This window comes from Hyperolius riggenbachi, chromosome 5 (genome assembly GCF_040937935.1).
Source record: "Hyperolius riggenbachi isolate aHypRig1 chromosome 5, aHypRig1.pri, whole genome shotgun sequence".
Taxonomy (NCBI): Eukaryota; Metazoa; Chordata; class Amphibia; order Anura; family Hyperoliidae; genus Hyperolius; species Hyperolius riggenbachi.
In genome coordinates this window covers 335,517,733-335,589,821 of record NC_090650.1, presented here as the reverse complement: position 1 = coordinate 335,589,821, position 72,089 = coordinate 335,517,733, and positions in this window count along the sequence as shown.

Sequence of the window (72,089 nt, the reverse complement as noted above, 5' to 3'; positions counted from 1 at the left end):
CAAGAAAAATGTTAATAAGCTACCATAAAAAATAAGTGTGCGAGCCTCTAACTCTCCCCCTACATCCTTCACAGTGACACACAAGGCAGGTTCCATAGTAACTATGTGTGGGATTTAACGCTGTCTTTGGGAACAAGGTCTTAGCAGATTAGGAGACATTCTCAGAAAAAATACCCGCGTGCAGCACTGTTTATTTGCCAGGGTCAGTGACCATGCCAGCAGCAGGGTGATCTCTTGTTGCCACAAACTCCCACAGCGACAAGATTGCACTTTGAAGACAGTCACTGAGAGGCAGTGTTTATGCAGCAAGAAGTGAAGCAGGGAGGGAGGGAGGAAGGTGAGGCACAGATCCTGGGTAACTGTAACTCATTGTGGCTGCAATGAACTGGCCTGGGTGGCATGCTCTTAAAGCTCAGACCATTCATCAACCTGCTCAGTGGGCCGACAGGCTGGAGCCAGTGCCTGAGTCGTTCCCTTATTTCGTCCTGTTTCACTGTGTCAGGCATGATCCTGTCCAACTTCACAGTCTGATCCTGAGCCAGACAATCTCTGGTCAGCGCTAATAAGCCCTGCTCTGACTCCTGCAGTTACTCAGCAGGTCCAAGCCGCACAGAGATCCCAAAGGAAGCTGACGTCAGCATGTGCGCGCTCTCCCTTACCCCCATCCTTCAATCAGCAGAATACAGAAAAAAACCTGTTCATGCTGGTCATACAGCTACAGATTCATATAGAATTCCACTGCAAAGCCAGTGGTTGTTTTATGAAGGAAACTGAACACAAAGTGGAAGGAAAGTTAGGAGAATGTGGCAAAGCAGGACGCTTCCATGTTATTTAATTCACCAGAATATATTACTAGTCCCAAGCAGATAATACTAATGGCAGGCAGATATCAATGACATCTAGATATTACCAATAACAACCAGATAACACCAAACATAGGCAGATATCAATGACATTCCAGTATTAACAAAAACAGACAGATAGGTGGTTTATAGCGAAAGATGGTCTGTATCATATGAATATAAAGTACATACAGTGCATAGGTGAAAACTGATATGTGTTGTCAAATAAACCTTTAAAGCACAATAGATCTCACACACCAATACGCCTAAATAAAAAAATCTGAAAGGACACCAGAAGTGAGACACATACGGAGGTTGGCATATTAATTTCCTTTTAACCGGTTATCTGTTTCAGTACAGTATATTTACGCCCCTTGAGACTTCATCTTAGCCTCAGGGGCATAAATATACATACTCCGCCCTGATCACCTGTCTTGTCCGCACGCTTCCGTGTGCATTCTTGTTGCCACCCGATGGTACACTGATAAATGAATGGGAACAGGAACAAAGTGCCTGTAATCACTGATCACCAGTATCAGTGAGATGCCGGTGGTTGTTAACAAAGTAAAAGTCCAAACACTATACTTAAAAATGTGGAAACATCTAATGGCCAAATAGTAAAAATACACCTACACATATTAAAACAATTAAAAATAAATACATCCCCGATTAATAACCCCTTACCTCTCCTACCCTCCCATAGTTACCAAAATAAAACACATATATAAAAAAATTACATTAAAAATACATAAGTAGTAACCTAGGAACTCATCTTTTATGTATGTCAACATGTATGTCATGAGGGTATATTACTTTTATTTTTGCAAATAAGGGTTTGTAATTAGTGATATCATTTAAACGAATGCAAAACTGAAAAGATACTCCTTTATTTCCAACTAAAATATTATCGCCACACATTGCACTTTGGTTCATAATTTAAATGTTGTAATAGCAGGGACAAATGGACAAATAAAATGTGTGAGTTTTGTCTACAGTAGCACGCTTTATTTTAAAACTATAATGGCTTAAAACAGAGAAAAAATAAATATTTTCATTTTTTTCTTATTATTCCCATTAAAATGCATTTAGAATAAATTAATTCTTAGCCAAAAGTACCACCCAAAGAAAGTCTAATTGGGGGTGAAAAAAATAAGATATAGAGCATTTTGGCGAGAGAAGTAGCGATAAAGTTATTGGCAATTGAACGGGAGTAGCGCTGAAAGGTGAACATTGCTCTGGTCCATAATGGGAACACAACCTGTAGAGGTCTAGTGGTTAACCACTTGCCGACCGCGCACTCATAACGCGCGTCGGCAAAGTGGCAGCTGCAGGACCAGCGACGCAGATCTGCGTTTCCGGCTGCAGGCTAATAATCAGGAAACAGCTTCCTGTCAATTCACGGCTGGGGGCTCCGTGGATAGCCTGCGGGCCGCCGATCGCGGCTCGCAGGCTAAATGTAAACACAAGCGGAAATAATACTTTTTGTACAACGCTGCTAACAGTAGCAGTGTTGTACTAGATCAGCAATCCCCGGCCAATCAGCGGCCGGGGATCGCTGTCACATGACAGGCAGGAGCCTGTTAGAGGCTGCACAGACAGATCCGTTCCTGTGCAGCCTCCAATCTCCGGGAAAGGGAGGGAGGAGAGGGAGAGGGGGAATCCTGCGGTGGAGGGGGCTTTGAGGTGCCCCCCCGCCAACCACAAGCAGGCAGGAGCGATCAGACCCCCCCCCAGCACATCATCCCCCTAGTGGGGAAAAAAGGGGGGTTATCTGGTCGCTCTGCCTGGTGTTTGATCTGTGCTGGGAGCTGTAGAGCCCACCCAGCACAGATCAACGAAATCAGCGCTGGTCCTTAAGGGGGGGTAAAGGCTGGGTCATCAAGTGGTTAAACAGCAAGCATACAGTAAAAATTGACAAAGCCGAATGTTGGCATAGAGTGAAGCTGAAAGATGGCTCCCCCTGTGCCTGCTGAAACTCCTGGGTGGCGTTAATGCTGGGGGGGGCATATAATTAAGGCACAAGCTATTAGCGGCAGCCAAATTTCCTTTTTTTTCAAATTTGAGCACCGGCAATTGCTGGCGCCCAAATTAGTCACTAAGTGCCGCTATGGCTGTAATTCACATTACGGCCTATGGCTGCCCCCAAATCATTGCTGCCAAAATTAGCCATCTTGGACTGGCAATCCTGGTGATCTTTCTGACTTCAGTAATGTCTGACTCTCACACCTTAAACAAGCATGTGCCGGGGCGTAGCTAGAACCCTTGGCCGCTGAACCACATGAGAGTCACATGATTGCAAGCCAGCGAATGCCAGCATAGAGGGTTCTGCTGTGAATCAGTGTCTAGAAGCAAGAGAAAATTACAAACGTCCTGCTACTAGCTACTCTGTATGGGGGAGGAGGTGGCTGGGACAGGTTTTGTGAGCGAATGGGGAGGTTTCCTTGCTAATTGGCTGCACTTGCGGTTGGGGAGAGAAAGGAGGAGGGGCCCCAAAAGCCTCTGGGCCCCCCTGCAATGGCAGGGGTCGCAGGTGTGATTGCTACGCCCATGAACATGCGGCAAATCTAATCAGACTTCCTCTACATGCTTGTTCAGGGTCTAAGGCTAAAATGAGTCAAGAAAATTATCAGCAGGGCAGCCAGGCAATCTGCATTGATTAACCATTTCAGCCCGCAGGGATTTTTCACCTTATGCATCAGATCAATTTTCACCTCCCATTCATTTGCTAATAACTTTATCACTACTTATCACAATTTATTGATCTATGTCTTGTTTTTTCTGCCACTAATTAGGTTTTCTTTGGGTGGTACATTTTGCTAAGAATTATTTTTTTTTATAAATGCATTTTAACAGGATTAATAAGAAAAAAATGGAAAAAATTAATTATTTCTCAGGTTTCTGCCATTATAGCTTTAAATTAATCCACACTACCATAATTGTAATTTTTTTTCCATTAAAATTTTTATTTGGGTAATATTTTGGTGTGGGAAATAAACAGTTAATTTTCAATTTTATTATATGTGTAAATTGTAATGTAAAAACTATGTAGATGTAGTTTTACTGTTTGGCCACAACATGGCCACCTTGAGGGTTTTTTTTTCCTCCTTGTGCTTCTCGCTAAACAGAAGCACAAGGGGGACGCGGAAAATTTTACGTGCAGAAAGACTGAAGCCTCTTGTAAGAGCGCTTCGGTTTGTCGCTGGGGGCATGGATCGGTGATCGGGAACCATGTTCCCATTCACTGATCCCAGGGCTACCGGGGGACAGCACGGGGGCGCGCCCACGATCGCGCACGGGAGCGCGCCGAAGCGTGGCACCGTAGCAGAGCAGCCGCACGGATTTGAGCTCCACGTCCAGGCGGCAGAAATGGTTAAAAAGAAATAAATATGTCAGTTTCCCTATCCATCTGATTTCAGCTTTTCTTTAATCCACATGGCGCAAGTTTTAGAACAAATAGCAAAGGTTTTAATGCACTGAAACTGAAAGTGGCAATATAGAAATGTAATTAGGTGGAGAATCATGTGCTATGCCTATGCTGGATAATCGTTTTAATGCATGAGGCAGATTTTTTGTGCTTGAATGATGTAGAATCAAGCCACCTGTTTTTTGCAATGTGAAGTTAGGTCAATACCCTCAGCAGGGATAGGCAATAGAAATCTAAGTGATGTGAAAAATTCCTGTATTATTAAAATGAACGTGTGTTCCTTTCAGCCTGCCTCCCGCATTGCAGAGATTTGTGGGACTTCCTGGTTTTGCTGAATCTGTTACTGGAACTGGAAACAAGGATTCAACTGGAACTAAACAGCAGTAAAACAAGGCAGAGAGCAAAATCCTTTCCAGCTGCGTCCAGCGATTAAACTAATTTGGATTCCACTTTGAACACCTATTTTTCTGTTATTAACACATTTATTTAAAAGGAGCAGAAGCTTCCAATTCCTGTTATAAAAGAAGCTATAGAGATTACATGTGCCACTTGGCTCACCTCTGCAAGTGATTGCATATTACATGGCTTCTGACAAGTTCATGTGACTAAATCATTGCTAGTGATGCTACCAAAGTGCTTATTTACATTATGCAGAGTTTCAAGCAGGGGCGTCTCTACCCATTTTGTCACTCCAGGCGAGAAATCCTGTGGTGCCCCCCCCCGGTGATTGCCCCCAGCCCCATACTCCCCACCCCTCGTGGTGAACACCACTCCTGTGGTGAACCCCACCCCCAAACCCCAGAAAATCATAATGCAGCAGCGTTTCACCAGAAAATACACTTATTGCGGCATAGGTTCACCAGAAAATAGTTGTAATGCAGCAGAGCGTTTCACCATTACATATACTTATTGCGGCATGCACTCACACACACCACACACAGTACACACCACACACACACACACACACACACCGCACACAACATACACAGTACACACACGCACACACACTACACACACACACACACTACACACACACACACACACACACACACACACACACACACACACTATACACAGCACACAGTAGACATACACTATACACACACACACACACACACTATGCTGCTACTAGGGATGCTCATTCGGATTCCGCGGAAATGCAATTTCCGAAATTCCGATCGGAAATTGAATTTCCGCATCGGAATGCGGAAATTGGGAATGCAAGTGCATTAGGCGGATTTCCGCCGGAAATAGCGGAAATTCTGCCCGACTTTAACATCGATTTTCTCAAAAACTATAAGGTCTTTTTGAAAACCTTTTTTGCATCTTGTTCAGGAGATTCTGTTTAATAAACCCTGAAAATTTGGTGTTTCTAGGACTTACGGGGGCTTTGCTATTAACCGCTAAAGTCAGCGGATTTTTACTGTAATGTAAAATGCAGAAAATCTGCATCTGCCTATTTTCTGCATTTACATTACAGTAAAAATCCGCCGAATTTAGCGGTTAATAGCAAAGTCCCCATAAGTCCTAGAAACCCCAAATTTTCAGGGTTTGTTCAACAGAATCTCCTGAACAAGATGCAAAAAAAGTTTTCAAGACTTTATAGTTTTTGAGAAAATCGAAGTTAAAGTCGGGCGGAATTTCCACGATTTCTGGCGGAAATTCCGCATCGGAATGGGGAAATTGGTAGCGGAAAGCGGAATCGGTATTTGGCAATGGCGGAATGCGGATTTACCGCGGAATCGGAAATTGGCATTTCCGACCATCCCTAGCTGCTACCAGGGGAGGACTGGGACCTTCTGGCCTGGGGGGAAACACAGACTAGAGGCCCGTTATCATGGCAGCCTCAGCCCAAATTATGTCACACACTCACCCCATGTCGTATATGCCAGTAATCACGTGGAGCGCCAATGTGGAAATACAGCAAGGACACTCTGTGAACAGTGTGACAGGTAAAGTAAAGGCATCAGGGGGGCACAATACATTTTGAGGGTTTCAAGTCAAATTCCGCAATTGTGATTACACATAGTTACAATTTTGAAATTGATTTTTGTGTAACACATTTGTAAACTTTGCATGTTTACAACTTGTGATTACCACTAAGGAGGCTAAATGTGCAGAGGACTCTCATTGATATGTTAAGGGACCAATGGGGAGCCCAGGGGGCACCTTTACAGTACAGTGTACCTGAAGGGAAAAAAGTGCCCCTGGGGGGAACTTACCTCAGGAGGGGGAAGCATCTGGATCTTAAAGAGAATCTGTACTCTAAAATTCTTACAATAAAAAGCATACCATTCTATTACCATTATGTAACTCCTGGGCCCCTCTGTGCTGTTTCTGCCATTCCCTGCTGCAATCCTGGCTTGTAATTGCCATTTTTATGCAGTGTTTACAAACAAAAGACATAGCAAGTGATAGGCTGAGAGGAGCTCAGTGTGTGAGTCATAGAGAGTGTGCAGGGGGGCCTGGAGAGGGTGTGTATAACTTCTATCCAATCATTCCAGCTTGACTGCCTAAGCCCGACAGACCCGACAGAGGAGAGAAGATTAGATCATATAACAGAGATAATACAGCCACTGTGCAACTAGGAAAGGCTGCAGTTAGGCAGACCACATTAGAACAGTTATAGGAACTTATAGGATAGAAGAAATAAGGATGAACATTTTGTTACAGAGTCTCTTTAAAGAGACTTCCACATTTCCTGGTGCCTCTATTACATGTATACGGCATGTGTCTCTACCATATTCTAATGCCAATTTTTGGAGGACCCCCATGAACATATCTGTATGGTTTCGTGGAGAGGTACACGCTTAGCTCATATCATTTTGTAACGAATATAGGCTATTGGATTTAAACCTTGACAAACAGACAACAGCACTGTTCTGCTTCTGTGACTGGAGATTCAATCTCATTCTCCATTTTTTGTGTGTGTGTCTGTTATTAATCCTGAAATACACGGAAAACGATGTGTACAGCATAATAAGAGCTTTTGCATTATGCACATCTATTTCCTTTCAATGAAACGCACATTAATACAAAAGGCCTGTTTCACTTAAAAAGTGTATCTGACTTCAATCAGCTATTTATTTTGTGGCAGTATTATTTAATTATGCATTCCTTCCCACCCAGTCACGGCAATAACTTAAACGCAATTACTTAATTAACTTTCGAGTTTTATATTCAAGGCTGTGCGATTTAGGATTGTGAAAGGCTGTTGCTCAACATCACACAAAGAAAATGTTATTACAGTGGCCTTTGGAGCACAAGTTACATTTGCTTTTCTGCAAAAAAAAAAAATGAATATATTTGTATAAATATACATACACACCATAATAAACCTACTTGGAATTTTATATTTAATTTAATTTACAAAGCTACCAGCATGGCTAATTTCAGCTGCCTAGTAAAGTTTTTTTTGTGTGTGAGATCCCTAACTGAATTTCCTGCTGCAGTAAGCCAGACTGAATGGGTTCATTTGTGTAGGACAGGGGTGCCCACACTTTTTCGGTTCCTTCCGCAAAGGTAGCTGGGTACAGGTGCCTTTAGCATAGGTAGGTGAGGATAGGTACCTTCAGCATAGGTAGGTGGGGATAGGTCCCTTTAGCATAGGTAGGTGGGGATAGGTGCCTTTAGCATAGGTAGGTAGGGATAGGTGCCTTTAGCATACGTAGGTAGGGATAGGTGCCTTTAGCATAGGTAGGTAGGGATAGGTGCCTTTAGCATAGGTAGGTAGGTAGGGATGGGTCCCTTTAGCATAGGTAGGTGGGGATGGGTCCCTTTAGCATAGGTAGGTGGGGGTGGGTCCCTTTAGCATAGGTAGGTGGGGGTGGGTCCCTTTAGCATAGGTAGGTGGGGATGGGTGCCATTAGCATAGGTAGGTGGGGATGGGTCCCTTTAGTATAGGTAGGTGGGGATGGGTCCCTTTAGCATAGGTAAGTAGGTGGGGATGGGTCCCTTTAGCATAGGTAGGTAGGTGGGGATGGGTCCCTTTAGCATAGGTAGGTAGGTGGGGATAGGTCCCTTTAGCATAGGTAGGTAGGTGGGGATGGGTCCCTTTAGCATAGGTAGGTGGGGAAGGGTCCCTTTAGCATAGGTAGGTGGGGATGGGTCCCTTTAGCATAGGTAGGTGGGGATGAGTCCCTTTAGCATAGGTAGGTGGGGATGAGTCCCTTTAGCATAGGTAGGTGGGGAAGGGTCCCTTTAGCATAGGTAGGTGGGGAAGGGTCCCTTTAGCATAGGTAGGTGGGGATGGGTCCCTTTAGCATAGGCAGGTGGGGGATGGGTCCCTTTAGTATAGGCAGGTGGGGGATGGGTCCCTTTGGCATAGGTAGGTAGGTGGGGTTAGGTGCCTCTAGCATAGGTAGGTAGGGATAGGTGCCATTAGCGTAGGTAGGATGGGTGCTCAATCACTTACCTCTCTCCAGCGGCGATGTCTGGTCTCCCCTCTCGGACGGAGCGCTCCGGTGTAGCGTCAGCTACTGCAGCCCCTCACGTTGTGCAGCCCCGCATGCGCAGTAGGAGCCTGCGTCCTGTGCAGCCACCGTCCAGCGTGTGCGCGTGTGCCCGGCGCCGCCGCCAGCCAGCCATGACGTCGCGTCATGGCCTCTTCAGCCGCGCCTCCTCTCTCTCTTCCCTGCTTCCTATTGGCCGGCGGCTGGCAGCACAATATGATGGGAAAGCTGCCGGCCGCAAATTGTGATGGGATGCAGCCAAGAGGCCGCGATCTATCAAATAGGTGGTCGCGATCTACCGGTAGATCGCGATCGACCTATTGGGCACCCCCGGTGTAGGAAGAACTAAACAAATGCAACGAAATATGCCCATCACTAATTACTTTTTTTGGATGACTTTTACTCTGTCCTCTGTCTAGGGCTGGCCACTAACCACCAGTGGCATAACTGCAATTTTTGCCCCCCCCCCAGAAAAACTTTGATGTCCCCCCTTAAAGTGTTCACACCCCTTACCTTGCCTCCCCTTGGTCCACTCCATGACCTTGTAGCCCAATTTACAATAATCATAATGCAAGTGTTGCCATCTTGATCTTCACACCCATAACAAGTGTAGCCAGAAAACCACCTGATCCGAAGTATACTCCCCTGTATCGGAGGAAGGGAAGGTTAGTAGCTGGGACCCTCCACAATCACAGGCGCTGCTCCCCTCTAGTTATGCCCCTGCCACTAACCATACAATCTTGACTTTCAGGCCCCTTTATTTATTTATTTATTTATTTAAAGGGAACCAGAGATGAACGTTTCACACAAAATAAACATATCAGTCGATAGCTTGTAAAGAATAAATGCTCTACCTGATAATTTTGCCTCTCTGGTGTGCCTTTTTTAGTGTTTTTTATCCAATATTGCTCCAGGAAAAATCAAATATGGCCGCCGGCTCATATCCCTTCTGCTTCCGGGTTATGAGTTGTTCTCGATGTGCTGTCTAGGCTATATGAGACTATGCTGCTATCTAGGCTAAATGCAGCCTTTCATCTATGTGCTTTCATTTTGGTATGATGCACAGCTGCCTGTAGGAAGTGTCTCTCATAGGAATGAAACTGCAGTCATCATCATTATCTAGTGCACACAGAGCACACAGGGATCATATTGCAGCCACACTTGTCTGTTTCAGAGATTCTCTCTCAGCAGCAGCAGCCCCTCCCATATCATCAGAGCTCTCAGTATGCAAAGCAGGAAAGCTGAGCCAGGAGGGGGAAGGCTTGGGCTTGAAAAGACTCCTCAGAAGAATCCCTCAGCTAAAATGATTCCAGGTCAAACCTAGACTGAATAGTTGGTGGATTCTTATCACAGCTGCTAATAGACTAATTAAGCAGATAACAGTGAAACTAAAAGCAGGGTAGGTGTTTACTGTCATGTTCCCACTGATAAATGTAATAAAATACATGAGGGTGCTTCGTCTCATGTTCTCTTTAAGAATTTATATAGCGCTGACATATTACGCAGCGCTGTACAGAGTATCTTGTCTTGTTACTAACTGTCCCTCACAGGGACTCACAATCTAGTCCCTTTCAGACTCATTACATACTGTTGCAGTACTATTGTTCTATAATCGAATTGCAAAAATCACAAAAGTTTGGCCCGCACATTACCATGAGGCATACGTTGCAATGGAAGTATACCTAACTTCCAGGTGAAATGCACAGATACTCTTGCATCATCATGATTGGACTAGATTGGCTGTGGTGATAGGACTATCCCTGCTTTGGTGAAGGCATGCAGCGTCTTTGGGTGACGGGATGCGATGGTGTGGGGTAAGTTTAAAAGGGCCCTAAGAGATGTGCTCTAGCTCAGAGCGTATCACCTCTTCATAAAGTACAACACAACTAACTTTGTCCGCTATGCATCAATATACTCTTCCTCGTACAGCCACCCCCACAAAGTCATAAAAATCAAACAATTCAGATGCTGCACAAGAAACAAACTGATTTTTTTTTTAAGCAAAAAAGAAAGACAAAAAATTGTCAATCTCCCTTCACAATGGCTTACTTTTGCAAAATTCATCTTCTTCCACTGGGTCTCTTCTTTTGTCCTGAAAAATCACCAGCTAATAAGAAAAGGCTCAAAATATTTTTTATAGTACTTTTTCACCAACTTTTGGGTACTTTTTTAGTTGTAAAATGCCTAAAAATTATTTTAACATTTTCCCCACCACAGGTCCCCCTTAAAAACCACAGCAATTTTCACATTTCACTCGTGCCATGCATTCACCAATAACTTTATCACTACTTATCACAGCAAAATGATCTATATTATTTTTTTGCCACAAATTCGACTCTCTTTGAGTGGTACTCTTTTCTAAGCATTATTTGCATTGCATTTTAATGAGAATAAGAAGAAAACATTTAAACAAGTCATTATTTCTCAGTTTTCAGCTATTATGGTTTAAAAATAAAAGTTCTACTGTATATAAAACTCACACATATTATTTGCCTATTTGTTCTGGTTATTACACAGCTTAATTTATGTCCCTAGTACAATGTATGTTACAATATGTTATTTGAAAATAAATGTGTATTTTTTGTGTTTCTTTGTACTCCATCAATTAATTCAAACCCTTATTTGCAACAACAAAAAAATAACAGTAATATACCCTTATGACATATAAATGTAAAACGTCCCTATGGCAGGCATGCCCAAAGTCTGGCCCAAGGGCCAAATGTACCCACCAAGCCTTTTCCCATGGCCCCCTGAAGCTCTCTTGAGTTTATTTGCATGTGGTCCACAGGCCATTTCTGCAGCATCATTTCCATCAATGTTATGACCCAACCTGTGTGAACGCTCTGCTGCCTCCTCCACTCTCTTCTAGTTAAATAGGATTTGCTATAGGACTGATTGTTTTTGTTGTAGTCCTATAACTGCTGTAAAACTACAGAACATGGCTTCAGAATCCCAGAGGAGGAGGAAGAGTGAAGGCTCCAATGCCGAGTGAAGGAAATGTGTGTGTGTGTGTGTGTGTGTGTGTGTGTCTGCACGCACAGAGAGGACAGGAAGCAGCAAAGAGGAGGTACAAGGGGAAAGGAAGAAGCATGGGGGGACAGAAGGAGGCAAAGAGGGAGTACAGGGGGAGAGGAAAAGGCAATGGGGAAGATAGGAGGAGGCAACAAGGAGGCACGGGAGGGAAGGAAGAGGCACAGGGGAAAGAAGGGGCACGGGGGAAAGGAGGAGGCAAGAAAGGGGCACAGGTAGACCAGAGGAGTCAAAGATGGAAAGAGGAGGTACAAAGGGGGGACAAAAAGAGGCACAAGTGCACAAGAGGAGCCACAGAAGGGACACAAAAAGACAGGAGAGGGCACACAGGGGGCACAGAAGAACAGAAGGAAGAACAGAGCGGACACACAAGAAGAGGAGACGGCAAAGGGGGCACAGGGGGAAAGGAAGAGGAAGGTAGAGAGACAGAAGGGGCCACAGGAGGAGACAAAGAAAGAAAGGAGGAGGGACACAGGGGGCAGAGAAGGACAGGAGGAGGAGGCATAGAGGGGACACAGAAAGACAGGAGGGGACACAGAGAAGACATGAGGAGGACAGAGGGGGCACAAGGGGACACTGGTGGCACAGAGGGGAGCATAGTGGAACACTGGAGTCACAGGGGAACACAGTGTTCTGAACTTACAAATTCAGCTTAAGAACTAACCTATCATGTTAATTAACCGGGGACTACTGGTATAATAAGCATAGTGCCTATGGGCAATTAGCAAACATATTTAATTTCATACTTCAGCTAATTCGCTATTTCAAAAACAGTGACATGGCCCTTGGTCTAAAAAGACACCCCTGCCCTAAGGTAATTATGTATGTACATTTTTTTTTAATGCTGTCATCATTTTTTATTTATTTTTACAAGGCTTTTTTTTTTGGGGGGGGGGGGTATGACTATCAGGGAGGGCGGTGTGAGGGGTTAATCACACTAATGGGAGATTTTATTTTTTATGTATTTTTTTTTTTACAAAGTAGTTACAAAATATGGATATTAGAAAACATAGCATGTTGTGCTCATGTGTTTGTGATTAATGAAGATAGCAGCAGAAAAAAAAAAACACAAATCAAGAAAATATGTCATCCTAAGTGTACGACAGATAAAAGTATTTCCAGGGTGGAGAATCTGAAGTGAATCAGTTCTATAAGTGATGGAGGCAGCAGCTGAGAAAACACCACTGACACAATCAAGGAATGCGGAGCTGGGAGGGGAGAGCGCTGTAGCAGGTGCAAACATGCACTGGAAGCTGCACCTGCTAGAGGAGAAATCACTCACATAGCACTGATGGAAGGAGTAATTATTACCAGCAATACCACCTGCCCTCTGCTGTCAGTAATTACCTGTAATCAAACACACTACATGCGAGAAGATTTGAAAAAAAGTGATATATCTATAAAGTAAAAGTGGCACATCTACTGTATGTTATATAAAATGTTCAATTCAATTGCAAGAAGTTGTTTAAAGTAAATATATATATGGGGGTGGGGAGGGGTGTTATTTTACAATTGTTCAATTGACACAAAGTTAAAATGGTGCAATGAACCTGTACAAGAATTTCCTTTAAAAATGCTCAATTCTGACCATGGGATGTCAGTAAAGACTGATAAGGTTTAAACACACATTTCTGTAATCCGGATGGATCAGGATTTGACCCCAGGCAACAGTTTGGGGCCCGATGCTGTACAGACCCTAGCCTCCAGGCCCTGGGGGGGCAATAGTGCAGTGAATGAGAGAGCAGCACAAGGTGGATGGGATGAGTTGGAGGCAGGCATGACCAGGCAGATCGCACGCAACTAGGCCAGGAACCATCTAGTCAGTACAAGTCTATTGAGCACAGCAAGTGGTGGGAACATGTTGGGTTGATTTGGGGAAACAGAGGAGAGCACTGGAGTACAGGAGTGAACAGGCATACCTGGAATTCCAAAAGATTGGAAGGTTCCTGTAAATTTCAGTGTATCAATGGGTCCTACAGGAGCTTAATTGGGCACAAGACTACATTGACAAATAATTTGCCATTTTGTTACCCCTTGAGTTAAAATTTGTCCATGCCATGTCCATTTGCAAATTCATAAAGCTTGCAGAAGCTATGATATGTTATAGCAATTACTGCAAAGTTTGCTCAGTAAATAGCATATAGTATGGCTGATTCAATTATTTGATAGAATCTGCTAGAAATCGATGCTGCAAATGATTCCTGATCAACCAATTTCAAAATCAGTCAATTCAGTCGATCGCACAGAACAGAACACTTTGGTTGATTGGTGGCAAATTGGGAGCGTGTCACTAGCAGTATTCAATACAACAACCGAAAAAGCTACTCTCACCTGTCCACGGCGAGGTTCCGGTCTCTTCTTTCTCCCTTGTCTGCTTCTTCCTCTCTCCACTCCTGAGTACCGAGCACCTGCACGGCATCACAAACACTGAGGGCTGGTGCACACCGAGCGGCTTTTTGGGCGTTTTCAGATCCGCTTGCGGCTGCGGATCTGCTTGGTCAATGTATCTCAATGGGGTGGTGCACACCAGAGCGGGAGGCGTTTTGCAGAAACGAAAAATGCCTGGGTGAGGCATTTTTTGGATTGTGGATGCGTTTCTGCCTCAATGTTAAGTATAGGAAAAACGCAAACCGCTCTGAAAAACGGCACTTCAGAGCGGTTTGCCAGGCGTTTTTTGTTACAGTAGCTGTTCAGTAACAGCTTTACTGTAACAATACAGGAAATCTACTATACCAAAACCGCTAGACAAAACCGCAAAACGCTAGCTGAAACGCTACAGAAAAAGAAGAAAAAGCGTTTCAAAATCTGCTAGCATTTTGCGGATCTGCTAGCAGGTTTTGTTGTGCACCAGCCCTAAGGCCGGGTTCACATTAGGACGCATCCGCCCGTACGCTTGTGTTCCGCTCCGTGAGTGGAGCGGGAACGCAAGGTCCCGACATGTCGGGAACGTCCGCTCCGATGAGCGGAACGCAGGGAACGGAACAGAGGGGAACGTAGCAATATGAACTTTCCCATAGGGAAAGCATTGATGCAGCTGCTGAGTTCCACTCATCGGAGCAGAACATAGGCTGAAAACAGCCTAATGTGAACCGAACCTAAAGGCCAAATATTAGAGGTGTGTAGTGGTCACTTAACCACTTCAGCCTACAGCACATTTTACCTTAACGCCAAAAGCCATTTTACCTGTCAGAGCTCCTCCCATTCATTTGGCCATAACTTCAACACTTCTTCTCACATGTGAATGATCTATATCTTGTTTTTTTCGCCACAAATTAGGCTTTTTGTGGGCAATACTTGTTTTCAATTATTACTTAATTTTCTATTCATTTTACGGGAAAAATAAATAAAAAATATGTGATTTCTCCAATTCCATCCTCTATAGTTTTAAAATAAGCAATGCTACTATAAAAAAAAACACTCATTTTATTTGCCCATTGTTCCCAGCTATCACAACACTTTAATTACGTTCCTAGTACACTGTATGGTGGCAATATAATACTTGGAAGTAAAGGTGTATTTTTCTGTTTGGGGTTTTTTTTGTGTCTGGTCAATTGCAAGCCCTTGTAATAACAGTAATATACCCTCATGACATACATATTAAAAAAAGGTTGAGCCCCTAACCCTAAGGCAACTATTAATGGATTTGTTTAACTGTTTTTTTTTCTGTTTGTTTTTTGTGTGATTGTTTGGTGGGGGCTTTGGAAGGTATTTATTGTATTTTTTTTCTTAAAAAAACTGCATGGAGTGTGTAATTTTACCTTTCACCACTACATGGCACTAGAAACACTACCTTGTTTAAAGAAAATCTGAAAAAAAGCTCCCCTGGGGGGTACTCACCTTGGGTGGGGGAAGCCTCCGGATCCTATCGAGGCTTCCCCCATCCTCCTGTGTCCCATGGCGGCGGCAAAAAAGCTCCCAGAATGGCGGGGATGTAAATATTTACCTTCCCGGTTCCAGTGCAGGCGCAGTATCGGCTCTCCGCTCGGAGATAGGCGGAAATAGCTGATCGCTGTCGGGCTGCTCTACCGCTAAGGCGCAAGTCTCCTGATTGGCTATTTCCGCCTATCTCTGTGCTGAAAGCTGCAACAGTGCCCCCACTGGAGCCAGGGAAGGTAAATATAGCAAGCTTGTCGTGCATGCATTGGGGGACGCTTCGGGGGAGCCAGCGCTGGATTGCCTGCAGCTACAGGGGAGGGAAAAGCCTCATTGGGACCCTGAGGCTTCCCCCTACCGAGGTGAGTACCCCCCAGGGGAACTTTTTTGTTACAGAATCTCTTTAACCAGGAAGTGTTTAACGCACCCGCCGCTAATATGAGGCGACTGAAGTGGTTAAGGCGGGGGTCCCCAACATGTGGGCCGCGGCCCACTGGTGGTCCGCGGGCAGTTTCCCGATGGGCCGCAGCAGCTCTTCCCCTCGCGGCCGCTGCTCCTGTTACCTTAGGAGCGGCGGCCGCTTCCTTCCTTATGTTCCCCATAGCCGCTCTCCTCACTTCTGCGCCTTCAATAACAGCGCGATCATCGCGTCCCCCGGCTGCTGTAAGAAGGAAAGGAACCAAGGCAGCGGTTACCATGGTTAAGGCGGGGGGCACTATACTGGGCACTACACTGGCTACTATACTGGGCACTATACTGGCTATTAGTGTTGGGCGAACAGTGTTCGCCACTGTTCGGGTTCTGCAGAACATCACCCTGTTCGGGTGATGTTCGAGTTCGGCCGAACACCCGATGGTGTTCGGCCAAACTGTTCGGCCATATGGCCTAGCGCTGTGATTGGCCGAACGGGTCACGTGTAGTGTTGGGTGAACATCTAGATGTTCGGGTTCGGGCCGAACATGGCCGCGATGTTCGGGTGTTCGAGCCGAACTCCGAACATAATGGAAGTCAATGGGGACCCGAACTTTCGTGCTTTGTAAAGCCTCCTTATATGCTACATACCCCAAATTTACAGGGTATATGCACCTTGGGAGTGGGTACAAGAGGAAAAAAAATTAGCAAAAAGAGCTTATAGTTTTTGAGAAAATCGATTTTAAAGTTTCAAAGGGAAAACTGTCTTTTAAATGCGGGAAATGTCTGTTTTCTTTGCACAGGTAACATGCTTTTTGTCGGCATGCAGTCATAAATGTAATACATATAAGAGGTTCCAGGAAAAGGGACCGGTAACGCTAACCCAGCAGCAGCACACGTGATGGAACAGGAGGAGGGTGGCGCAGGAGGAGAAGGCCACGCTTTGAGACACAACAACCCAGGCCTTGCATGAGGACAAGAAGCATGCGGATAGCAATTTGCGTTTTGTCGCCATGCAGTCATAAATGTAATACAGATGAGAGGTTCAATAAACAGGGACCGGAAACGCTAACCCATCACAGATGTTCATTGTTCATGTTACTTGGTTGGGGTCCGGGAGTGTTGCGTAGTCGTGTCCAATCCAGGATTGATTTATTTTAATTTGAGTCAGACGGTCTGCATTTTCTGTGGAGAGGCGGATACACCGATCTGTGACTTGGATTCCAAAGATGGGGTCCCTACATCTCTGCAAACCAGAGTTACAGGGGTCCAAAATTGGTAAAATCCCCCATAGACTTTCATTGCCTCCCTATTTCACTTTCCAAAATCTCACATCTTTTCAAAGGGCAATGGCTCAGCAGTACCAAATTTTCTAGCATTGTAGGGACCCTTAGGGGGAACATGACTGGTGAGTTTCGGGCCCCTAGGCCAAAGAGGTCATAGCCTAGGGTCACAAAAACCTGTTTATTTGGGCTATTTCAATGGTAGTGATGGTGACGTACATAAATCTCAGCTATGGCCGTTAGCAACGTCTGAATTTCACGAAATGTCTCATGCAGGTAGAAGACATATTGTTAGACTTGGATTCCAAAGATGGGGTCCCTACATCTCTGCAAACCAGAGTTACAGGGGTCCAAAATTGGTAAAATCCCCCATAGACTTTCATTGCCTCCCTATTTCACTTTCCAAAATCTCACATCTTTTCAAAGGGCAATGGCTCAGCAGTACCAAATTTTCTAGCATTGTAGGGACCCTTAGGGGGAACATGACTGGTGAGTTTCGGGCCCCTAGGCCAAAGAGGTCATAGCCTAGGGTCACAAAAACCTGTTTATTTGGGCTATTTCAATGGTAGTGATGGTGACGTACATAAATCTCAGCTATGGCCGTTAGCAACGTCTGAATTTCACGAAATGTCTCATGCAGGTAGAAGACATATTGTTAGACTTGGATTCCAAAGATGGGGTCCCTACATCTCTGCAAACCAGAGTTACAGGGGTCCAAAATTGGTAAAATCCCCCATAGACTTTCATTGCCTCCCTATTTCACTTTCCAAAATCTCACATCTTTTCAAAGGGCAATGGCTCAGCAGTACCAAATTTTCTAGCATTGTAGGGACCCTTAGGGGGATCACAGCACACAGAACAGCAAGCGTGCAGATCCACCTCCAACACCGATCGCCTGGAGAAGATGGTCAAGGACTACATGTCAGATGGCATAGCTGTGTTGAACAATCCATCTGCACCCTTCAACTATTGGGTATCGAAGCTAGACCTGGCACAAACTGGCAATGTACGCAATAGAGGTGCTGGCTTGCCCGGCAGCCAGCGTTATGTCGGAATGCTGTTTTAGTGCTGCCGGAGGCATCGTCACAGATCGGCGTATCCGCCTCTCCACAGAAAATGCAGACCGTCTGACTCAAATTAAAATGAATCAATCCTGGATTGGAAACGACTACGCAACACTCCCGGACCCCAACCAAGTAACATGAACAATGAACATCTGTGATGGGTTAGCGTTTCCGGTCCCTGTTTATTGAACCTCTCATCTGTATTAAATTTATGACTGCATGGCGACAAAACGCAAATTGCTATCCGCACGCTTCTTGTCCTCATGCAAGGCCTGGGTTGTTGTGTCTCAAAGCGTGGCCTTCTCCTCCTGCGCCACCCTCCTCCTGTTCCATCACGTGTGCTGCTGCTGGGTTAGCGTTACCGGTCCCTTTTCCTGGAACCTCTTATATGTATTACATTTATGACTGCATGCCGACAAAAAGCATGTTACCTGTGCAAAGAAAACAGACATTTCCCGCATTTAAAAGACAGTTTTCCCTTTGAAACTTTAAAATCGATTTTCTCAAAAACTATAAGCTCTTTTTGCTAAAAAAAATTTCCCTCTTGTACCCACTCCCAAGGTGCACATACCCTACACATTTGGGGTATGTAGCATGTAAGGAAGCTTTACAAAGCACGAAAGTTCGGGTCCCCATTGACTTCCATTATGTTCGGAGTTCGGGTCGAACACCCGAACATCGCGGCGATGTTCGGCGAACGTTCGCGAACCCGAACATCTAGGTGTTCGCCCAACACTACTGGCTATACTGGGCACTATACCAGCTATACTGGGGCACTCCCTTCCCATACTGGTACTATACTAGCTATACTGGGGCACAATACTAGCTATACTGGGGTAACTATACTAGCCATACTGGGGCAACTAAACTCCCTATACTGGGGCAATGGGTATGCCCCCCCCCCTCCCCGTAACCCACTGCGCACGACACTGTCCACTAGGACGCGATGAACCGCCAGCTCCCCATCTCCCCCCAACCCCCCTCCCCCGGTGGGCCCCGGAGGAAAATTGGGTCAGTAAGTGGTCCCCGGGCCAGAAAAGGTTGGGGACCCCTGGGTTAAGGTACGTCCCGTTATGTTCCTAGAGTCTGCCCTCTACAGCATTTTGTCACACATGCACCCCAGACTTGGAAGTGAAGAAGGAGCAGCTGGTGAGGAGAGAAGAGACATGGGACAGGTGAGATTGCTTTGGCTATACCACACAGTCCAAAGGGGGGGTAGGAGCTGAGAAACCTTAAAAAAAGAGATTTTCAAAAATGAAAATCAGATCAATTTAAAATCTTTGTGTAGTGTGTGGGGGGATTCAAGCAGATAGATCTCTCTCTTATTAAATAATGATTGGAGAGGGATCTGTGGCTGGATAGTGTAATGGTTAAGGGCTCTGCTTCTGACACAGGAGACCAGGGTTCGAATCTCAGCTCTGCCTGTTCAGTAAGCCAGCACCTATTCAGTAGGAGACCTTAGGCAAGTCTCCCTAACACTGCTACTGCCTATAGCGCGCGTCCTTGTGGCTGCAGCTCTGGGGCTTTGAGTCCGCCAGTAGAAAAGCGCGATATAAATGTTATTTTCTTTTCTTGTATCTGTTGGCCATACCAACCAGTGTACGGTTAACTTAATTCCAGTGATAAGCAGCGCAACTATGTGACCATTTGCACAAGCACCAGCTTAATTTCATATTTACACAAAGCAGCGTGGAGCTGAAGGAAATCAAAGTGTCAGACCAGATGTGGCAATGCCAATGATGCCCCTACAAGCCCAAATGTGCCCACATAATTTTAACATTAAAGAGAAACTCCGACCAAAAATTTAACTTTATCCCAATCAGTAGCTGATACCCCCTTTTACATGAGAAATCTATTCATTTTCACAAACAGACCATCAGGGGGCGCTGTATGACTGATATGGTGGTGAAACCCCTCCCACAAGAAACCCCTCCCACAAGAAAAGTTCAAACTTTTGGCAGTTTCCTGTCTGTGAACCTTGTTGCATTGTGGAAAATAGCTGTTCACAGCTGTTTCCAACTGCCAAAAACCATGCAGCAGCTACATCACCTGCCAATAGTAAAATGTTCACTGGAGTTCCTCTTTAAGTTGTACAGCTGGGGTGGGTGGGGCCAACAGTAATTACAGTGTCAGACTTAGGGCTGGTTCCCACTGCAAGAGCTATTTCAATGCGCTTGTGATTTTAAAAGCTCTTGCTGATTTCATGCTATGTGTGTGTTCCATTACGTGACATTAGCAAGAGCTTTTCAAATTACTAGCGCTTAAAAATCTTGGGTAATTTGAACCAGCCCTAATGCCTAATACACATGATACGTTTTTCCTCTCGATTTTCCACCCAATCGTTTTTTTCCCTCGATTGTGCACTCGATTCTCTTATCTTCCGCTCTTTTATCTTATCTTTTTCCATTAATTTCTATGAGAAATCGAGCGGTAAAACTATCGGGAGTAATATCGGACATGACGGAATTTATCAATCGGATGCATCTATCATACGGAAAAACATAACGTGTGTACCCAGCATAAGCCAGATGCTTTGATCTGAAGAGACTGACTTGTGTCAGATTTTATCCAGCAACAGCGCCACCTAGAGGCAGTCACATTTACTGTGTTAGACTGTGACATTGGGCCCATAATGGTAAAGGCCAATGTCAGACATAGTCCGAAATAGGATTGGAAAGAATTAAAGCATCTGATATTGATATGTCATATTCTCAGACATATACATTTATTTTCATATATGCATGACATCTAAAAAAAAAAATAATAAATTGCTCTAAAAGGATGTGTATTCAGTACGGATGACAGCGGGACCTGATGTATAAGGCCTCTTGCACACTGCAAGCAATTCAGATTCAGATTCCGCTTTTTAATCAGTTTTTACCTCCGATTCAGATTCAGATTTGCAGTGTGCAAGGAGCAAACTGCAAATCTGAATCTGAATCGGAAGTAAAAACAGATTAAAAAGCGGAATCTGAATCTGAATTGCTTGCAGTGTGCAAGAGGCCTAAAACAGTCATAGAAACAAACTGACAGCTCACAGCATCTAGAATGATTCATACTTCTGCTCTACAACTGTCACTTTCCCGCTCAGATTGGAATTTGATGGGTTGCTGTTATTTGTCTGGGATAATTCTTCCGAGAATTTTAGATAAGGTCCCGTATTCAGTGGAAAAAAAGGAGGAAGGTAAAGCTTGCCGTCTGGATTTCTGTGATTATAACAAACAAGCTAAGAAAGGCATACGCAGTACATAGTATATTAAAAAAGGATCAGGATGTGAAAGAGAACAGAAAGTAGATACATATAGCACGCATCAGTGCTTGTAGATTAGCCAGTGACCACACTGTTGCAGAAATTGTGTTATTTGTTCCACTATGTAAATAAAATAATAAGAAACAATTAATCGCTTTATCAATATCAGCTATGGAATTTTAAAGCAAATCTGAAGTCACCCTAAAAGAAAAACCTAGAAGTAAGGCTCTGAATCCCACAGAGCCTTCCAGGTGTTCTCTCCATGCCCTCAGTCCAGCCACGCCTTCGAGACACCTCAGAAGGCTTCAGAAGTACTCACATCCTCAAGTGCTTTCCAGGACAGGCACATCCATATGGTAAATGCTCGAGTGTTCACTCGCTTAGGTGCTGAATGGACCCACTCGTCTTTGTAAGTCCAAGAGATATGTCAGGACTGTTTCTAGCTGTTCTGGTGGCTGGGCAGGAAAACACAACCCAACTAAAAACAAAACAACAACTTAACATATTTAGAATACCTAATGGTGCTCATATATAGTACAATTTATTCACTTTTTTTCAATTAGATAATTTTGTTCTGTTACACTGTTGGATCGAATCTAAAGATGTTTACAAGTCCGGTTGGATTTTTATTGAAAAAGAATGGATAATCGTTCGTTTTTCGTGATTAAAAAAAAAGATTCTTTTCGACTTTCCTTCGATTCGATAGTTTTGGTCGATAAACGGGAAAATCAAAATTGTTTATTGTACCATGCACGGGCACCAAATCGAAAAATATGATCTTTTCAAATTGTAATAGTGAGGCGGTGTATTGTATGTAAGCAGAGCAATCCGGAGACATTACTAGGATTGTAGAACACCAGGGATTTCCTCAAGCACTCCGGTGGGGGAAAGACCGCAAGATGTGTAGTACTGCAGCAAATAGTACTTATATACACAGTATGTCTTCCATCATTTCCTTTGCTGGCTAAAGTGGCTGGATCGTCATTTTAAAGTACACTTGCCACATAATTGTTGATGAGAGGAGAAAAATGGTACCGAGTTATGTTGTGGGAGAACAGAACCACCAGGAAAATTTAGACTTCAAGGAACCTGTATATAACTTGCAAGAAGGGGCTGCCTATTGTAAGGAAGGCAAAGTACAATACCACCTTTTTCAAACAGAAGGTTTACTGACCATCACAGGAGAGTAGGAGACGTCTATAATGTGTGGGTCTCCTTATTGCCCTGAAGTGATGCATTATGGCTCTTGCCTGTTTGTACACATTAAAGTAAAACCCTCCAAATACTCTTCAGATAAGAAAACTGCAATCTGCAGTGATATTGAACTAGAAATAATTTAGAGTAATTTTGGCTCCTTACAAAAAATGAGAGCCTCATTATTGTCCCAAAATTTCGGAGTCTCCGTAATGTTGCATTGTACGGTATTCTGATTTCCGCAGTACTATACGGATTCTCTGATTGGCCCAACACACACCGTGTCTTGTGATTGGCCTAAAATGTCCGGGTCTCGGTAATGCAGTAATTCCGAGTCTCAGAATTGCGGTATTCTGAGTCTCGGTAATTCAGATTCCAATTTCCGCACTCCTCTTGGAAATCGGAAGCTCATGCCTATTACCATGGTTCTAGACATCATGCTGGTGGGGGTGCTAGCGGTGGTGATGGTGGGTATGGCGGTGATGCAGAAGCACTGATGTTTTTTCAGCAGGGTTTTACAAAGAACATTCATTTGTATCATGTATCTGGCATTTAGTTACGTGCATGCTAATGTTTTTTCTCTGCTGTTGGACTTAACTCTTTATAGCTGGCGATGATCAATGAGATGCAGATATTTCAGAGTTGATGCAAAAGTATGCAAATTTGTATGCAAGTATATGCAGCTTGAAAATGGGAAAATCAATTTAAACCTGGGTGGGGCCATTTTCAAGCTGCATATATTTGCATAAAAATTGCATACATTTGCATCAACTCAGAATATTTGCATCTCATTGATCATCCCTATTCATAGTGTCTAACTTGGCAATAATTTATGCTTCTCCCTCTTCCTTTGCTACTCCTCTCTGTCAAGCTCTTCATTGGCTGCCAATTAATAACGGGATCCATTTCTAACGCTTAACCCTAACCTACAAAGATTTCACAGTGCTTCACCCCTCCTATTGAATCCCCTTCCACAACACATCCGTCACTCTCCTTTGACATCTTGAAATGCTCCCTCAAAACTCCTGAGAGCATATGCTCTACCTTAGGCCATTCTCCCTTTGACCTGTAGCCAAGCTGTACTGATTACTAGATACTAGATAACACCGCCCCTCCCCCCACTGTCACTGTAATTGCTACAATTACCAATTTTGCATTTAGAACCTGGGTTTTTTTTGTACAAATTCTGTATTTTGTGTAATGGAGTACACTATTGCAGGGTCGTTGCTAGCCCCAAAGATCAGTGGCACGTGCCCCGGTTCTATTCTGGGGTTCCCCGATTGCCCCCCAGGCAGAGTTAGCTGTAGTGCCTCAATGGCAGGCATGCTGGAAGCTGTGGTGCATCAATCGGGGTTATGCTGGGTGCTGTGGTTTCTCTATGTGGGCATACTGGGTGCTGTGGTGCCATGCTGGGCGCTGTGATGTCTTTATGGGGGCATAGAGGGAGCTGTGGTTGTTCTATAATAGAATGCTGGGAGTTGTGGTGCCTCAATGGGAGGCCCATGGGAGCATGGAAGGGGCTCCACTAGAAGGTCAGGAAATGCTATGGGGCAATCATCCAACATTTTGCTGGGCAGGCTTACTTAGTTAAGTTCATGTAAATTTGGCTCCACCCATGACTGTGTGGTCATGGGTTAAGCCAAATTAACATGAATTCTGTACATTTGGCTCCACCCATTCTGGTGCATGTCCACACCCATTTTCTGGCTCGCATGCTCAAAAGTGCCCCGGATCTCTTAGGATCCTAGTAACGCCCCTGCACTATTATTGTCTGTATTACTATGTACCCCATGTTTGTTTCTTCCTTTATACAGTGCCATGGATTATGTTGGTGCTTTATAAATCAATAATGACAATAATAAATGCTTGTAATGATTGCTGTTTGTAATCTGTATTTGTCAATATCCATTTTTACAGTAGCATATAAATTATTAGTAGCAAACGTGTAGCTGTTTTGGCCAACAGAAAGTTTGAGCTACCATCACAGAAGACTGTGTTCCAGCCCTCCTGTACGCTTTCTATATTGCCTTACTGTGGGGAAAGACTATTTACAAAGTCAGAACTCTCTGCAGCACTTGTACAAAGTAGAATTAAACCTACTAATCTTTGCATGCTAAGCAGACACAATAATGACTGATGTCACAGGTTCTTGTTGGAGACAGAGAGAAAAAGAAGGGTATTTATAGACAAGAGGAAAAGAACTGTCCCTGCCCTAAACTTTTTCATAAAGTTTGCATTACTATCACTTTTTTTCTATTGTGCTGACATCTTCTTCAGTACTTTACAGAGTACATAGTCATGTTACCCACTAACTGCCCCTCAGAGGAGCTCACATCTTAAAGTGGATCCAAGATGAACTTTTACTCATTGCAGAATTGTGTTCCTTTCCTATTGTTTATAGGGCATTCCTCAAGCCAAATACTTTTTTGTTTTTGTTTTAATACTCTTATTCCCTATAAACTAAACAAGCCTCGCCCACAGGTTTTCAGAGAGCCAAGGCACTTTCAGACAGTAGCAAGGGCTCATGGGAGCTCAGTCTGGGCAGGAGGAGGGGGAGGTATTACTAGCTAGAGATTTCAGAGGCAGAAGGGAGGAGAGAGGAGGAGGGGGGATTAGGTTTTTTTCACAGGCTGAGTGCTCAAGATGCAGATAAGCTTGCCTGTGTGTAATGTTTACAAACAACATGGCTGCTGTCATTGTATCAGAGGAAGAAATAATCATATTCTATTGAAGCTGTTTGCAGCTAGATTTGCTGTGTAAACTATCTAAATTTTAAATAAGACATATAGATATGTTACTTGTTATAGTTAGTTTTTCATCTCGGATCCGCTTTAATCCTTTTAGGTGTAGATGATGCTCCGATGTGTATTATCAATCGAGCCGCTGATGCGGCTCGATTGATAAGATCCGACAGGGGACAATGGCAGGAAATCGAGCGGAAGATAAGTGGCGCTGGGCGGGGACGAGGGCGGATCGAATCCGACGTGCGCGCGGCGAGCGAGGACGCGGCGGGTACGCGCGGGGATGCGGAAGAGGTGATCCGGCAGCTAATCGAGCCGCCGGATCGCCTCGTGTAGACGGAGCTTTAGACATCACTTATCTTTTGACCCAATAAAGAATTAAGGTAAATCCTTGTGAGTTTTGGCTGTAGGTTATCAGCAGATTTGGCCATATCTGTGCTGTGATTGTTTAAAAAAAACAGAAGACCTTTGTTAGATAACTTTGGAGGACACTGGCACACTGTGAATAATAGTATTACAAATATTCATATGAAGAATATGTATTACCCATTTAAACCAGTGTGGCACGGTAGCATAACGCTCTTGTAGTGTATAGTCTCCTGTTCAAATCTAGGCCAAGAGGCCTCACCTCTTGGCCTAGATTTGAAGTGCTGAGAAAGAGGTGCTGTTTACAGGTTCAGTGCATGCCAGGCAATATCTGCCCACTAAAGCTGGTCCCCTTCCACTCTGAATCACAAGTAGAGTAGACATTTGCTCATCTGGGTTACTCACTGGACATGAGCTGCCAGCACATCTCTTTAATTACTGACTCGTTAATAGCACAAGTTCTGAGAATAATTATATTAAGACAAATTGATGAATACATCTAATTAGACCCATAGTTAAGTTGCATTGTTAGTTAAATGGATAACATGGGATGATGATACTTATGAACTAAGAATCTCCCACTGCAGTCATTTGATCACCACCAGATCTGAATAACTAAGCCACAAAACTAGAGCATACTGAACTGGTGCATAACAATAGCCGTAGACACCTCTGTGAGCAAAGCAGGAAAAATGGGGGGAGGCTTGGATGGTATTTTGGGCATCACTATTTGTTGCTATGTAATTAGTGGCTATAGTCTCACCCAGTGTGTAATTTTGGTGCTGCAGTTCGCCTATAGTATAGGCGAACTCAGGCTATCCGCAGAGAGGGGGAGAAGAAAAAGGTGCTTGGCTCTAATATTGTGAAGTCCCCTGGGGGGTAATTTAGGCACAGTTATCAGGTTAGTGTTAAGCATATACGGGGGGAAGGTTAGTGTTAGGGGTAGGTAAGGGATTAGGGGTTTAGTGTTAGGCATATACAGAGTGGAAGTTAGAGTTAGGGGTAGGTAAGGGGTTAGGGGTTTAGTGTTAGGCTTATACAGGGTAGAGGTTAGCATAGGAGTAGGTAAGGGGGTTAGTGTTAGGCTTATACAAGGAAGAAGTTAGTGTTAGAAGTAGGTAAGACGGCATTAGTGTTAGGCATTTACGGGGGGGGGGGAGGTTAGTTTTAGGAATAGGTAAGGGGGTTAGTGTTAGGCATGTAAAGGGGGAAGATTAGTGTTAGGAGTAGGTAAGGGGGGATAATTGTTAGGTATTTACAGGGGGAGGTTAGTGTTAGGAGTAGGCAAAGGGGGTTAGTGTTAGGCATGTACAGGGGGAGGTTTGTTTTAGGAAAAGGTAAGGGGGTTAATGTTAGTTCCATACAGGGGGAAATGAAGAGGGGTTAGTGTTAGGCACATACAGGGAAGAGGTTAGTGTTTGGAGTAGGTAAGGGGGATTAGTGTTAGCCATATACAGGGAAGAGGTTAGTGTTAGAATTAGGTAAGAAAGGGGGGAGGGGTTAGTGTTAGGGATATGCAGGGAAGACGGAGGTGCCAGGTGTTACCCGGACCATTTACTGTTGTGTGCTCCTATTTTTATTGCCTGACGAAGCAGATCTAATCCTTTGAAGCGCGTTGCAACCCCCCTGGAGTATGCCAATACATTTATTTTGTTTGAATAGACAGTTTTATGTGTCCGCTTGAAGGAGGTAAGTCCAGTCCACTACTTCCTCCAAAGCATTTTTAAACATTTTACAGCTTGTTTTTATTCTGTTGGCGCCTCTGGTCCGTTCTATACAGTAATTAATATCCACCCTTGGTGGAGGGGGATACCCCTTTTTCCGATCTACAGAGAGCGACTTCTTAATCCTGAGTGAGGACAGGTCTAATCTCCTCACCTGCCTATACAGTGAGTATATTTCATACTCTCCTTCATAACTTCATTTTGTTTAAACTTACTACACTATATTGAGCTCTCGGTTCTCTTTTTACATATATACAGGGGAGAGGTTAGTGTTAGGAGTATGTAAGATGGGTTAGTGTTAGGCATATGTAGAGGGAAGTTAGTGTTAGGAGTAGATAAGGGGGAGTTAGTGTTAGGCATGTTCAGGGGGGGGGGGGTTGTTTTAGGAAAAGGTAAGGGGGTTAGTGTTAGCCCCATACAGGGGGAAATGAAGAGGGGTTAGTGTTAGGCACATACAGGGAAGAGGTTAATGCTTGGAGTAGGTAAGGGGGATTAGTGTTAGTCATATACAGGGAAGAGGTTAGTGTTAGGAGTAGGTAAGGGGGGGGGGGGGTTAGTGTGAGGCATATACAGGGAAAAGGTTAGTGTTAGGAGTAGGTAAGAGGGGTTAATGTTAGGCATATGTACAGGGAGGTTAGTGTTAGGAGTAGATGGGGAGGTTAGTGTTAGGCTTAGATAGGGGCAGGTTCATTTGCGAATTACGTTTTAGAGAGGGACAGTAGAATATCAGTATGATTACCGATATTCCACTCTCAGGTATCAGTCATGGTAGAATATTGGTAAAATTACCGATATTCTACTAAGAGGATCACGCATAAGATTAATGGTAGCATAAAAAGCATGGTGGTCAATGTTAACAGGTCAATAAGAAGAAAAGTCCTTTTTAAAGGGAAGGTCCAAGCAAAAAAAAAAAATGAGTTTCACTTACCTGGGGCTTCTACCAGCCCCATGAAGCCATCCTGTGCCCCCGTAGTCACTCACTGCTGCTCCAGTCCCCCGCTGGCAGCTTTCTGACCTCAGAGGTCAGGGGCGAATTGCGTACATTTTTACACATTCCCGCTAGTGCAGGAACATTAACGCATACATTTTTACCCGTTAGTGGTGCAACGCATACATTTTTGTTCCTGCACTAGCTGGAATGCGTAAAAATGTATGCAATGTGGCCCTGACCTCCGAGGTCAGAAAGCTGCCAGCAGGGGACTGGAGCAGCAGTGAGTGACTACGAGGGCACAGGATGGCTACATGGGGCTGGTAGAAGCCCCAGGTAAGTAAAACTCATTTTTTTTTTTTGCTTGGACCTTCCCTTTAACTTGTTTTTCCACATGAGAATGTATATGCTTTCTTTTCCATAATGTTGTGTATGCCTTGCCAAGCAATAAAGTAATAGAACACACCTGGTTGCTGGAATGCGTGCAGCCCTTTAACAATGATTGGTGAGAGGCAATACATTTACTGGGTGTCCAGACTCTTTCCTTTCATCTTTTTCTTGTTGATCCATCTTTGCGGTTTCCATGGAAAGTAACATCAAGCTGGATCTCAAACAAGGAAATAAATCTAATATTATTGTAAACACCGGGTAAACATTTTTACTCAACTGCAACTCTGAAATATTTGTTTTACAGATATTAGTTTCAGCTTTTTTAAAGGTTTCGGTGAATCTGCAGTGAATTTCCCTTCTACAAATATCCTAAAAACGTTCTGACAGCGAATGTTGTGGCCAATCTTTTAGATTACAGCAGGAAAACTGGACAAGGTTAATGGATAGCTCGCATTTTGTGCAAGGTTTTGTGTCCTTGAGAAAACTGGTGAATGTGTGATTACAGCTGACTTTCACAAAATAAGATTATCGTGGTGTATGGAGCTTTGGCCAAAATCGAAAATAAATAACCAAGGAGGTCATAATAAAAAAAGGAAATATCACAAAAGAATTTTGTTATCACTTTTAGGGAGTCTTTTATCAAATACTCTAGCGACAAGAAGGCATCTGTAAAGTTAAATTCTTCTTTAGCTGAGAAAAAAAATCCACTACTCCAATTTCTGTACACGATGAAGGTAAATATTACTTCTTAGCGTTAATTGGTGTGAGCAGTTTAACAGTCATTTTTCATTGATGAACTGTTGCTTGCTTCCAGGAAAATTAGCTCTCATAGGAATGAGTGTGACTGTCTCATATAGTACTTACGAGCGATGCAGGTTGTTTCGGCATTCTGCACTGGCCGCATAGAGCCTGAGTTGGTTGCTGCTATAGCAGTAATGCTATAGTTCACGGCCCGTGCAAGGGTAAGGCCAGGGGCACACTAGAAATCACAAAGCGCTATCGCAATCGCTAATGCTTTGTGTAGCATTTTTGTTGGTGATTTGTGCTGCATTTTCTGGCTATTAAAGTGGAATATAATCCAGTATTTCTTCTTTGCTCTAAAAGATTATTTACAGCATATAATATACTAACACAATGTTTTTTTTTTAGTAAAACAGCATTTAAAGGGTTCCATCACAGGACTGACTTTTTCTCCTGCAGGGGCTGCCGCATCCAAACTAGTGATTAGCTTATCTTCTGTATACATTCTTTACTTGATACAATTAAGTAAACATTCTCTGGCTGTGCAGAACCGTATGCTAATGAGTCCTGGAGTAAAACACATGTCAGAAATCACTGATGGCTGCATTTCAAACAGAATTACAACAGTTTCGAAGTAAATAAACTGAACTTTGGGAAGTTATACTTTATAAATGAATTATAATACTTGTGCACAAAAGCAAATATGATAATTGTATGGGTTATAAAAAGTAGGAAAACACAATTTTGTTGAATATTTTGTCAGAGTTTTAAACCGCTTTAAGCTAACTCATATAATAAGTATTGCAGCCTAAACGCTCACAAAATGCTACATGTCCCACGTTTGCGATTTTCAAATTCCCAATCGCTCTAGTGAGCTCACCTCCATGCACTTTCCTTAGATAAACATGTATGTACAGTCTCAGTCCTACATAGAACTAAACCTTTTTTTAGATTTTACTCACTGTAATGGGTAAGAATCCATGACTGTTTCTCTGCAGTTGGAGATGAGTAGTATAAAGCTCAGTGATAACTACACTAATTACAAGTCATAAAGCTCTTGAATCACACAACAACACTTTTAAATGTGCAATGTCTTCAAGGGAGCTGTAAAATTGTAAAATGTAAAAAAAAACTCATTCACCTAAGACAGAAAACAATGTAATATTAGTTATGTGGTTTTTCAACACAAAATACTGTATGACTGTGGGATTCCAGAAAAGTCTTATTTAGGATTAGCACTACAGATAAGACTATTTATCTTAAGGTGTGTACAAGTGCACAAGAGGAAGCGACGGGTCCACCGGACCCTCCCGCTGGGTGGTCTTTTAGCCGACAGTAGCGTGTGTGTACGCGCTGTTGGCAGACTAATAAGGCTGTTTCTAAACAATCCGCTGAGCGGATCGTTCAGAAACAGCCCTATCAGTCCGCTGACAGCGCGTACACACGCGCTACTGTCGGCGAAAAAAGACTGCCCAGGAGGGTCCGACGGACCCGTCGTTTCCTCTTGTAGTGCGTGTGTGACATTATGAGATACAGTGCATGTCTATGTACAGTCCCAAGCCTACATAGGACTAGGATAAAGGTTTCACTGTAAATGTTAAGAATTCAAATGACACTTTTCTCTTCAGCCAAATTTTAGACTACACAGCAACTCTCACTGGTAACTACTTACACGCCATATAACTCTTGCATGACAGAGAAACACTTATGAGTGCAGAAAATAGATAACAAACAAGGTCAAAGGTTCAAGATGGAACCTGTAGAACATTATGCTGTAGCATTCAGAAATCAGCGGAGACTATTTAACACAAAATAAACACAATTATTTCTATTCCTCAGTTTATTTTTATTTCAGGCTTGCGTCAACACTTTGTAGAAGTCTTCTTTGACAAACCAGCTACCAGCAGGTACTGGACGTTGGTGGTTCATTGTCTTCCTTTTCCCAGCGCAGTGGAAAATTATAAGCCATTCTTAAAGTAAATCTGTCTGTTGTATTTTTGAAAGTTAGGTTAAAAGCAAATCTGTTTACTGATGATCGTAATCAACAAAATTACGATTTCGCCAAATTTCGCGTATATTTTCACAATTATGCCTATACGTAATTACGATTTGCAAACGAAATTGATTTCATAGTCATTTGTAATTTTGCATAAATATTTGTGTAATTTTCATGAAATTTTGCGTAATTTTGCGCTGATTTTGGAGGTTAATAGCAAAGCCCTCATACATGCTACTGACACCAAAATTGCTACCTATGTTAACTACTTGAAGACCGCCTCACCCATTGGCATGGGTGTGACCGCAGCGGCAGCTCCAGGACCGCCTAATGCCAATTGGCATCAAGTCCTGGGGCTGCAGTTTCCCAGGGAATGGCCGCGCGCATGCCCAATCGATCCCTGCCCGTTCACGGAGCGGAGTTCCGTGAATAGCCTGCTAGCCGCCGATCATGGCTAGCAGGCTGCTTGTAAACGTAAGGGGAAGAAATCCTCTTTGTTTACATGCGTACAGCGCTGCCGGGGGCCGCAGCGCTGTAAGAGACCAGCGATCCCCGGCCTCTGATTGGCCGGGGAGCGCCGGCCTCTCATAGGCTGATGCCTATGAGAGGCGGAACAAAATGGATCGCCGTCCTGTTCCAATGCAGGCATCGGAGGGGAGGAGGGAAGGGGAGGGAGGAAGGGGAGAGAAACAGCCTCGATGAGGTTTGGAAAAAAAAAAAGTGGCAGCAGCGATCGGACCCCTCCGGCAGCATGTCCCCTTAGGGACAAAAAAAGGAGGCGAGTCCGATCGCTGAGCACCTAAGCTGGGCTGTGCGTGAGGCTGAAAAGCCTGCACAGCCCAGCGCTGCAACAAAGAGCCTGGTCTTTGGGGGGGTTACCACTGCGGACGTGAAGTGGTTAAAGGGAATAGTGGGTACAAGGGAAAAATGGATTTTCCAAAAAGACGATATAGTTTTTGAAAAAATTGATTTTAAAAATGCAAAGAAAAAAAATGTTTTTTAAACTTTGAAAAATGATAGTTTAAAAACCATTTTTTTTTTGCATTTTCAAAATCGATTTTCTCAAAAACTACAATGTCTTTTTGAAAAATTATTTTTCTGATTTGTACCTAATATTCTCCTTAACATGTGTACCAATTTTGGTAGCAATAGCATGTATGGGGGCTTTGCTATTAACCGCTAAAGTCGGCACAACATTTTACAAAATTGTGCAAAAATGATATGAAAAATTACACGAAATTATGAAATGCTACTATTACTCACAAAATCAATTACGATTTTCCCCAAATTTTCACATTACGATTACGATGCGTAAATGCTAATTTCGATGTGAAATTTTGGCTCACCACTAAATCTGTTTGTTGTATTATTGAAAGCTAGTTAAATGCCTCATACCCTTCATAGGTTCAACACTTTCTAGCCCATATTCTCCTGAGTTTTCCCTGAGGAGATCATTTTTCATCTTCTTTTAAAATAACTTTTTTTTAGCACTGTGCAATTGAAAAAGTATCAATAAGTGAGTTAGAAAGCACTATCAAAATTATTTTGAGTATTTTCTTGCTTGCTGGTGGGTCAAAAAGCTTTTTATTGCCAAAATGTTAAAATATCACCTAGGGAAAAACTCAGGAGAAAATGTTAACTACAAATGGGGCCTAGGGCCATCTGCAATTCACTTTTCTCCTACATTTTATCCTCGGAGATAACTGTTCATCTTCTGTTTAAAATAACTTTCCAGCATTTGGCAAATGAAAAAGTACCAAAAAGTAGGTTTAATAGTACTGTAATCATTATTCTGAGTATTTCCTTGCTTGCTGGGGGCTTCAAAGGCATTTTATTGATAAGGTGAAAAAATATCATATAGGAGAAAACTTGGGAGAAATGGGGAATTGAATAAAAGACAAAGACAAACACAAACACTTATATGGCGCTTTTCTCCTGGCGGACTCAAAGTGCCAGAGCTGCAGCCACTAGGACGCGCTCTATAGGCAGTAGCAGTGTTAGGGAGACTTGCCTAAGGTCTCCTGCTGAATAGGTGCTGGCTTACTGAACAGGCAGAGCCGAGACTCGAACCCTAGTCTCCCATGTCAGAGAAGGAGCCCTTAACCATTACACTATCCAGCCACTAAATAAGGGCCTCTGAGCATCACTGTTACTGACCTTTTACATCGTATCCTTGTCCAACATGCTGATTTACATTTTCTTTCTTTTAGCATGTTTTCAGCATAACAGATATTTCAGGTTTTGAGCTGCTGAACGTTTTCTGATGGTGACATGATTTAGGAAAGTAGATAAGAATCTATTTCACAGAGGAAAACATGCACTTGTCTATGATCTAAAGTTGTAAAAAAAAAAAAAAGAGACTGAAGAGTTGGCATTCATTCAAACCTGAGGGGGGATGCATTTCTGGAATCCGATTTTTAGAATAACTCAGAAAAGAATTTGGTGCTGCCCCTTTACACACTGTGAAGCCATGCAGATGTATTCCCATCTGTTCAATCTTAGCTCATCCTCCATTGTAGCTCTCCACCACACACAAACTGATTTTTATTAAGTGAGAACGCACATTGTTTCAAAGGCCAGGACTTTTCCATCAAGCCCGGAACACATATAATAGATGAACAAAATATGACAGCCCATTAAACAACAGAAATCTACTGAACGCTATTTCCTAATGACAGCCGCAGGGATCTGTTCAAAGTCTGCTAACACTATCGCATAAAAAGTGCCTATTGGTTTTGGCATGTTTCAGCATACAGAACCATTCATTTTGTCAAACATATTTTATCTTAGTATTGTGTTTCAAGACAATATGTTCTAATGCTTATTGCTATTGCTTGTTGTTCAATTGGGAGAAATAAACAAATTAAACCAGGACTAAAGTCAAGTAAAGAAAGAAAATAAAATGTGGAGCTTCCAGCAAAATCACAGTTTAAACTGTTAGTGTACTTATGCTTAATTGTGCTTAAAATATCTTAATGTATTACTCTGATCAATAATGCAATGGGCTTGCAGTATTTTGTTTACCCTCTTTATACAAGCATGTCAACCCCAGTATGAGATGTTATTACTCTGTGCTAAAGGTGGCCATCTATTGGTCAACAGTTATTCCATTTGCCAAATAATTGATAACATCAGTGGGGAGTGGCAATCACTTTTATGTTGCACCCAGGGATGGATTTCCCATAAGGTACTGTAGGCTCAAGCCTACAGGCGATCCATGGGTGAGAGACAGACAGCTCACTGGCCACCTAGAGTACCTCTTTCTCGCCCTCCATCCATTCATGAAATTACATTGGCTCCCTCCCTCCATGATTTATACCGGCTCTCTCCCTCACTTGAGCGGCACGTATAAGGCGCTCCCTCCCTCGACCTGCGAGTGGTGCACAGAACAGGAAGAGACTTACCAACTCCCAACTTGTCATTGCTGATGTCTGTCTTCAGCAGTGTAGCCCCAGCATCCTCTCCATGGTTACGGTGACTTCCTTGTCATGTGACGCACTGTGCATCACATACAGAGAGACCCACCGCATGGGTCCATGAACGGAACGTCAAAAGTTGGTGAGTCTCCTTTTATACACGCCCCTCAAAACTATCCATGTTTACAAACTATTTACCACAATTTTTATTCATATAATGTGCTTGTGATTTGTATTATCTGCTTGTTGTTCGTAATATCAGCCTATATTCGGTAAATTCTACTAGTCGTTGGTAACATTTGCACCTTGTTGGTATGCTCTACTCAGCATTATATTATGTGGTTTGATTTAATAAGAAAAGGGGGGTGATATGAGGAGTGTGGCCTGGCGGCCTTTAGGGTGTAAGAGTGTATGTGCCTATGGGCTTCTGAGCTGTAAATCTAGCCCTGGTTGCAAACATTGATCTTGGTGAGATTTCAGTAGAATTCTAATCTAGTCTCTAGAACTACAGCACCTGCCAGTTTTGTACCATGTTGATGCAATGGATAGCACGCTCACCTTTCAGCACTAGGAACCCCAGTTTTAATCTGTGGCAGGACAATATCTAGGAGGTATTTGTATGTTCTCCCCGTGTCTGTGTGGGCTTCCTCCGGGGCACTCTGGTTTTCTCCCACATCCCAAAAACATACTGATAACATACGTCATACATGTACTTGAAATGAAAGGAACAAAAGGATTTTTACATACCTGGGGCTTCTTCCAGCCTGCCATAGTCTGTCAGCTTCCTCAATATTCTCCCCGTCCCCTCAGTTGTGTTGCTCAGTCGCAGACTACTTTGCATGGCAGGCCCAGCCGTGCTCCTCCCAGATCGCACAGAGGAGCATTCTGCACGTGCGCATTTTATTAAAACTTGTAACTGCCCTTGCACAGAAAAGTGCCAGTCATTTAATAGTGACTAAATGCTAGTCGATCAAGAAATGCCACATTTGGACTGCTTCTGCTATTGTGAATTGTCTCTCTAAACTATTATTATTATTATTATTATTATTTATTGTATTTATAAAGCGCCAACATATTACGCAGCGCTGGACAATAAATATATACAATGATACAAGGATGACATACATAGGGTTATACACATAGAACAAAGTTATACATACAAATTGTACAAAATACATGATCATGCAATATGGGCTGGTTAGGTAGGCCCAGTAATACAAGTACAGGCTGTCATAGGACAGGAGCACATGATCCTGTAGATTACACTAGGGAGTGGAGGACCCTGCCAGAGGCTTACAATCTAAAGGGAGGGGTGGAAACACTAGGTGGGGCTGTTAAATATTCCTTAGAGAGTTAAAAACTTCTCATACATACATTAAAACCAATTCAAAACCATATAATGAGCCCTCACTTTTTAACATTGGGGACAGGAGGCAGTTAATATACGTGGTTTGTCGACCAGCTCAGCCTATTCAAACAAAACTATATATAAACTATACTCTATGTATGTCCAGCCTCCAGCAAGGTGCAAGATGGTTGTCAGGCTACTGAACCATGCAAAAAGAGGAGAATTATGTGGGGATTCTGAAGTGAGTACAAAATTCATTTATTGTTGTCTTGGCATAGAATCCATGTTATTTATGTTGTTAGATAGTTGTTTATTTAAAAACTTCTCACACATACATTTAAACCAATTCAAAACCATATAGTTAGTGTTCACTATTTAACATTGAGGACAGGAGGCAGTTAGCATAAATTAACAGTGTTAGTCTCAAGATGCACTGAGTGGGCTGAAATGGCGGTGGGATGTAGGACATATATTGCAGTGGTGCGAGTTGTTTGAATAGGCTGAGCTGGTCGACAAACCACGTATATTAACTGCCTCCTGTCCCCAATGTTAAAAAGTGAGGGCTCATTATATGGTTTTGAATTGGTTTTAATGTATGTATGAGAAGTTTTTAAATTACCAACTATTTAACAAGGATTCTATGCCAAGGCAATGATGAATTAATTTTGTAACGACTTGAGAATCCCCACATAATTCTCCTGTTTTTGCATAGTTGAAATGACAGTGTGGGGAGCTCCTCTCACTTTATGTGGTGAGTGATGAGTGAGTCTTTTTATTGGATGGCTTTCCTTAAATTTTTTTAAATATGCTACTGGACCACTAGCACCCACCAGAGCAGGATCATTCACCAGGCAACCTAGGCAGGTGCTTGGGGCCTAGTGGGTGTCAAGTGGCCCACCTGCCACCTTCTTCAACCTCTCTCCACTTCAACTTACCAAAAGTACCACAAAGGGGCTCCAAATCTACTACCATGCTTAGGGCCCCATTACATCTCAATCCACCTCTGGCACCCACTAGCACACTGCTCTGGTACAGCACCCATATTCACTTTTGTGACAATCCTCATCTAATGATGTGCTGCATCGCTAATAGTATAATAAACCACATCAGCAGTCAGCTGAGTCAGAGTACCTGATCTGCTGCATGCTTGTCCAGGGTCTATGGCTAAAAGTATTAGAGGCACAGGATCAGGAGGATTGCCAGGCAACTGCTATTGTTTAGAAGGAAATAAATGTGGCAGCCTCCTGCCTCCATATTCCTCTCACCCTTTAAGGACTCTGCCTCTGGCATAGGAGACCTGGGTTCAAATCTCAGCTCTTCCTAGTTAAGTAAGCCAGCACCTATTCAGTAAGGAGTTTTTAGGCAAGACTCCCTAACACTGCTACAGCCCTTTGAGTGTGCTCTAGTGGCTGCCCCACAAGCGCTTTGATTCCGACAGGAGAAAAGTGATATACAAATACTGGAATTATTATTATTATCTTTGCAATGTAAACAGCAGCAGTAACGAAGTTGTATTTTAACACAGAAAGATAAAAACAGTGATGCAAACACCCTGTATTATTGACCAGGACCTCATTTTCGATGATTGCAAACACGGTTACGTAAAAGTTTGCAAACATTTTAAGGTATTTCATTTTAAAAATAACAGTATTTTGAGCAGAATAGGCAATACAAGTGTTTCAAAACTTGCCTATTACTGTAATAGCTCAGTGTTGTGAGACCTCAGTTTGAAGTCCTGAGTTGCTGTTGCTCTTGATGTCTGTCATGCAGCTTGTCTCTAAGTATGCTGCCATTAGCGCTCCTCCTCCTACTGTGCTGCTAGAAAATGAGTGAACTGAAAATGGTCCATCTTTCGAATGGCACAATCTTGAAAACTACGAACTTTAAAAAGTAGAACTTCAAAAATGCTATTTCTGTTGCATTGCAGCTGGTGAGACAGGGTCCCCTAGAATGGAAATGTAATATTTAGTTCCAGCCCCTAGCTGCATGGTCCTCTGCTTTTAAGGAGTTGTGGGAGTGGTTTTTCGTGACATAGCCCCATAATATTGCATTGTTGTTATGGGTATGCGCACTCTCTTAGCTGTAATCTGCATGTATGAAATGGAATTAACACTTTTATTTATTATTTATTAACTTGTGCTCAAAGAAATACTGAGACTGAGAGGCTCAGTCGCCTGTTAAATGGTTCTGGTAAAGGTACAGACCAGAGAAAGTCAACAACCTTTGAACCGGATGTAGTTGAGCCACACATGTGCAGTGGCTCAGTGGCAAAGCTCTGTCTGCACTCCCTGCATTCATTGTGGTTACAAGAATGCCTGGAGCATGGACAGAGCAGTAGCACCACTGAGCTACTGTGTATGCATGGCGCAGCTAGATCCGATTCGGTTCAAGGTTGCTGACTTTCTCTGGTTGCTGCTTTTACCAAAATGATTTATAAGATGACAGAGCCTCTCGGAAGGAAACCGACACTGCGGAAAGCAATTGTAAAGGTCCTGACGCCTATGTACAGCATACCTATGAATCGGCCACCAGGAACTTTGGGCCCAGGGTAAAGCCAATAAACATCTTACCCTGCTTCTGCACAAGTCCCAGCAATGATAATTACTATTCCCCCTCCAGGCCCCCATGGATAGTGGGGGAAAGATGTAATTTGACTTCCAGCTATTGCTGGCGGCCAAATTACAGTGTTCTTGTAGTCATTTGTCCTCTGTCTTTTGACGGCACCCACATTACTCAGTAAACACTGCTATAGCCATATTTCCTTTTACAGTCTATGGTGGCACCGGCTGCGCCCAATTCTCCTACCCTGTTTTTACAGCGCTCATATTTATGGCCTCTATTTCCCATTAACTTTTTACCCTGTATTCCTTTAAATACAAAACACTAAGGGTGTACCTTCATGCTCTGAAAACTATATGAAATACAAATTTAGAATGCAAGGGAAAAACTAATAACATTCTCCAAGCCTGTTCTGTTGCAGTATGTGAATGCAATCCCCCTGGTTGGTGAGAATTCTCCACCGCATCCGCTTGTGAGGGACTCACCACATCTAAAAACCCTCCAAAATGTAGCCTAGTAGTGCTTATGGGACGTTACTGGGCCTACCTTGCCGCAACAGATTATTATTATTGTTATTATTGTTAATTATTGATTTATAAGGCACCAGTGGCGTAGCAATAGGGGTTGCAGAGGCTGCGACCGCATCAGAGCCCTTGGGCCAGAGGGGCCCCGAAGGGCCCTCCCTCAACCACAGTATTAGCTCTTTATTGGTCCTGTGCTGGTAATAATCACTTCTATAGATGCTTTGAATAGTAGTAATCATTAGCAAACTGTTGCCCATCCCCTTCTTGCACCTCTGACTCTGTGGTTGTCCTTGGCAGGTTTTGGTGCATCGTATCATTTGTTATGTATAGAGTGTTGGGGTGGGCCCAATGGGAAACTCACACCGGGGGCTACGCCACTGTAAAGCACCAACATATTCCATGGCGCTGCACAAAGTAAGAAACAAGCATGGGGTACATAATAATAAAGAATGGAATATGATTCTTGGCTGTTGGCTGATGGTGTAATGGTTAAGGGCTCTGCCTCTGACACAGGAGACCAGGGTTCGAATCTCGGCTCTGCCTGTTCAGTAAGCCAGCACTAATTCAGTAGGAGACCTTTGGCAAGTCTCCCTTACACTGCTACTGCCAATAGAGCGCGCCCTAGTGGCTGCTGCTCTGCTCTGGCGCTTTGAGTCCGCAAGGAGAAAAGCGCAATATAAATGTTATTTGTCTTGTCTATTTGTCTTCTTAAAGACTTATTACACCTATAAGCTTAGGACAGGTTCTTGAGACAAAATGGATGCTAGCATGTTAACTAACTAACTTATAATGGTGGTCTGATGTATGTGTTATGCTTACAGTCCTTGGCAGGTTTTGGTGCATCGTATCATCATTTGTTATGTATAGAGTGTTGGGGTGGGCCCAATGGGAAACTCACACCGGGGCTACGCCACTGTAAAGCACCAACATATTCCGTGGCGCTGCACAAAGTAAGAAACGAGCATGGGGTACATAATAATACAGACAAATGTTATACACCAATATACAAAATTGGTGACAAAATACAGAAAAGGAAACATGACAGAGCTAGGCAACTGCAGGTATCAAATTCCAAGACACAGAAGGGTGAGAGATAGCCCTGGCCTTGCGAGCTTACAATCTAAATTAATAGGGGGAAACACGAGGTGGGGTAGTATAGAATAAACAAACCTAAAGTCAGTTTTAGGATCTCTAGTAGGAGTGCAACGTGGCCTTAGGACAGATAACTAAGGGGAAGTGCCCTAAGGTAGAGCGTATGCTTGTCGGAAAAAGTGAGTTTTGAGAGAGCACTTAAAGATAACAACTTGTATATGTGACTTTACCATTCCAAATCTGCATTTGTGTGAGGAAACGCGGAAAAGCCGCCGCAAGTGCTCAGAGTGAGGCGGCTGTTTCCGCGTCCAATATGGCGGCACAACGCGAAGAAACCGCCGCATGCCGCATGGGCAGAGCGGTGGAGTCCGCGTTGGATGCGGCGGATTGCGCACATAGCAATACTACTGACATTGTGGTTGGACGCAGGGAAGCCGCCGCTTGCTTGGAGAACAGTGCGGCGGCCCCCGCGCCCGAATCAGCGGATACATTGCAAAACATGTCTGGTGTGGCTGGGACTGCTAGTCCACACAGGTTCAGAAGGACCCGCGCGCGCGCTGAGAGGCAGAGCTTATATGACAGCCAGAGAAGAATCAGCTGACCAAGCTGGTCAGCTGACATTTTTACCACCTTCCATTGGTCCAGCACTTAGGGGTGGCGCTGGAGAGCGCTATAGTATATATACTGGGTGCTGGTCATTTCTCTGGTGTCTGGCGTCGCGATCACTACGTGGTAGCACTCAGACCTTGTCTGTTTCTGTGTTCTAGCATAGTTTCCAAAGGTGTTGATGATCAAGGAGCTCACACCTTAGCATTAGGAATATTGAACTGTATTATTTGTTATGACCTTTTTGCCTGCCTGACTATTCCTCTGAACTCTGATTCTGTACCTTGCTATTTCTGAAATCCTGTTGCCAAACTCTGCTCGTTCCTGGACTCTGTATTTGCCTCCTGATTCTGTACCTTGCTATTCTGATACTCCGTTGCCAAACCCTGCCTGTTCATTGGATTCCGTATCTGTCTCCTGAATCTGTACCTTATCTGTCTGTGTGTTAACGACCTGGCTTGCTCGACCTCAAGAACTGGCCTTACTGTTAGAGGCAGTTCCCAGACCTGTTAGTGACACCCTCTCACTGGTGTCACTCACGCTCTGTCCTTCCTACTTTCAGCCTAGCCCCTCCTCCGGGGGAGTCTAGGCCAACGGAAGGAACATACTTCTGTGCAGTACTCCTTACTGCTTCTGTACCTTCTCCTGAGGTGCAGTACTCAAAGTATTACTGTTGCACCAACACTCGCATATCTCAGGTGTCCAGAGATTAGTAGATATATCTGATTATCGGTGATACTGCAGATCATCAATAATCGGGTATATTCTGTATTCTCGGTGTTACTGCAGTTCACCGGTAATCAGACCCTCGCTGTGTTACACCGATCGTTACAATTTGCCTAGCCCTGTCACCTTAAAAAGAATTGCCACTTAATAGATCACAAAATTAGCAGTGGAAAATAGTGTGTATTTTTGAAATACCTTTTGCTACTTTTGGCATAGACCCCCCCCCCTCTTTTAATTAGTGATGGTCCATGAACACTATAAAAGCTAATAGAACTGTGGATAATTGTTGCAGATGATCTCCACGATAACATTTCAGATCACCCCATATAAAGGGGCAATCTGACTTTTTCAAATAGGTGAACAAAGAAGTTGACATCTGTTAGGCGATCACCATATTTTTATAAATATTCCCTTTAAAAGTCTTGTGGTAAATTCTAAACGCTGCCGAATGCCAGAGGTGTCGCTAGGGCCTTTGATCTGGGGCACCGGCCTGGAACCTGTTGCCATGGTGCCCCGGATCAATTGATTGGCAGGAGGGGACACTGGGTGGAGCGGCAGGGGAGAGATCGGGCAGTTAAAAACTCACCTCCGATCATAGCCTCCAGCTTCTTCCGACTTCCTCCCCGGCGTCCGTCGCCTTGGTTACAGCGCCCCCTGTGATGTCATCACAGGGGGTGCTGTTACCAATGCAAACTACGCCAGGGAGGAAGTCGGATAACTTCCGCCAAAACTGGGTCACGTTGGGGTCATGCAGACCGATCCTTTCTCAAATTTTAAATGATCTTTTAACTGTTATGATCAAAGTCCTGCTTGGTTTGGTTAGAAAATCAATGGAAACAAAACACATAGATGCTCCCTTGTGGCTCCAGATGTATTGTACAATAACAATATCACAATGTCATTCTCTCAAATCCTGAAAGCTCAGCTCTTTCCACAACATTGAGAAATGGCTTCAAGGCAGATAAGATTTTTATTGGTTTAACACTCTTCTGAAATAAATGGGACTATGTCAGACTCATAGAAGGTGTTATCCTTGGCAAACCTGCTTATACAGTGTAGAGATTAACTTCCTCTTTGCAACCTGTTAAGCAGCAATAGTAAATTCATCCAAAATGTTTCATCCTAAATTCTTTTGCTTTCAAAGATTTTATTGAGTCAATAAAAGAAACATAGTTACATAGTTACATAGTTATTTTGGTTGAAAAAAGACATAAGTCCATCGAGTTCAAAGAGTACAAAGTACAACTCCAGCCCGTCCCCCACATACCCCTGTTGATCCAGAGGAAGGCGAAAAAAAACCCACAAGGCATGGTCCAATTAGCCCCAAAAGGGAAAAATTCCTTCCTGACTCCAGATGGCAATCAGATAAAATCCCTGGATCAACATCATTAAGCATAACCTAGTAATTGTAGCCATGGATGTCTTTCAACGCAAGGAAAGCATCTAAGCCCCCTTTAAATGCAGGTATAGAGTTTGCCATAACGACTTCCTGTGGCAATGCATTCCACATCTTAATCACTCTTACTGTAAAGAACCCTTTCCTAAATAAATGGCTAAAACGTTTTTCCTCCATGCGCATCTCATGTCCTCTAGTCCTTTGAGAAGGCCTCGGGACAAAAAGCTCATCCGCCAAGCTATTATATTGCCCTCTGATGTATTTATACATGTTAATTAGATCTCCTCTAAGGCGTCTTTTCTCTAGACTAAATAAACCCAGTTTATCTAACCTTTCTTGGTAAGCGAGACCTTCCATCCCACGTATCAATTTTGTAGCTCGTCTCTGCACCTGCTCTAAAACTGCAATATCTTTTTTGTAATGTGGTGCCCAGAACTGTATTCCATATTCCAGATGTGGCCTTACTAGAGAGTTAAACAGGGGCAATATTATGCTAGCATCTCAAGTTTTTATTTCCCTTTTAATGCATCCCAAAATTTTGTTCGCTTTAGCTGCAGCGGCTTGGCATTGAGTATGATTATTTAACTTGTTGTCGATGAGTACTCCTAAGTCCTTCTCCAAGTTTGATGTTCCCAACTGTATCCCATTTATTTTGTATGGTGCTAGACCATTGGTACGACCAAAATGCATGACTTTACATTTGTCAACATTGAATTTCATCTGCCATGTATGTGCCCATATAGCCATCCTATCCAGATCCTGTTGCAATATGACACTATCTTCCTGAGAGTTGATGATTCTGCACAATTTTGTATCATCTGCAAAAATAGCAACATTGCTCACTACTGCATCTACTAGGTCATTAATAAATAAATTGAAGAGCACTGGACCCAGTACAGACCCCTGTGGGACCCCACTGCTAACAGTCTCCCATTTTGAGTACGATCCATTGACCACAACTCTTTGTTTTCTGTCCATTAGCCAGTTCCCTATCCATGCACACAAACTCTTCCCCAGTCCTTGCATCCTCAACTTTTGCACCAGACTTCTGTGGGGAACAGTGTCGAAGGCCTTTGCAAAGTCCAAGTATATCACATCTACAGCATTCCCAATATCCATATTAGCATTCACTACCTCATAAAAGCTGAGCATGTTAGTCAAACAGGACCTGTCTTTAGTAAACCCATGTTGATGCTGAGAAATAAGATTTTTTTCTACTATGAAGTCATGTATAGTATCTCTTAGTAACCCCTCAAATAGTTTGCATACAACTGATGTTAAGCTTACAGGTCTATAATTTCCTGGATCAGATTTTTTGCCCTTCTTAAATAATGGGAAAACGTGGGCTGTACGCCAATCCACTGGGACTCTGCTAGTTGCAAGAGAGTCACAAAAGTTAAGATAAAGGGGCTTAGCTATAACTGAACTTAATTCTCTTAGGACCCGAGGATGCATGCCATCCGGGCCAGGTGCCTTGTCTATTTTTAATTTATTTAGTCTTGCCTTTACTTCTTCCTGCGTTAAGTATTTAATATTACAGTTAGAAGATTGAGACTCTTCTGCCTCTGTAATTTGCAACAGTGCTGTTTCCTTTGTGAAGACAGAAGCAAAGAAAGCATTTAATAACTCTGCCTTACCTTGATCATCCACCATTGAGTTCCCACCCTCATCCTTTAGGATTCCTATACAGTCAACCTTTCTTTTTTTAGAGTTGATGTACTTGTAAAACTTTTTTGGGTTAGATTTGATATCCCTAGCGATTTGATTTTCAGCTTCGATCTTTGCCAGCCTAATTTCTTTTTTACAATTTTTATTGCACTCCTTATAGTTGCTTAGTGCAGCCTCAGTCCCCTCCTGTTTCAGGACCTTATAGGCATTTTTTTTCCTCTTCATTTTATCCCTAACCTTTCTATTCATCCATAGAGGCCTTTTTTTATTCCTAGACATTTTGTTTCCATATGGGATATACATACTACAATATTGATTGAGAATACGTTTAAAAGCTTGCCATTTCCCTTCAGTGTCCTTCCCTTGTAGTACATTATCCCAGTTCACCAAACTTAGTGCCTGCCTAATTTGATTGAACTTTGCTTTTCTAAAATTCATAGTTTTAGTGGTCCCGCTGCCCCGTGGCCTATCAGTCACCAGATCAAACGTTATCATGTTGTGATCACTATTTCCCAAATGTTCTTGAACCTGCACATTTGATACATTATCTGGTCTATTAGAAATGATCAGATCCAGTAACGCATTCCCCCTAGTTGGTTCCGTTACCATTTGAGTCAAGTAATTGTCCTGTAGTGCTGCCAGAAATCTGCTGCTTTTACCAGAATGGGTAGCCTCAATACCCCAGTCAATGTCTGGAAAGTTGAAGTCGCCCATAATTATGACCTCATTTTTACTTGCAGCTTTTTCAATCTGCTGTAGTAATCGCAGTTCTGCAGCTTCATTAATAAGAGGTGGTCTGTAGCATACCCCAATAAGCAATTGGCAACTTTTATTTCCACCATGAATATTTACCCAAACGGACTCCACATCTTCGCAATCTTCCTCCATCTCATCGTTGAGGACAGCTGTAAAAGAATTCTTAACAAAAACATTCCAGTACAGTGGAACACAACTTGAAAATGACATGCATCCTAAATCTAACAGGTGCTCAAGAGAAAAATGTGCACATTGTTAGTGGTGGCACAACGATTATGTACAAAGTAACTACTGCTATAGCAGATAAAGTTAAATATGCTAAACAGGAGGAGCAACACTCTTGACAATCTTCACAAACTTGCAGGGGTGTAGCATCAACAGCCCCCCCCCCCCCCCCAACTACATTATTATCCCCTAGCACAACTGGACAATCCACTCTCCCTAGTAGTGGCCAGATGGTCCACTCCCCCTCCCCCCCCTTCCTCTTCTGCATAGTAAGCTCAGGACCTGTTGTTATAGTTACTTAATTCTACGCTGCATATGGTCTCTTCTTCCTTCCAGGAGCCGCGTGCTCTATGCTGCCACCCTGAGGCTACTGATGAAGTGACATGCATCAGAAGCCGCCGGATGTCTGCATGCAGTGCACAGATGCCAGGAGTAGACCGGATGCAGCGTGGACTTATTGAAGTGAATCGAGCACATTTTTAGCATCCAGGGCATCTCAATAGCACATTCAAAATGCATACTAACAGTGTGGCTTTTTACTAAAAAAAAACATTCTACCTCCTCTTTTTACATTAAAATATTTGTTAGAGGCTTTTATTGCTCTACTTCTACGGCCTGTCATCAGCAAAAAGAACAGGCAGATAAGGATTGCTGTAATTAGCAGGAGCAATGAGCAAACAAAAGCTTTCATTAGAGGGGAGATTGTACACTGTACTTCAAACAGTTTAGAGAGTCACACTTGATTACATTCACATCTTCCCCTGGATAAATGTAGGCGGAGGGAAGGGGAGAAGGGAAAATGGCAGTTCCTACAGCTATTAGAAACCAGGAGAAACTGCAGAAGCACAAAGCTGCTTGGATCCCTTTAAAAATAACAGTGCTCCCTGTGCTTACTTTGCACAAAAAGTGGAGAGAAGGAGCAGTATGCGGGACTATTGTTATGCCACAGCAAACTAGGCAACAATGAGTGCACTACAGCCCCTTAGACCTATTCAATCACAAATGATTAACATAGCTGAACTACAATAAAGGATTTATTATAAATTATTATAGCAAAAGCACAAAAGAAGGAAAAGAAACAGCTGAAGTCTTTTTTTTTTGACAGGGAACAAGCACTGAATCATAAAATTGTGCTAATTTGATTATAAATATAAATCAGTGTTAAAAGTACATAATTAATGTCAAGTGCTAATTACAGTACTTGTCAACATCACAATTGCACTGCAAAATATACAGCAGCAAAAAAACTGCTTTTAAAAGAGAAAAGAGCAGAAAAAAGAGAATTCAGATAAGAAAGAAAGGTGATGGGTGGAAAGAAATGAGGGGAGGAAAAGAAGAGGATGGAGAAAGGGAAGGAAATAAAGAGAAAAAACTAGGAGGGTGCAGATAGGGAGGGGATTAAGGAGCATTAAACAGCAGGAAAAAGAGGGGTAGGTAGAAAGAAAGAAAAATATAAGGGAAAAACTTACTTTTAAGATATTCTGTAATGTATGTTAACTCTCCTGCTATCAAACTGAGGAGAAGGCATAATCAGATAACAGCTGGCAGTTAACGTGGTATGAAACTCAGTATTTCTTCTTAGCTCTAATAGATTAATTTCAGCATAACATTTAATACCAGAAAAAAAATTGTAGCAGAACAGTATTCAGTTAAACACGGCACTTTGTTCTTTACTGGAAAGGTCCTTGCTTTCTGGCCGCATTCGAAGAGGCGATAACATTATCTTTTGTTTACATTATTTTGTTAGATACAATTAGTATACCACCAGCAGCGCGTTGAAACTGAACTGCTCTGAGCTGAGAAGCAGAGAGAGGTGAGAAATGATCACTAGATATATTTTAATATACAAATACAGCAGCTATGCAATACAATGCAAGGCAGCTTTCAGAGCAGATAAACTGTACTTTGGGAACTTGTAATTTGTAAACAGACAATATGACTTGTGCACAAAAGTAAATATGGTAACTGAATGGGTAATAAAAAGTAGGAAAACACATTTTATTGAATGCTGTGGCAGAGTTTTATCCCACTTTAAGTAAGCACTCTGTTTTGGTGTCTAGCCAGTATTGCCCACCATCAGTAAATTTACAGATAATCCATAAATAGAGTTATTATTTATGGCCCCTGTCCATGTGGTCCGTAATTAACTCATTAGGGTCCATAAAAACGTTCTCTGCAGTAATGCCTTGATACAGAGATAAATAATTACACACACAATGATTCTCTACCTTCTGCCTCCTCCCTCCTTCCCTTATCTCAACTTGTGGAGCTTATCAATGTTAGCATGATTAGTTTAAGAATAGCAAAAAAGAACAAACATCTCTGATCAATATTTCAGTCGATTTTAGTCCTTATAATCAATAGATGATGATGTGACTTATTGAATACAAAATTTAAAATATTATTTACATTTACAGACATCTGATTGAATGTCTAAGGCTAGGTCCACTTGTCCGTGTGCAGATCGGATCCGTTTCTAACTTTAGCTTTACACCTTTAGCATCAGCTGACATGCAGAGAGGAGACAGATAGGGGATATCAGGTCAATAGGTAAAATGAGATCACTGGCCAAGCAACAGATTGACATAACAGCCTTCAGGCAAAGATGTTTTACAATTTCCCTTGAGTTAAATGGAAACTGTCAATGGTTTCTGAGGTCACAGTTAAGCCAATACATTCTGCTTCTCTGCCCTGGAACCAGCATGCTGTCTGGATATCGTAAACTTCCATATGAGGTTTCTCATGCAGGTATTTTGCTTTGTGACTGGCTGCCACTGAATAATACTAATACTTAATTTCCTCTCCTTTGTGTAAACACAACTACTAGGGATTATTCTTGTCCAGACATGACATCATGAAGAGTCGTATTATTCCTTCCTTTCTTTTGTGACTCAAGAGTGTGAATCTCTGGAAAGATATTGCTAGTGGTGCATGCCTCATTACTGGTGCCAGCAGCAGGATAATGTATTCCCACCCAATAACTGGGGGCTATACAACTCATTTCCTTAATTAGGAAACGTACAACGACAGACAGTACATCCTGACTCACAGTTACAGCCATGTTCATTTCAGCAATGATAAGAAAAGTCTGCACTCCTACCTGTCACCTGTTTTGCTAATTCACATAGATGAAATGTGAGTATACTACCCAGCCATGTATGTACAGGCACTAATGATTCCAAGATTTCATTGTACCATTACCAGAGATGGATTAAAATGAAATTGGGCCCTAGGTAGCAGTTGTGTCCCCTCCCTCTATGCTCTTTTTGGTAATCTGAGGTGAGAGAGAGGTCAGAGAAAGTGGCAGTTGGTCTCTGACTGTTACCACAGATAGTAGCTGTTGCCATAGAACCTGATTTAAAGGGAACCTGAAGCAAGGAAAATTATTTTAAATAAACACATGACGTAGCTGCAAATGAATATTACATACTTACCTCACTTTCAGTTCCTCTCAGAAGCTCACCATTTTCTTCTTACAGTGATCCCTTCCAGTTCTGACAATATTTTGTCAGAACTGAAATATACCAGTTGCTGTCAGTTATATATCAGCAGCTGTCAGTTACAATTGAATGTGCAAGGTAATGTGCATGTTTCCCTATGGAGAGATTTTGAGAAACAAGAAGATCTTGCCATTCTAGGTGTCTCGCAAATAAGAAATGGGCATCACTTAATGTTGCAATCTTGTCATAAAAGGATGACAAAATACCTCCCCAACCAGGCATAGTGTTAAAAGGGGAAATGTTACTATTACCTAGTTATATAGAGGGTTACAGTTAAGTTAAGTTAAGTTAAGTTAAGTTAAGTTAGTCAAACTACATCTCTGTTTTAAAGAGAATCCGAGGTGGGTTCTAAGAATGCTAACAGCACACAGAGGCTGGGTCTGCATATACTGCCCAGCCTCTGTTGCTATACCGATCCCCCCTAAGCCCCCCCCCCTGCGCTCTGCTATGCCCCCATAAATCACCCAGCCGTGCTGTCGACACACAGCGTGTCGCAGCCGGCTGTTTACTTCTGTAAGTGTCAGTCTCGCCACGTTCGGGGAGTTTTGCGCAGCTGGGGGGGGGGAGAAGAGAGAGGCGTGGGAGGGACACAGAGGCATGTCATGAGACAGGGAACATGCCTCTGTGTCCCATCTGCCCCCCACTGCACTGCCTCGGGTACCCTTTAATGACATAAAGGACACAAACCGGTTATTTAAAGTATTTTAATAAAAAATAGTGTCTTACTCCTAGCATCTATATCCTTACTTACAACTGAATTAAATAAGAAAAATAACCGTACTTGCATTTGTTAGGCTCTCACAGGCTGAAAACCTTTGGAAAATGCAAGTTGTTCTGTAAGCTCAGCTCAGATCATGTTGGACCGTATTGGGGGTTGCTGAAGGACTATAGAATTAGTGATTATATAATTACTGTAACATGTTTACACCCACAGTTAGTGTAATACATTTACAACACCCTGGATTTGTTAATGATAGAAAGGCTATATAAATTAGCTTCTTAGTGTGCAGCAATGTAGAATGCTGGAGAAACAAATATTAAACAGCCTTATGGCTAATGGTTCTCTTGGCTGTTACACATCAAGGATACAACAACAGCTTTATTCACAACTTCCTTTTACAGACACAGGATGTAGTTAGACTTGTAGAAACATGTGAACAGTACAACAGAAACACCCACACTAATTCATCGAGTTTTTGGTGTGATGTTTCCTGTTCTAATATTACCCAGTTTTGAATAATTTACGTTGAATTTACAGGATGACTTATTTTCTATTGATTTCTAACCTGGAAGAACCTCAGTTAATCAGTCCCTAGTTTCTGTAACAACCACATCATCAGTTATGAAAGCTGGGCATGGATTCCTCCATTAATACTGTAAGTTGTGCTGGAAACATTTGGCCATTTAAGATCATTAAAAAAGGAATTTCAGTTTTCTGTTAAAATGTTCTGCCTGCTTAATGTTTTTAAGCTAAACACCAGCCAAACAGCAAAATATACACATGCAACTCGCATTATGTGAGTTGTCTTATTTTCCAAGAGCCTCATAATTCTGTCCAGTCATCCCTTTGAAGACACCCTAACCAGATAGCTCATCCATTTTGGTGGCCTCATAACTGCAGTTCATGTACACAGCTTGGGCCTCTGCCCCCCTCCAACCCGCTGACTGGTCAGTGAAGAACATTTATGATGTAGTCATTAAATCCTCTCTATTAGCAAGCCAAATTTTAGAGCTCTATTAATAATATTATGCAATGCGGTAAATGTACCCAAGCATCATTATTGCCATCTTCTCATACTTTGAACCTGAAGAAAGAAGCACATTTTGCAAACCTTTATCAGTCTGCACAAGTTTTGCCTATTGTGACCAAATGGTCATTTGTCACTTGTACAGGTAGTCCCCGGTTAACCAACGAGATAGGAACTGTAGGTTCGTTCTTAATCTGAATCTGTTCTTAAGTCGGAACAAGGTGCTATGTCTGTCCCCTGTACCTCCTCTGTGCCCCCTTGTGCCTCCAGTGTCCCCCTCTGTGTCACCTCTTCCTTCTGTGCCTGCTTATACAAGTTTAAAAGCCATTTTTTCTTTGAATTTTTAAAAATCGATTTTCTCAAAAACTACAAGTCCAATTTGAATAAAAAAATTGCTCCCAGTGCTCCCATGGAAACACTGAATCCACGCTGTCCATATCGGCGGGTCGTTCGTAAGTCGGGCGTTCGTAAGTCAGGGACTACTTATATATGCTTTTGGTAAGTCTCTCCACCTTAACACCTGATTCACAATTGTTTGTAGATATGTATTTGCGCATAACTTCTCCTGTGTCATCACCAATAGACTGTGGTGGTGACTTAACTAAACTCACCATAGCTAGGTCTGTCCCTTCACATTTACCTCTCAGGAAGTTTATTCAGACAATCACAGACCTATGGGTGTGGTGGGAGCACAAAGGGGTAAATTGGGTGGTGCTGGGAGGGCAGCAGCAAATGTTGTGTGTAAGCAAATGAATGGAGGGATTTAAAGAAAACCTGAACTGAGAATTAAAAGTCAAAATACGCATACACAAGTCATACTTACCTTCCATGTAGTCTACTCCTCAGTGTCTTTCTCCTGTCCCACGTCCTGTTTGTTCACTGTGATCAAGGGAATTTTCCGTCCTCCATTTTGAAAATGGCCATTACCCATAACAGCTTTCTGGTCAGCACACAGTTAAACTGTAACATCGCCCACTTGAGCCATAGGGAAACATGGACATTACCTGGTACATCAGTTTTCCTCTCAGCTATACCTGACAGCAACTGATATTTTATTGACAGCAACTGATATATTTCAGATCTGACAAAATGTTGTCAGAACTGGAAGGGATTATTGTCAGAAGAAAATGGTGAGCTTCTGAGAGGAACTGATGGCAAGGTAACTATGTAATGTTCATTTGAAGTTACCTCATGTGTTTATTTTAAATATTTTTACTCAGTACAGGTTCTCTTTAAAGAAGCACTGTAGTGATATATAGTTTCAGCATCAGAAAAACTATTTATATATTCCTGCATATTAGTATGGAACCCTGCCCTCCCATTGATGTTTAGCCTAGGCTGTTTAGATATGCGGAATTCTCCTCCCAGAGTATTCTGGGGGAACAGATATTATTTTTACTGGCAGTAAACAAACATTCTGCAGATCACCTGACAGAACTAAAGATGTCGCCACCTGTGATACATTTCGGAATGTAAATCAGGATGAGGAAGGATTTTGCAATGAGCAAACACTGACTAAATAATGTATAATAAATGAAATTGCTTATTTTTTTTACAATATGTTATTTTCACTACAGATCCTCTTTAATAGTGGGAGAACACATAAATGTGAATGGCGAGGGTGGGTACCACAAAGGAACACAGCATATAAGATGGATAAGGAGACACACAAAACAAAGCGCATGGGCACAGAGGCAGCAGGGCACAGGCAGGTTAGACGCACAAGATGTGTAATGGCAGCTGAATGGAAATCAGGAGTTGAGCAGCAGGGGGTGAACAGAATGAAGTGAGTGGAGTTGGGAACAGAAGTCTCTAGACCTGTCCTTACCCCAAATCTTGCCAGCACTAATTGTGATGGGATGAGGGTCCATACACCACGAGCAGGCTGACAATTGGATGACAACTCATTTAGTCCATCTCAAGCAGTAGAAAATCTTCATTGAAGAAAATAAAGCAGATCTGCACACCAACAAGTTCAGCACAAATCTCTCCCCGTACACAGCTGAGCTTGTTCTTATAGTCATTACAGAGAAGCTTCCAGAGAAGACTAGCTCACAGGCCCGGTCCGCCCATGATGCCAAGTGAGGCAACTTCCTGAGGCGGCAGAAGTCTGGGGGCAGCCGCAGCACCAGGCAGAAAAAGAAGGTGAAGAGAGTGCCTGGCCAACCTATACTGGTGGCAACTGTATCTGGCTGCCTACCGGCTACCTATACTGAGGGTGTTTTTTGGGTAGCTCACCGCAGCTATAACGTGCAGTGCAAATTGTCGGGTGCTGTGCGATAATTGCAAGTCGGGGGGAGGAGGGACGCATCCTCAAAAGTTTGACTCAGGCAGCAAAGAGTCTAGAGCCGGCCCTGCTAGCTCACAATGGTCTTATCAAAGGCTATTGTTTTATTTAGGGCTGGTTTCCATGAAGAGCCGTGGCCGTTTCCAGTTCTGCTGCAGCTCCGTCCTACTGTGCAGCCACAACTCAAATCCTTATGCACGGCTATAGAGATTTGGGTGTGTGGTGCAGAAATCTGCAGCATGCCATCCAGAATCACACTGCAGTGCGATCTGGATGGAAAGCCCATAGTAGAGATAGGCAGGGTTTCCCCATGCCTCTTATCTGCAGGGGAAAAGCTGCAGATTCAGCCCGGATTTTGGCTTAATGGAAATAAGGCCTGACAGAAGTTTCCAGCAAAACGTAGCTAGTCCAGGTCTTATCTGAGGCCACTGTCTTCAATAAGTAAACAAGGCTACAGACTCAGTAGCATGCATCCCCCACAGTCACTGTATATGAGCCAGAGACCACTAAGGCTCGGTTCACATTAGCATTTGCCAACGGAACTGGCCGCACGGTTCCGTGGTCTGTTATGCCAAACGGACCCAAAAATGCAGCAGGACCCAACGGAAACTGAACATTTTGCAGCACAATAGGATCCTATGGAAAACTGACGTTTCACAGCACACTGGCTGTAAAAACGGACAGTTTTCCCGGGTCCAGATGGCCGGATCCATACGGCCGGCTCCAAAAAAAACCGCAGATGTGAATTGGGCCTAAGTGCTGCATCCATTTCCAAATTGGACGCGGCACCCATGCTGTTGCAAAGCTGCAGCTAAATCGCTATAGTCATGCACAGGATGGGAATGTGATCTGCGAAAATGCAGCCAACACAATTTTGAAGGGTGATTCTGATGCAGCCTATTGATTTCAATAGGCTGCAATTCCACGTCCTAAATCGCATGGGGAAAATGGCCGCGGCTAGTTGAAATAGGCCATGATCAGATACATTATCTTTCAAAAACAATTGATGTTAAAAAGACAGAGAGGTACGGAAGGAAAGCAATAAATTAACATCATGCAGGTACGACAAAAATGAATGTGGAGCCCATTACACTTCAGTACTGTACGGACCATAAAGACACAGTTATGAAGTAGAGCCTGCATGAAAGGAGCTAATATGACTGCTCTATGAACGTACACAATTACAAGTTTCATAAAGAAACTACATTTAGGGAACATATCACACGCCATATATCAAACTGATCAGTTTTGCACGTAAGTTTAAAGTAAAATTAAAACTGTATTTTTGCTTTGCAAAGATAAAGCTTTTATACAGTGCATTGCATGACCACGCACATCTGCTTGACAGAGCTGTTCGTTTTAACACAAGAAAGTATTTATTACCTTGAATACCCTTCTTAAAGTATGTTAACATGCAGCGACCCTTAGAAATGCCATAACATTTGCTTATGAGCCGGCACGTTTTATACAGTGATTGCATAATTGATTCCATATCTGTGATTTTATTAATACGTTTGACTAGAGTGTGAGCACCTTCTTCTTATCATTCTTTATCTCATGCTTAGCACGATTCTCCACTTTCATAAGTTTACATGGCAGTCTGCCACCAGATAAATAAAAGGATATGTTCAGAGATTTAGAGATGTTAAAATAAAGAGTCTAAAAAGAGTCTAAATGCTGCGAAAATAATCTGTTACATGTTTTGATACTACATTAGATTGGAATACAAAGTGGTAACAGGTAACTTGTTTTTTATGTTTTGTTTGGGGGGGGGGGGGGGGGTTTGAACTGGTAAAATACCTCTGTCACCAGGTCAAGGTAGTAAAAAATTCACTAAGAACAGTGCCTACTATAGACAGACTTCCCACTGATGTCTCGTTGCTGTCACTTACAGTAAGTAGTAAAAATCTGACAGAACTGATAGGTTTTGGATTAGCACATCTCCTCATGGGGAATTCTCAGGGATTTCTTAATTTTCAAAAGCACTTAGTGAATGGCAGTTGCTCCCCTATGGAGAGATGGACTAGCCCGAAACCTTTTGGTAATGTCAGAGTTCTACTACTCACTGTAAGTGACAGCAACATAGGAGAAATGTAATTTATGACTCAGTTTTCTGGAAGAAACACATTATCAAGAACCTACTGTGTCAAAAAATCTTTTTAAAGCATATTTTAGTCATTTTTGACTATCTGAGACCTTCAGGAGAGGAGAGGTAAGCCAACCATCCCTCTCCTTTTTAAACTGTTATATCGGTTTTATAATTTTTGGGTGCCTCTACTGTCATTTATTATTTCAAGAGCATTGCTGCTCATATTGTACCAGCTCACATATTATGTAAATGTAGTTTAAGTATTTCAAATATTCAGAAAGGGATGGTAAATTACAACAATAATGAACCTAAACCCAATGTCTTAAAAACCCGAGTGCTAGGATCATTTTAAAGGGAAGGTTCAGGGAGGGGATTAAAAAAATAAAAATAAATTTCCACTTACCTGGGGCTTCCTCCAGCCCGTGGCAGGCAGGAGGTGCCCTCGCCGCCGCTCCGCAGGCTCCCGGTGGTCTCCGGTGCCCGACCCGACCTGGCCAGGCCGGCGGCCAGGTCGGGCTCTTCTGCGCTCCATTTCCTGGCACTTCTGCGTCCCACGCCGGCGCGCTGACGTCATCGGACGTCCGCCGGGCTGTACTGCGCAGGCGCAGTAGTTCTGCGCATGCGCAGTACAGCCCGGCGGACGTCCGATGACGTCAGTGTGCCGGCGTGGGACGCAGAAGTGCCAGGAAATGGAGCGCAGAAGAGCCCGACCTGGCCGCCGGCCTGGCCAGGTCGGGTCGGGCACCGGAGACCACCGGGAGCCTGCGGAGCGGCGGCAAGGGCACCTCCTGCCTGCCACTGGCTGGAGGAAGCCCCAGGTAAGTGGAAATGTATTTTTATTTTTTTAATCCCCTCCCTGAACCTTCCCCTTAAGAGGAAAGCTCTAGGAAGCTCATCACAATTATGCATAAAAAGTTTGTAAAAAAAAACCTCGCAAAATAAAAATGAAAATACCTTCAGTGCATGTGCCAAGTCATGGTTTATCAACAACCTCCTCTCTATTTAATGCCTCGTCAGTCTTAAGCCACACCTCACTACTAGAACCTGACAGCCAGTGATGGACAAAGCCAATGATGGGCCCAGGTGCAGAATAAATGAAGCAGGCCCCATGTGAGTGGATGTGGTCATAACAGATCATGGTTGGATTTAAACAACTCCGATAAGATAAAATTACAAGAAGCTAGGTCACATTCTGTAGGCATTGTATTAATTTAGCACACATTTTAAACTTGTTTCTGACTGCGGTACAAGTTATTATCACTGTTTCTCTTGAGTTTCAGAGATAAATACATGGAGAAAAGCCTAGAGGATGATCAGGCCTTCACTGGTGCAATTGCATGGGCCCTAGAGGACATGGGGCCCCTGTGCAGCTGCACGGCCTGCACTTGCCTATGTCCGCCTGTGCTAACAGCAATGACAGTGATAGCAATCACACTACCCTCTGACTAAAGAGGGAGTGAGCATTCTAAAGGTGGCCACATACGATACAATAAAATGATCCGATTTTACAGCAATTTGATAAAAAACGATCGGTTCTCACGAAAAGATCGAAAGCTTTTTTTTCATTCGACTGAAAAATCCAATCGGATTTCCCGTTTTCTTCAATTTTTATTGATCCGGAAATGCCAGATATTTTTCTTCAATCTTTTTAAAGATTGTATGGTGTGTGTTAGATTGTCAATTTATTAATATACACACCTAGCAATTTTGTCAGAGTTTCCAATCATTTTTATCATAATTGGGGTAAAATGTAACATAGGTGTGTGGTACATTGGTCAGATTTTTGAAATGTTACAGTCAGTCAGAAAAATTTATTGAAATTCTTAAATAAAACAGATATTTTAAAAATTGTATGGTGTGTGGCCACCATAACTCTGGGTAGCTGTGGAGAAGATAAAGATCAGTGAATTAATGCAGCAGGTAATTTTTTTCTATTTTAAATTAACGAGTTTTTAATATTTTTTATTTTTCTATACTAAACTTTTTATGCAGTTTTTTTTAAAATGATGTACTATCAAATGCTTATTTAGAAATTACCCAGACTGGTACTGTAACTGTGAATAAGATATTACTTAACCACTTACAGTAAGGACTACAGGCTTACACCCCCCTAGTGACCAGGCTATTTTTACAATTCAGTGCTCTGCAGCTTTAACAGCTCACTGCAGAGCCATACAACTTAGCACTCAAATGAATCTTGGCGCCTTTTCTGCCCACCATTGGGGGGCTCTGATCACTGCTGCTGGCAGTTTTTTTTATTATTAATGTATTTCTTATTTAATTTTAAATAAATGTGTCTATTTTTTTCCCTCTCATCGATGGCCACTCAGGGCAATCCTCTCTCATAGGCAGGGCCGGACCGAGGCATAGGCTGGAGAGGCTCCAGCCTCAGGGCGCAGTGTAGGAGGGGGCGCACAATTCATTCAGCTGTCATTCCTAATTGTGTTTGAAGCAGAAATAAATAAGAAAAGGGGATACATGGCAGTGACTGCAAGCCATATAACTAGATATTAAGGTGTTGGGGAGGTTGTGGGCCCTGTGGCACCTCTTAGTCTAATAGCAATCAGTGTGTGATGGCTGGGGTGGCAGGGATGGAGGGGCGCACTTTGGTGTCTCAGCCTTGGGTGCTGGAGGACCTTGTCCCGGCTCTGCTCATAGGCATCAGCCTATGAGAGGGGATCGCACTTGGAGTGCTCCAGGGGACAGCCAAGTGACAGGGCTGTCCCCAGTACAGCGCTGCAATAGATTGCAGCACTGTACAAGTGAAAAAAAATGGCAGTTTCTTTTTTTTATAGCCTTTCAGTGCAGACTGTTGACGGAGCTCCGTTCCAGTGGGCATACGTGCACGGATGCACATGATACCCACCAGTTTCCTCTCCGTGATACCCGTCTTTCAGCGTTAGACGGTCCTGGGGGAGCCATTCTGCGGCCGCCAATCGGCTTTAGGCGGTCACAGAGTGGTTAAACTGATCTCTGTAGCTTCCAGAGAGAAACTGTAAAACTTGAATTTAAAGGTCCTAATGAGAGCCACAGCTCACTTCAGATTTTCTGAATACTGTGGATTTATAGTAGCAAAGTTCTGCCAAAAATCTAGTATGTGTACAGTGGCAACCCCACCTCCATCATCACTCCAGATCTTGGACTATGACAAACATGCATGTCGTTCCCCTCCACTCCCTATTCGTAAAGCTGTTCCATCATGCCATGCACCATAGTCCCTCCTCCCCTCTCCATAGAAACAGTACAAGTTTTCTCAGTTTCAGCTATGTGACTTGACTGTGTATGTTTGGGCCTGGAACTAGGAACTATCGCCCTAGCCTTCAGGTCCCGATTGCAACAATTATCACCTTGTGTATGGACCTGTAGACTCAACAGGGCCGACTGGTAACAGCAGGCCTTGGCAGTGGTGTAGCCAGGGCCGGATTTGTACTTCTTACCGCCCAAGGCCGACTATTACCAGCCGCCCCATCCGAAACCGTATCCTACCACCTCTCTCCTCACACACCCATCCAAACATTTTTGAGCCGATGGTGTCCACTATTGGGGCTAGTGCCGAGGTCTCCATGGCAACGTGAAGTGAATCAATCATGTCACACGGGGGAACTGGTCAATCAAGCGATCTACAGGTGATGGGCGAGGTGGGAGCCGTCCACCAGACACACATAGTCAAAAGTGGCTCACAATTGGACATTGGGTGGGGTCAGCAACACGTAAAAGTGAGTCCTGTACCCACTGCTGTCTCCAGGGTAACAGCGCTAGCCAATCAATAATTAAGAAATGGGTACTGTGATGAGAGGCTGCTTTCTGTATTCTGTACTATTTTCTGGTGCTGCCCCTGGTCCTTTCATCCCCCACACCAAGTGTGTGAGACCCGGCCTTCTGTAACTGCCTGGAGCTGCTGCTATGTCATTGGACAAGGTCTGGCTTTTTGCTAGTCACACACTGTTCACAAACGTTTGGTTAATGGACTGCAGCTGCCTGTAGCACAGCACAGGCAGATGCCAGCTGGTACTAGTAGTGCAGTTATCCTGACCACTTTCATTTGTTTGGACACTTGCAAAAAATGCCCACTGTCTGCAGGCCGCCCCTTGTTTATCTGGTGCCCTAGGCCATGGCCTATGTGGCCTTGCCAGAAATCCGGCCATGGGTGTAGCAATAGGGGGTGCAGAAGTAGCGACCGCATCGGGGCCCTTGGGCTAGAGGGGCCCCATTGAGCTCACCCTCAACCACAGTATTAGCTCTTTATTGGCCCTATGCTTGTAATAATCCTTTCTATATATGCTTTGAATAGTAGTTTTCATTAACACACTGTTTCCCATCCCCTTCTTGCACCTCTGACACTGTGGTTGTCCTTGATTGGTTTTGGTGCACTGTATCAATTGTTATGTATAGCATGCTTGCTGGGGCCCAATGCAAAACTTGCACTGGGGCCCACAGCTTCTTAGCTACGCCACTGGGCCTTGGGTTATGATAAGTACAAATCTGGCCCTGATTGCACATAAAAACGAAAGTGAACTGTCTCTCTCACCATGTTTCCAGCATTAAAGCAGGTTCTTATGCTCAAAACAGCTAGACACAACGGCGCTTTTTGATGTGAATTGACCTGAAGAAGCAGGTAAGCACCAGCGAAACACATAGTCTTTTATAGTTCTTGAATAAAATAAAATTACCAGTAAGACTTGCCCGGTTCTTCAGGAGAGGTAACAGTGGCAGCCTTTGGCAGGTTTTGGTGCTCCATATCAATTGTTATGTATACAATGCTTGAGGGTGCCTAATGTAAAATTTTCTCTGGACCCATAGCTCCTTAGTTATGCCACTGATTACTGGGCAATACCCTTTTCTGTCCTCTCTCTGTTAGAGAAATATTGGAGTGCTATATCTGAAGCCAGAAAAATTGGCAGTTGTAGAACTTCCTCCATAATAAGAGGAGACAGATGGGGATGTGGTCATGTGTCCACAAGTTTGAAATAAATGTACTTGCAGGTGATATTTACAGTATTTGTTATAAAGCCCTGAGCAGCATTAGAGAGCGTGTGGGAGTAACTCAGGCCCATGGGATAAAACATTGTTTTTGAGCCCTTTTTTTGAAAGAACACCCAGATTTTCCTCCATCACAGATCTGCCCAGCAGCTTCCCACAGATTCACATTTTATGAATTACGCATTTCACTTGCTTCACTTATTAAGAACTGGGCTGTCTTGGATAAATTAGTATAACAACGAACACATGGTACATTGCACAATTTAGTATATTAAAAACTGTCTTTGACTTGATCAGATTGAGAATTCTCTATGATCTATTTATGGCACTGCATTCATCAGTTTAGTTACAGTCACCATAAGATGTAAAATCTGGATGATTTATTACCATACAAACTTATTCTGAACAATTATTCATGCTTTAATGGTGTGATTCACATGGGGGTCTGTGTATAACTGGCTTAAATGGATTCACCAAAGATATGACGTACGTTTGTAATGTTCATTTGTCAGTTTTTATGAACCGCACTGGCTGTCATTGTTATTATTACCATCATTACTTGCTGACACAGGCATTCTTCCCAAAAAATCTTTCACATCTGGATGTGTCCTTGTTTACATATTAAATGCTTGTTGGGATATGCACCATATTTAACCCCCTGGGGACCACACGTAGTAAGATCTGCACCACAAATGTGGTGGCTTAAGGCTGACGTGGAGTAGATTTAACTACACCGGTTGTCGAAATGATCACATGTGCCCACCACCATTATCTAAGCTCTCTAGTGATAGATGAATTCCATATACCCAGGCCCAGATTTACATCACAGGAGCCTATAGGCACAAAGGTCCTGGCACACTAGATTTTGCCCTCCATGAACCTACAAACTCCCTGCCTAATCATACTGCAAGGGTGCCAGCTGGCCCAGCTGTCATCTCTCCCTTACTTCTCTTGTCCGTCATAGGTACCTACAGGTTCCCCTTAGTATTAGGTAGCCAGAGGTACCCCCAGTAATAGTGTTAAGTACCTAGATGTGCCCCTGACTGAACGGAGATCTTGTCAGTGGAATGTTGAGAGCTGAGTGAGTAACCTCTCCTTTCTACTCAGCATGGGACTCTGCATAGAGAAGGAGGAAGAGAGGCACTCGGGGAGGGAGCCACCTTTCCATTATCAGGTGCCTGTAGGCAAGTGCCTACAACGCCTTATGGTAAATGAGGCCCTGCAACACCATTAGGCTCCTGATGCTGCGATCACAGTGATCACAAAAGGAAATATGAAAAAAAGGACTCTAGTTCTAAAGGCTCCAGAGCAGTGAATGCAGCATGCACCAGAAGCTAGGTACAATACACATGGTTTTCACACAAGCAGCAGATAGGAATGGTCACTTGGTCAGTAAAATGCAAATCATTTCAAGGTGATGCAGGTTTATGGAAATATATGCAGCTTGAAAATGAACCAATCAATTTCAACCTTGGTGACATTCGATCAGTCCATTTTCAAGCTGCATATATTTGCATAATCCTGCATTAACTCAAAATTATTTGCATCTCATGATCATTCCTAGTGACCACTAGCATAAATGATCATACAGCTTTGTTGAGGTATACATTTTATTCATATGGTGAGGGGAGAGGAAAAGAGGCAGGGTGTACCGCTCGGTGAAGCACAGAGAGGTCTGATTACCGGTGATCTGCAGTATCACGGGAAATACAGACGTATACCAGATTATATGTGATCTGCAGTATCACCGATAATCCAATATACTAGCTAACCTCTGGTCACCTGAGTAGAGTGTTGTGATTGGTGCAACAGTAATACAGAGGACAAGCCTCAGTGCAGCAAGGAGAACTGCACAGATTCCTTCCGCAGGTCTGAGCTCTCCAAGACGGGAGGAGTCAGACTGACAGTGGGAAGGGAAGTCCGAAAGTGACACTCAGGCGGCTGCCTCTCCGTGTGTGTAGCGCGTCTGCCGCTGAATCATGGCGGCGGCTCTTCCGCGTTCTCACAGTACCCCCCCCCCCCCCCCCCCCCCCGAGGAGTGGACTCCGGACAGCTCCTTCCAGGTTTTTCGGGATGTACAGCATGAAATTCTCTCACTAACTCGTCCGCATGCATGCGGTTCCCAGGTACCCATTGCCTCTCCTCAATGCCGTACCCCTTCCAAAGTACGAGATACTGCACCGAGTTTTGTACAGTACATGAGTCTATGATCTTCTCCACCTCATACTCGGGTTGAGCATCGACTAAGACAGGAGGAGGAGGAGGAGGAGTGGAGCCCACCTGGACTGCGGGTTTGAGAAGTGATACGTGGAAGGACCTCACTCCACGCATGCTGGTGGGAAGATCAACGGTATATGTGACATCGTTGATCTTCCTAGTAACTGGGAATGGACCCACGAACCTGGGACCAAGTTTGTCAGAGGGTTGTTTCAGGGTCAGGTGACGGGTTGACACCCAAACCAAATCTCCTGGTTGAAATTTCCACTCTAACGAGCGTCTCTTGTCAGCCTGACCTTTCTGACTCTGAAATGCTTTAACAAGATTATTCTTGATGGTCCACCACATGTCCTTAAACGACCTTTGCCACGCCTCCAAGGCTGGGAACGGAGTGGCCGCAACTGGCAATGGAGAGAATTTAGGCAGTTTACCTGTCACAACCTGAAATGGACAGAAACCTGAGAACGAACTCTTTAAGTTATTGTGGGCAAATTCTGCATAAGGTAAATATTTAACCCAATCACTCTGTGCCTCGGCAACGTAGCATCTCAGAAATTGCTCTAACGATTGGTTGACCCTCTCCGTCTGGCCATTTGTCTGTGGGTGGTACCCCGAGGAAAATGACAATTTCATGCCCATTTGGTGACAGAATGCCCTCCAAAATTTCGAAACAAACTGGACTCCCCGATCGGATACTATGTCTTCTGGAATGCCATGCAGTCTGAAGATATGGATGATAAATAAATCGGCCAGTTCCTGGGCCGAGGGGAGTCCTTTCAGAGGCACGAAGTGGGCCATCTTACTAAAACGGTCAACCACCACCCAAATAACTGACATGCCTTCAGATCTCGGAAGCTCTCCCACGAAATCCATGGACAAGTGGGTCCATGGTTCACTCGGGGTGGGCAAAGGCTGCAAAGTACCCACAGATGCCAGCCGGGAGGGCTTGCTTTTCGCGCACACCGCACATTCCCTGACAAACTCTTTGCAGTCAGCGGCTAGCGAAGGCCACCATGCACATCTGGCCACGAGATCTTGCGTTCTAGACGCTCCAGGATGTCCCGCGTTCTTATGAGAGTGGATCATCTCCAAGATCTGGAGACGGAATGGTAACGGAACAAATAATACCCCGTCTGGTTTCCCTTCCGGGATATCCTGCTGAAAAGGACTCAAGGTCTCTTTCCAGTCCTCCCAAGTTTCGGTGGCGGCTAACACCACACTTCGTGGGACAATGGTCTCGGGAACAGAGGGCTGTGCTGTCTACGGCTCAAAACACCTAGAGAGTGCGTCTGCCTTGGTATTCTTACTACCTGGCGTATACGTGATCAAAAATGTAAATCTCGAGAAAAATAGCGACCATCGAGCCTGCCTTGGGCTTAACCTTTTAGCCCCCTCGATGTATTCCAGGTTTTCGTGGTCGGTATAAACCGTGATAGTGTGCTCAGCTCCCTCTAGCCAATGACGCCACTCTTCGAAGGCCAATTTGATGGCTAGGAGCTCCCTGTTGCCTATGTCGTAGTTTCTCTCTGCCGAAGAGAACCTTCGGGAAAAATAGGCACACGGGTGTAGTCTACCCTGGAGACCAGAACGCTGGGACAGCACAGCCCCCACCCCGATCTCCGAGGCGTCTACCTCAACAATAAACGGAAAAGAAGTGTCCACGTGTCTGAGTATGGGTGCTGAGCAGAACAACCCCTTTAACTTAGAAAAAGCCTGTAAGGCCTCGGGAGACCAATGAGTGGTGTCTGCCCCTTTTTTAGTAAGGCTAGTGAGAGGGGCGACTACTGTGGAGTACCCCTTAATAAACCTTCTATAATAGTTCGCAAACCCCAAGAACCGTTGCAATGATTTTAACCCCACCGGCTGCGCCCACTCCAGGACCGCGGAGACCTTGGCAGGGTCCATAGACAGACCTGAGGTGGAGATTATATACCCCAGAAAGGCAACCGACGTGACCTCAAAAATACATTTCTCGAGTTTGGCGTATAACAGATTCTGCCTCAGTTTGTCTAATACCATCCTGACATGGGTTCTGTGTTCCGGGAGGTTGTTAGAAAAAATGAGAATATCGTCTAGATAGACTAAAACGAACTTTCCCAACACCTCCCGAAAAACCTCATTGATGAGTTCCTGGAAGATGGCCGGGGCATTACATAAACCAAAGGGCATCACCCTATACTCGTAGTGCCCATCAGGGGTATTGAAAGCCGTCTTCCATTCATCGCCCTTCCTTATACGCACCAGGTTGTATGCCCCCCGTAAATCCAGTTTTGAAAATATCCTAGCCTCAGTGACCTGTGTGAACAAATCGTCTATGAGTGGTAACGGGTAGCGATTCTTCACTGTTATTTTATTGAGGCCACGATAATCGATGCAAGGCCGTAAACCCCCGTCTTTCTTTTTAACAAAAAAGAACCCTGCCCCAGCGGGTGACCGGGACGGCCTGATGAAGCCCTTTGCCAAGTTCTCACGGATGTACTCTTGCATGGCGAGTTTCTCGGGGCCAGATAAGTTATATAAATGGCCTCGAGGAGGCATACAACCGGAACGAAGGTCAATGGGACAGTCAAATGGGCGATGCGGGGGTAATTTATCCGCGGCCTTGGGACAAAACACATCGGCATAATCTGAGTATTCTTCCGGTATACCTTCCACCTGTACCTTTGTTAGACCTAATGTCAGTCTCCCCAAACACTGCTGGAAACAATAAGGGGGCCATGCTGTCAACTGTCCTGTGGCCCAGTCTATCTGCGGGGAATGAACCTGCAACCAAGGCATGCCTAGGATAATAGTGGAGGTGGACATGTGTAAAACAAAAAATTGTAACTGCTCCCCGTGCAATACCCCTATGGTGAGCTTCACAAGCGGAGTCTGTGACAGGGGACGATTCCGCTGCAAAGGGGAATCGTCAACTGCCGTGACCTGAATGGGGGGTCTCACGGGAGTGAGTGGTAGACCCAACTCCTGAGCAAACTCAAAGTTCATAAAGTTAGCCGCTGAGCCGGAGTCAATAAAAGCTTCAGTGGCGACAGACTTATCATCCCATGTGACCGTACAAGGGAGAAGTAATTTTTTCTCTTTAAGGGGTGAGGTTTGTGTGCCTAGGGTGTCACCCCCCACTACTCCTAGGCAGACCCGTTTCCCGCCCTGTTGGGGCAGTTTCGCACCCTATGTCCTGCCTCTGCACAGTATAGGCACAGTTGTTCCGTCATCCTCCGCCTTCGCTCCACCTGGGTCAGTTTTGATCGACCAATTTGCATCGGCTCTGGTGGAGGCAAGGCCCGGAAAGGGCGAGACAGGCGGAGATGCTGTTACAGAGGACGCAGCAACCGGTGCCGCGTACGAAGTCACCCTGACACGGTGACTGCCCCTGGCCTGCCTCTGATGGCGTAGCCTGCGATCTACTCGAATGGCCGATGATATGGCCTCATCAACTGTCTTGGGCTCGGGTACGGTTAACATTAAGTCGGAGACCTCCTCCGTCAACCCAGACAAAAAAGAATCCATTAGGGCGAAGTTATCAAATCTAGAGGTGACTGACCACCTACGGAACTCCGCCGCATAATCCTCGACCGAACCTCTGCCTTGCCGCAAAAGTTTGAGCTTCCGCTCTGAGGACGCAGCAAGGTCAGGGTCGTCGTAGATTATGGCCATGGCCTTAAAGAATTCCTCCACCGAGGTCAGAGCGGTATCGGTAGGAGGCAGGTTATATGCCCAGGACTGGGAGTCCCCAGTCAACAAAGTCTTAATAAAGATGACCCGTTGGGTCTCAGTCCCCAAGGATCGGGGTCTTAACTCGAAATACGACAACACTCTACTCCTGAAATTCCGGAAGTCAGACTTGTGGCCGGAAAATTTATCAGGTACAGGCATACGTATGTCATCACTATGAGGGGATCGCACTGAATCAACTGACGTCTGGAGGGTTTTCACAGAGCCTGATAGAGCATCGATTAAGGCTTTGTGCTGGCCCAGTGCTTGATGAATGTTATCCACCGAAGTGGCAAGCACAGTCAGAGGATCAGCGCGTGATTCCATCGGTTTTGTGGTCTGGCGTTCTGTAACGCTCGGTGAAGCACAGAGAGGTCTGATTACCGGTGATCTGCAGTATCACGGGAAATACAGACGTATACCAGATTATATGTGATCTGCAGTATCACCGATAATCCAATATACTAGCTAACCTCTGGTCACCTGAGTAGAGTGTTGTGATTGGTGCAACAGTAATACAGAGGACAAGCCTCAGTGCAGCAAGGAGAACTGCACAGATTCCTTCCGCAGGTCTGAGCTCTCCAAGACGGGAGGAGTCAGACTGACAGTGGGAAGGGAAGTCCGAAAGTGACACTCAGGCGGAAGTGTCACTAACAGGACGGGGAACCGCCTCCAATCGTGAGGTCGGTTCTCGAGGTCGGACAAGCCAGGTCGTAAACAGACGGACAGATAAGTACAAAATCAGGAGGCAGAGGCGGAGTCAAAGTACAGGCAGGGTTCAGCAACGGGGTATCAGATATAACGAGGTACAAGGTCAGAGTTCAGGAATATAGTCGAGACAGGCAAAGGTCATAACAGATAATCACAATCAAACTAGTACTTTAAGCTATCAACAGAATCTAGCTTAGTGTAGGATTACAGCTCCAGCTGGTCCCGGCACACTAACGGATCTGACTACGGATCTGGGTGCTCCCACATATGTGAACGCAACGCCAGACGGGGAGCAAGTGAACAGCCAGCAGTATATATACCTGACCCTCTTCCCAGCACCTCCCTAAGTGCTGAACCAATGGGAAGAGGAGTCAGACTCAGCTGACCAGCCTGGTCAGCTGACTAGTTCTGTGTTAACATAAATTCTTCCTGAGTGCGCGCGCGTCACTCTCAAACCTGAGGGACTACGAGTCCCAGCCACAACTGCCCCGCTCTGCGGTGTCTCCGCAGCGGGGGTATGGGCACTAACCGCCGCGTCCAACGCGGCGGTTTCTGCGTGCCCTGCAGACGTTTGCACGGAGACAGCCGCCTCATGCTGAGGAGAGGCGGCTGCCTCTCCGTGTGTGTAGCGCGTCTGTGCGCGGAAAGAGCCGCCTGCCGCTGAATCATGGCGGCGGCTCTTCCGCGTTCTCACACAGGGGCCCTTGTTTGTGGAGGAATGTAATCTGATCAGCCAGAAAAAGAACCAAAGTGTCATACACACGTTGAAGGACAGTCTCTCGCCGGGATATGTACTTGATCCCTGTATAGTTACATCGCTAGCCTGTAGGCTAGAGACACATCTGTTACTATGGAGCAGGGACGAAGGGCGATGCACAATGGAGCTGCTTCAGGCTGGTGGGGTGAGTAGGAGAAATGGTGGGGTGAATCAGGTAGGAGAACAATACGCTCAGGAATCAATCATTCATTGGACATTGCTGTCATGCTGAATCTTAAGGTGACATCAGGGGCCTCCTGACTGTTCACACCCCAGATTCTCAACCAAGATATTCCTTATTGGCCACACAGTATGTGTACATAGCATTAGAGGATCACTACTACTTGAGCTTATCCAGTCCCCTGCTGGGTTTGAAATAAGTCTTTGCCTTGCAGAACCAGGGCCCCAGGTTACAATCCTACCCAGGACACCATCTGAAAGAAGCTTGGTTGTTCACCAAATGTTGGTTGGTTGGTCACCAAGCTTGGTTGTTCACCAAATTATTTTTTTTTTCTTCAGAGAGAGTGGCAAGACTTATATGGTAAGTTCTGCCTGTTTTATTGTTTTCCATATTCCATATGAAATATCCCCTGGTGGTATAAAAGAAAACAACATAGGATGGAGTAGGAATATATATAAAAAAAAAGTTATAAACTTTCTACACTCCATCCCGTAAAAATTAAACATCTTCTTGTTCAGAAGATACATTTTAAACAATTAGTTTTTTTTCCTAGGAAAAACAAACAGCCAAAAATGAATTGAGATGATGAGAAGGAGAGGTGCCCGAGACAGCCACCTGCTTCAGCAAGGAGATGCCACACTTATGCAGACATTTCGGTTTTTATGTGCAAAATGACTTTTCATCCTCACATATTTGCTTTGTGTTTAACAATCCAGCGCAGTTAAACAATGTCTGTGATTTAAAAACCTGTTCACAAAATGGTAGATGAAATGAACAGATGTGGGCATCTCTGAGCAAATATTTATGCCGGCTGGTTGGTATCCATTCTTTTCAATTAGTCTCCAAACCATCTGGATATTTGGTGCCGATGCCAAACTACCCGATTTTGTCAGACTCCTCTGTAGACATAGATGACTTAATATGATGGTGTTTGAGCTACATGCTAAAAAGCTGACTAGACAGATCACCTTGGGCATGTTGGCACCTTACTGTCCCACGTTCCCTGTGTTATTCTCAAACAGCGCTGTAATTACTGTATATGTATATATGTAGAGGGCACACTCTTGCAACCCTGGTAAAAAAAAAATCAGGACTATGTTTGCATTCTGATACCATGGCAGAAGATGGTTATCTTTCTTAACCGCTATTTATATATTTTACAGCCCCATGAAATGTCAAGGAAGTGTTTGTCAGTACAATTTTCTCACCATTATTACAGCCCTCCCCCCCCCCCCCCCCCCACCCGTCCACCTTAACAGCTTTGTAGAATCATTAACTGTCACCTGAAGTTATTGTTATTGATCTTTTGTGTGACATTTTGAGAACAATCACCGTACAAAAATACTACTTAAATATATGCCGATCAGCAGGGATAGAAGAAATAGGAGTTGACAGAATGCAAAAACTTCAACAGGTCAACATAAGTGATTGGACGTTAGTGATCCAGCATGGTGGAACTCTAATGACTCTGTGGGACACTTGTACTCATGCTAGAGTTTCAAATGAGCCAATCCCGAATGATTGTCTAAGGTCACAAAAATCTAGTGCGTATATGTAAAATACTCCCTAATCATCACCTACAGGGACCTCAGCTTCAGGGGTGATGTCACTCCCTTTGTGTAGACTTTGCTGTACCTCACCTGGGTTCCAGTGTCCTAGACACACCTTCTTCCCAGAAGTTGACTAGCAAGTCAAACATTTCTTATCCACTGCCTGTGGCATATTTGCTATAATGCTCTGAAGCTTTCCCCATAACCCCAAAGCACCCCCTGTTCCCCCTATCGGATACCAGCATAAGAGGAGGTTATTGGCCATGTTCCCTCCAGAAGCAGTGATGGGAATGAGTGGCTGGCATGTGCCCCATCACAGGAGGCTCTGGAAAAGCCCCTCCTCCAGGAGACATTAATGGTGGCCCCAATATGAAATCATCATTGGGGTTTCAAGGAGAATATAGAGAGTCTGGGGGGTTTAGCAGTTGGACAATCCTTTTTTGGATTAGATATAAAGGAAGGAAAGACAAAAATATTTATTTTGTAAAAAGAAAGGCTTTAAGTTCCACACCATCTCTGCTAATCCACAAAGAAGGTTGCATTTGTATTTATAGCATACTGTATTTATTGGTTTCCTCTAAAACATTGGCTTTTTAGACTATAGCAGAGACATCAAATACACTATGGAAGGGATTAGATTGTGAGCTCCTCTGAGGGTCAGTTGATATGACTTGATATATCAACAGTGTTTCTAACAGAAACAGGACAGAACTCTGGCAAGTGTCAGTTGCTGAAGATTTGTAACAGGTTTCTGATATGGCCAGCTAAATACTCCTTCAGCTAACATATGTTGGAGTTTCTCAACAGTCTTACAGCATCAGTATTTCACACTGACAGACTACACTGTTGCCAAGGTTGCAAAGAAGTACAACCTGAGATTACTGTGAGTCTTGGAAATTCTTAGCTGGTTGCCCGCGCAGCCACTCACCGATGCTTCGGCCCCGTCTCCGGTTTACTTCTGGAATTTCAGACTTTAAAGTCTGAAAACCACTGCGCCTGCGTTGTCCTCGCTCCCGCTGATGTCACCAGGAGCGTACTGCACAGGCACAGACCAAGACCATACTGGGCCTGCGCAGTACGCTCCTGGTGACATCAGCGGGAGTGAGGACACGGCAATGCAGGCGCAGTGCTTTTCAGACGTTAAAGTCTGAGATTCCAGAAGTAAACCGGAGGTGGGGCCGGAGCATCGGTGAGTGGCTGCGTGGGCACAGGATGTCTGCGGGGGACCATTAGAGGTAAGTTTAACTCATTTTCCCCCGACCCCCCCTACAGTATTCCTTTAAACATTAATAACAATAAATAAAAAGGATTATTCAACCCCCAAATCTATACTTATGGCAATTTTTATAAGAAAAGTGGAATTTCGCTCTAATAATAAAAATATATTTTTACTTGAGAGCTGGCATGCCTGTTCTTACCAGTTTCCACTGTAAAAAAAGCATTTGGCAGCAGGTTATGCCAGATTTGTGTGTATATATAAGCCACCATCAGTTCTGATCAGTAGCAGCCAGTGAGATCATGGCTTCTGCGATAACCATTTTCCACTGACTTTAGGAGGGGCTTTTAGATGTCAGCCACATGTGACACATTGCATTCTTTCTGACATTATCTAGCTGTATCTTCCACGTTGTTCTCATTTTAATGTGATTATTGATAGAAGCGCTCTGTAATGTCTAGATAGTAAATCCACTGAGTTTAAGTGCAAGATTTAACAAATAGACATGGCTTTGGTTATGTGAAGTATATCTGGCACTAAGTGCAAATAATCATGTCTTCCACATGTATATTACACATCACTTTAGAAGCTTGTTATTGTGGATGTTACAGACGTTCAGGCTACTTTAGTCAAACAACTTTCTCCTATACTATTTGTACTGAAATTTTCACTTAAATCCATGTAATCAAACTTTCAGTGTTGGGGAGGGGAGACTATGGGGTTGATTCATTAAGCTGCACTGCTTTAGCCCACGGGTATTTTTCACCTTATGGACGAGAGGAGTTTTCACATTTCAGCACTCCTCCATTTCATTCCCCAATAACTCTATCACTACTTATCACAACAAAATGATCTATACCTTGTTTTTTTCACCACCAATTAGGCTTTCTTTGGGTAGTACATTATGCTAAGATTTATTTTATTCTAAATGCATTTTAATGGGAATAATAAGAAAAAATGGAAAACATTCATTATTTCTCAATTTTTGGCCATTATAGTTTTAAAATAATACATGCTACCTTAATTAAAATCCACACATTTTATTTGCCCATTTTTCCTGGTTATCGCAACCTTAAGATTATATCTCTAGTACAATGTATGGTGACAATATTTTATTT